The sequence below is a fragment of the Manis javanica genome, chromosome 13 (genome assembly GCF_040802235.1).
Source record: "Manis javanica isolate MJ-LG chromosome 13, MJ_LKY, whole genome shotgun sequence".
Lineage (NCBI taxonomy): Eukaryota > Metazoa > Chordata > Mammalia > Pholidota > Manidae > Manis > Manis javanica.
The window spans coordinates 95,480,513-95,544,485 of NC_133168.1; the positions used below are offsets into that span (position 1 = coordinate 95,480,513).

At 57.4% G+C, this 63,973-nt stretch overlaps 9 protein-coding genes and 3 long non-coding RNA genes across 33 annotated transcripts in view; 5 read left to right on the top strand and 7 right to left on the bottom strand.

The window, feature by feature from the left end:
- Positions 1-673: 673 nt before the first annotated feature.
- LOC140845328 (uncharacterized) lies at positions 674-1,857 on the bottom strand. Of its 2 annotated transcripts, none has more exons than XR_012124098.1 (3): positions 1,413-1,857; positions 990-1,111; positions 674-906 (listed from the first exon to the last, which is right to left on the bottom strand). It is a non-coding gene; the product is annotated as an uncharacterized lncRNA (long non-coding RNA). The 2 variants fall into 2 exon arrangements; XR_012124099.1 differs by having other exon boundaries at positions 1,394-1,857.
- Positions 1,858-7,122: 5,265 nt separating this feature from the next.
- Positions 7,123-11,253, top strand: LOC118972358 (ral-GDS-related protein-like). The gene is made up of 5 exons (XM_073219513.1): positions 7,123-7,161; positions 7,501-7,566; positions 7,971-8,042; positions 8,921-9,042; positions 9,149-11,253. Exons 1-5 carry the CDS (start codon positions 7,123-7,125, stop codon positions 9,231-9,233), a joined length of 384 nt encoding a protein of 127 aa, XP_073075614.1. The 3' UTR covers positions 9,234-11,253.
- Positions 11,254-17,733: 6,480 nt separating this feature from the next.
- RETN (resistin) lies at positions 17,734-19,601 on the top strand. Of its 2 annotated transcripts, none has more exons than XM_037018377.2 (4): positions 17,734-17,881; positions 18,443-18,570; positions 19,059-19,136; positions 19,404-19,601. In XM_037018377.2, exons 2-4 carry the CDS (start codon positions 18,453-18,455, stop codon positions 19,538-19,540), a joined length of 333 nt encoding a protein of 110 aa, XP_036874272.1. In that variant the 5' UTR covers positions 17,734-17,881; positions 18,443-18,452; the 3' UTR covers positions 19,541-19,601. The 2 variants fall into 2 exon arrangements, with proteins under 2 accessions (XP_036874272.1, XP_017502257.1); XM_017646768.3 differs by lacking the exon at positions 17,734-17,881 and adding an exon at positions 18,108-18,260.
- Positions 19,602-22,925: 3,324 nt separating this feature from the next.
- Positions 22,926-27,068, top strand: MCEMP1 (mast cell expressed membrane protein 1). 8 transcript variants are annotated; one of them, XM_073220445.1, is made up of 8 exons: positions 22,936-23,059; positions 23,425-23,589; positions 23,932-23,978; positions 24,358-24,548; positions 24,721-24,771; positions 24,863-25,009; positions 25,262-25,327; positions 25,431-27,068. In XM_073220445.1, the coding sequence occupies exons 1-8, from the start codon at positions 22,994-22,996 to the stop codon at positions 25,445-25,447; spliced, it is 750 nt and encodes a 249-aa protein (XP_073076546.1). In that variant the 5' UTR covers positions 22,936-22,993; the 3' UTR covers positions 25,448-27,068. The 8 variants fall into 8 exon arrangements, with proteins under 8 accessions (XP_073076542.1, XP_017502260.3, XP_073076543.1 ...); XM_073220444.1 differs by having other exon boundaries at positions 22,938-23,059; positions 25,414-27,068; XM_073220442.1 differs by having other exon boundaries at positions 22,927-23,059; positions 24,863-25,327.
- Positions 23,095-28,495, bottom strand: LOC140845694 (uncharacterized). The gene is made up of 4 exons (XR_012124528.1): positions 28,356-28,495; positions 27,570-27,727; positions 24,000-24,538; positions 23,095-23,548 (listed from the first exon to the last, which is right to left on the bottom strand). It is a non-coding gene; the product is annotated as an uncharacterized lncRNA (long non-coding RNA).
- On the top strand, positions 27,237-29,451 carry TRAPPC5 (trafficking protein particle complex subunit 5). The gene is made up of 2 exons (XM_017646778.3): positions 27,237-27,361; positions 28,842-29,451. The coding sequence occupies exon 2, from the start codon at positions 28,850-28,852 to the stop codon at positions 29,414-29,416; it is 567 nt and encodes a 188-aa protein (XP_017502267.1). The 5' UTR covers positions 27,237-27,361; positions 28,842-28,849; the 3' UTR covers positions 29,417-29,451.
- Positions 29,452-34,064: 4,613 nt separating this feature from the next.
- On the bottom strand, positions 34,065-42,027 carry LOC108388309 (low affinity immunoglobulin epsilon Fc receptor). Of its 10 annotated transcripts, XR_012124529.1 has the most exons (12): positions 41,682-42,017; positions 40,186-40,303; positions 39,107-39,226; positions 38,819-38,872; positions 38,436-38,498; positions 38,226-38,288; positions 38,068-38,130; positions 37,893-37,982; positions 35,871-36,256; positions 35,652-35,758; positions 35,112-35,330; positions 34,065-34,401 (listed from the first exon to the last, which is right to left on the bottom strand). XR_012124529.1 is itself a non-coding variant. In XM_073220450.1 (11 exons), the coding sequence occupies exons 2-11, from the start codon at positions 40,205-40,207 to the stop codon at positions 35,211-35,213; spliced, it is 1,062 nt and encodes a 353-aa protein (XP_073076551.1). In that variant the 5' UTR covers positions 40,208-40,303; positions 41,682-42,027; the 3' UTR covers positions 34,065-35,210. The 10 variants fall into 10 exon arrangements, 9 of the variants coding, with proteins under 9 accessions (XP_073076551.1, XP_073076549.1, XP_073076550.1 ...); XM_073220450.1 differs by having other exon boundaries at positions 34,065-35,330; positions 35,652-35,732; positions 41,682-42,027; XM_073220448.1 differs by having other exon boundaries at positions 34,065-35,330; positions 39,107-39,223.
- A 2,355-nt stretch (positions 42,028-44,382) lies between these two features.
- LOC118972409 (uncharacterized) lies at positions 44,383-45,289 on the bottom strand. The gene is made up of 2 exons (XR_005061366.2): positions 45,094-45,289; positions 44,383-44,972 (listed from the first exon to the last, which is right to left on the bottom strand). It is a non-coding gene; the product is annotated as an uncharacterized lncRNA (long non-coding RNA).
- Positions 45,290-47,117: 1,828 nt separating this feature from the next.
- On the bottom strand, positions 47,118-53,624 carry APBA3 (amyloid beta precursor protein binding family A member 3). 3 transcript variants are annotated; one of them, XM_017641954.3, is made up of 11 exons: positions 53,386-53,624; positions 52,304-52,906; positions 52,184-52,223; positions 49,803-49,948; positions 49,580-49,666; positions 49,331-49,492; positions 48,740-48,919; positions 48,448-48,660; positions 47,643-47,762; positions 47,418-47,558; positions 47,118-47,331 (listed from the first exon to the last, which is right to left on the bottom strand). In XM_017641954.3, the coding sequence occupies exons 2-11, from the start codon at positions 52,877-52,879 to the stop codon at positions 47,260-47,262; spliced, it is 1,737 nt and encodes a 578-aa protein (XP_017497443.2). In that variant the 5' UTR covers positions 52,880-52,906; positions 53,386-53,624; the 3' UTR covers positions 47,118-47,259. The 3 variants fall into 3 exon arrangements, with proteins under 3 accessions (XP_017497443.2, XP_073076556.1, XP_036874080.1); XM_073220455.1 differs by having other exon boundaries at positions 53,594-53,614; XM_037018185.2 differs by lacking the exon at positions 48,740-48,919.
- An 800-nt stretch (positions 53,625-54,424) lies between these two features.
- MRPL54 (mitochondrial ribosomal protein L54) lies at positions 54,425-56,499 on the top strand. Its single transcript, XM_017641958.3, has 3 exons — positions 54,425-54,579; positions 55,289-55,454; positions 56,114-56,499. The coding sequence occupies exons 1-3, from the start codon at positions 54,462-54,464 to the stop codon at positions 56,244-56,246; spliced, it is 417 nt and encodes a 138-aa protein (XP_017497447.2). The 5' UTR covers positions 54,425-54,461; the 3' UTR covers positions 56,247-56,499.
- Positions 56,500-57,649: 1,150 nt separating this feature from the next.
- On the bottom strand, positions 57,650-63,477 carry RAX2 (retina and anterior neural fold homeobox 2). Of its 2 annotated transcripts, none has more exons than XM_037018187.2 (3): positions 60,688-63,477; positions 60,041-60,264; positions 57,650-59,442 (listed from the first exon to the last, which is right to left on the bottom strand). In XM_037018187.2, exons 1-3 carry the CDS (start codon positions 60,743-60,745, stop codon positions 59,110-59,112), a joined length of 615 nt encoding a protein of 204 aa, XP_036874082.2. In that variant the 5' UTR covers positions 60,746-63,477; the 3' UTR covers positions 57,650-59,109. The 2 variants fall into 2 exon arrangements, with proteins under 2 accessions (XP_036874082.2, XP_017497446.3); XM_017641957.3 differs by having other exon boundaries at positions 60,041-60,337.
- Positions 63,478-63,595: 118 nt separating this feature from the next.
- The window catches only part of MATK (megakaryocyte-associated tyrosine kinase), a 12,011-nt gene continuing 11,633 nt past the window's right edge, over positions 63,596-63,973 (bottom strand). The window contains 2 exon segments of the mRNA XM_073220456.1: positions 63,596-63,807; positions 63,809-63,972. Of these exon segments, the coding sequence (XP_073076557.1) occupies positions 63,759-63,807; positions 63,809-63,972 (213 nt within the window). The 3' untranslated portion in view covers positions 63,596-63,758.

Here is a 63,973-nt window from a genome sequence, read left to right on the forward strand (position 1 = left end):
GGGGGGGGGGGTGCGGGGGGGGGGAGGTGGGCGGGGGGCGGAGCAGGGCAGTTTCTTCTTCTTCTCCAGATTTTTCTGCAGTCAGAGGATCAGAGATAAAGCTGAAAGCTGATTTTGTTCAACCCCAAGCATCCAGTCCCCAGGGACTGAGGAAGAGCAGAAAAGAAAACCACAAAGCAAGTGAATCGGTGCAGGAATGTGTGCTTGGACCCCTGCAAGCAGCTACTTCATGTGTCTGCACCCCAGCCTCTCTCCTACCATTTCCCCTGGAAAAGCCCTGACTGCTTGTGTGTCAGGAGGACGGCGGTTCTCTAAGGCAGGAGCCTGCCACTCCCTCATTTACTAGCAAGTCAATAAACTATTCTTTTCTTTCCTCAAAACCTTGTCACTGTGTTTTGTGATTTGACCTCAGGGACGAGGACCGGGTCTTGGCATCAGGAGCAGCACCCCCGACCCCCCGACCAAGTGCCCGCAGGGCCGCTCCCTCAGTGTCAGAGGCCACAGGGCCGAGCTGTCAGGGACGCAGAGCTCCCGGCTTCCTCCTTGCTAGCCACAGGGGACTGTGCCGGCCAGGAGTGCCTGCTGTGTGGCGGGTCAAGCACAAGCCTCTCGAACTCCCTGTAAAGTATACATTGAAAGCAGTACTGCCTTCCAGGAGAGCTTACAGACTGGAGTGACCACCAAGGCCTTGGAAGATGTCGGCGTGGTGATTTCCGCAGACCCTTATTGAAGTCACTCGTTTGGCCTACGCCGAAAACGGATGAATCTTGGAGATGACAGTGCATGATGGTCACCGTCATCGGAGTGTCTCATATTGTAGTTACTGCTGCACATGGGGCTTCGTCACTTGGTCCCCAAGCACCCAGTGTGTAAGTAGTGGTCAGGAAAATGCTCTTTGTTCTCTTCCTGTGAGTGAAGACCAGGAGGGCGGTTAGCTTTCAGCCGGCAAGGAGAGAGAACTATCTCAGAGGCATATCAGGCCTCCAGACCTAGGCTGTCACTTAGTCAGAAGGAACCTTCATCTCCTTTTCCTTCCAGAAGCCGTCACACTGGCCCATCCCATTGATGGCACTCTGCTGACTGGACCCGGGGATCAGGAAGTACAGCTCATCTAGGCATATTGACAGAACACACACGTGTCAGAAGGTGGGAAATAAATCCAACAAAAATTCAGAGGCCTTTCATCTTATAGAAGTATCTAGAGGTCTATCTTGTGGGCATGCAAAGCTCTCCCTTCTAAGGTGATGAATAAGATGCTGTATCTGCACGCCCTCCAACACACACACACACACACACACACACACACACACACGGCACAGCAGCCTGGTAGATCACCTCGGATTTCAGAGGCAGCACAGACCTCATGTCCAGTGTGCTACTCTGCCCCACTTACTGATTGGTCTGAAAAGCACCTAGTTTGAGAGCAGCCTGGAACTGTGGAAGGTGGACGCCAGGAGATGGCAACACCTGGATCTCCTCTCATTGCCGCCCCTTCAAGGTGCACACCTGAACATGGCCTAGAGGGGAAGTGACTTGCCCAAGATCACAAGGCCCAGACCCCGGACTGACTTGCGTGCTGTTCCACCTCTGAGTCTGTGCATCAGACACACGTGACACCAGCCCCCAGGAGTTTTAGGTGTCGTCCGTGTATCCCTGGGGATGTCCCTAGGGAGGAATGTCTGGCGTGACCCTGCCTGTGCAGGTTGGGACGTTGGGCAGCTCCTGGGAGGTACCGTGGCCTCAGCAGGACAGGGAACTGGGGAGAAAAAGAGGCCTGAGCTCAGCTCTTGTCTCCTCAGAGCTGGGACCCTGGTGTCATTGCCAAAGAGCGAGGGGAGGGCTCTGGTGGAGATCTGTGTCCTCATGCATGGCAAGGGGCAGGAGGGTGGGCTGTGGGCGTGTCTGAATGCAGGTAGGGGCCCTGGAAATGGACCCTTGAAGAAATGATGTCACTGAATACACACCCAGTAGAACCTGAATTGTGACCCGGTCGGGCGGAACCCAGCTCCTGGTCAAAGACCCCAGTCCTGTTTACTTGACCGGAGGCGCTCGACAGAGCAACATGCGGTCTTGTTGTGTGGAGCCTTCTGAAGGCGTAGGAGTCAGGGATGCTGAGAGAGAGAGCTTTCCTGCTCGCTGTGGGCGTTGGCTGAGAGACCACCTCCCACGCCTCTATCTGTGTCTCCCGAGGAGCCCCGAGGTAACAAAGGGCAGCCCAGAGTAGGCCACTCCAGGGCCAGACCACTGTGTGACCCATCCCGGGCTGACCTTCCTGCCGGCCTTTCCTGTGTGTTTGTTTGCGGTGGGCGTGGGGAATGGGGGTACTGAAGGCTGGGGATGAGGGGGGGAGGTCCTGGGTGGCAGCACGTTGTGAGGTGGTGGCCCCCTAGCGGGGCAGTCAGTGTCACAGCTCTGGTCTCAGCACTCAGTAGTGGAGGTAAGTGTTGGGACTGGGTACTTCCACCCACATGTTAAATCCTGAGCCCGGGGGGTGTCCTCTCCTTCCCCCAGGGACTGGATGTCTAGGCAGATGGCCCTCTGTGCCTGACCTCAGGGACTGGGTTGGGGAACCACATTGCCCCCTGCGGGGAGGTCCAGGCACCCCCGGGTCCCTCTTCCTCCGCTACCAGGCTCGCGCTTCCCACAGCTCTACCCTGGGGAGCGAGGCGGAGCTGGTGGATGGACTCACCTACTCCATCTCCCTGGACCTGGGGCAGGCTGCCTACACCCCAGCACCCCATTCCAAGCCTGGCAACCTGCCAGGGCCCTCCCAGGGCTTCCCCACGAGATTGGCCAACAGACCCACTCCAGAGGGCCTGGAACCTCGATCCCGGGGGCACCCCGTGCCGCTCCTTGCTCGCACTCCAGGGGCCTGGGGGCTCTCGGGTGAGCTGCAAACCTCCCTCACCCTGGTGGGTCCTGGGTTTCCCACTGACTATCTCCCTGCTGCCCCCCTCAGCATGAACCTGAGCCACCTGTTCATGGGACTGAGGTCCCCAAGCACAGGGCTCCCTGGACAAGCATGAGGAGGAAGGGGAGAAAGCGCACCGCACGCATGGAACCGGCTCCAAACACCAGCCAGAGCGCTCCTGAGCTCACACTTCCTCCCGAGGACGCTGACCAGCCGACCACAGGCCAGCGGCTCCCCAGGTGAGCACCCACCCCCTCCTCAGCACAGTCAGGTTTCTACCCTCAGCCCGCGGTGTCTTGAGTGTCCCCACATGTGTCTGAGCCTCTGCGTGCTGCTTTGACAGGCAGGGTGGCTGGCGGTCAGCCTGTTAGGGTACCTTGGGGAACATGGAAGGGGCTTAGAGGGGCTCCCCTGGCGCCCCACAGGGTAGAAAGGACTACAGGCCAGGCTGGGCCACTTCGGTGCTTACCTCTCTGTACTCGATGAAAAGCCTTTGGCCTCACCTGTCAGTGGCCTGGAGCCTGGCTCATTTGGAAAAGCACATGGGAAGCAGCCTTTTGGAACAGAGGCTCACGATTCCCTGTGGCTGGGCCCGGTCTTTGTCCTCACTGTGGCCACGTGGGGGACCTCTGGGGACAGCAGAGGGGTACCTGGGAAGGTTCGGGTAAGGCTTCCTTCAGCAACAATAGGGAATGAAGCACCCACTTGGTGCGGACCTTTGGGGACACTTTGCATAACTCACTGAAGGAAGCAGATGCAATACTGGGACCCCATCCCTGGTGGACTCAGTCAATCACTTCAGGTGTCATCCTCAGGTCATGCCCGGGGAGTGTCACAGGTGGTGCCCTCTCGGCCTCTTCCAGGAACAGGGGGCATGACAAGGGGCCAGAGGAGGAATTGAAAATATAAGCATTCACTGGGTCCAGAGGGGGCACTGCCCATCTCACAGAATGGGGGGAGGAGGTGCTTGGGGCTTTCGCCAGGGGGCGCACAGCAGAGCCCAGCGGTCACTCATCTTCGGATTCCCATGGGTGGGCTGACAAGACTGGGGACTTCCTATTTGGGAGGATGGGAGAGGATGGGGTCCCAGGACAGATCCGCAGGGTCAGGAAGGGTGAGGGGCAGGTGCCGGGACAGGCAGGGGAGTGCACAGCGGCCAGGCCCACACAAGGGTGGGCAGGGAGGGCAGTGTGGCTGGAAGGACCAGGCTTCTCACTCTGCCACCCTCTGGCCTTCCCCCAGCCCCAGGATGGGACGGGCTAGGCGCCTGGCCTGGGAGCCCGAGCATGTGCCCAGGGTCCACCATGACAGCCAGCCTTCATCTACCCTGGAGGATCAAGTCCACCACCACTTGGTCCAGGAGATGTACCTGGGGCCCACAGTGGCAGAGCTGCAAGGTGAGGGGCTGCAGCCAGGGGACCATCCAGGGTGGGCTTCCCGGACTGAGATTCCCTTCAAGGCCATGAGGTCTCTTCTGTCCTTGGTAAGGTGTGGGGGTAATCAGGTCTGGGGTGACCCTTTCTCTGTATCCTGCTCCAGCACTACGTCGGAGGAGACCGAGGTGGCACGCCTGGTATCTCTTGTGCCACCACTATCTACAGTCAGTTCAGGAGCTCCCTGAGACCCCTGTGCTGGAGCTACAGCCGGCGTCACGTGCTTCAGTCTCTTCAGAGCCGGGGGATGTCCCAGCAGTGGCCTCAGTACCCGTGCTAGCTGCGAGCACCTGGGACATCCCAGGAGTGGTCTCAGGCCCCGAGCTAGAGCCCGATGATCCATCGAGCCCAGGGCCCAGGGCACCTGCTGGAATGGCACTGGGCCAGGGAGAGCCAGACGTGGGCCTGGAACCCACCAGGCCCTGTGCCGCGAGCACCCAGGATATGTGGAGGAAGGAGGAGCCGCCCATCCTGGTGTTTGCCCCCCGCCTGGTGGCCAAGCAGCTGACCCTGATGTGTGCGGTGAGCAGAGCTGGCTCTCCGGGTCGGGGGTGGGCCTTCCCTGTGTCACGGGCTGCCCCAGACCTGCCCTCCCCTGACGTGGACTCCTGTGATCTGGGCCCACGTCCCAGCTTCCCTACGGACTCATCCTGTGCACTGAGAGACTCTCCTCACCCCCAAGCCCTCACTGACCACACGGGGACAGTAGGGCCGGCCCTTAGGGATTTTTGGAGACCAATGAGGAGGAGTGGAGGGAAGGTGGACAGGGCCTGGCCGGGCTGCGAGGGGCAGGGCAGGGGAGGGGTGCTCAGGGAGGTGCTGCCAGGGCCTAAGGTCCTCGGGCCATTGGCCGGGCAGGCCTCCGCGGCCTCTGCACCTCGGCAGCCCCTGCCATGGACCTGACTAAGTGGAAGACACAGACACCAACAAAGGCCCTGGGTGGAGGTGTTTCGGGGGAAACTGCACCTGAGTGGGGAGCGGGATCCACGGGGTGGCAGCATGGGAGGCAGATGCCCCAGGCTGGGCAGGTGTGAGCTGCCTTGTGCTGCAGGGAGGTGAGTGAGGGTGCCTGCGAGCAGAGCCCCTCCGTTCCCCACCATGCTCTGCATCCAGTTCACAGTGCCTCAGTGGATGCAGTCCAAAGCCCAGATGGCCACACCCCCAGCTGCCTGGGCTCCAGCTCTGACTGGTGACTGCCTGGCACAGGCGCATAGCTGGATGACCCCTGCTTCTCATGCCCAGGAGCTGTTCATGAAGGTGCGCTATTCTGAATGCCAAGCCTACCTTTGGCACCAACCACAAACAGGAACCATTGAGCACATCGCTCCCACCATCCATAAGGTCATGAAGCAGATTGAAGCTACGGTCAGGTTGGTCACCACCTCCTGCCTTGGGACCCCGAGCATGACGGCCCAGGACAGGGCACGAGTGGTGGAATTCTGGATCCGGGTGGCCGAGGTGAGTCATGGGACGGCCCCTGGGGTCCATCCTCGCGTCTTGGGACCTGCTCCCCTCCTTGGCCAACTCTTAGGGTGGGTGCCTGCGGTGTGCCCTGCACAGTCCCTGGGCCCTCCTGCCAGGGCCATGTGGACCTGGACTCGCAGGCCCTGGTGGGGGTGACAGCCATCCCTGGCCCCTTCCTTGGGTTGAGCCACAGTCCTCCACCCAGGAGGGTGCTCAGCAGGTACCAGGTGTGCTGGGCTCCCTGGGTGTGTGTCTCCTTAAGGACAGGAGTTCATGGGGGGACAGAAGCAGAGAAGCAGGCCACGCTCTCAGCTCTGTCTTCCCTCCCAGGAGTGCTGGTACCTCAGGAACCACGCTGCCCTCCATGCCATTGTCTCGGCCCTGCAGTGCCCTGCTATTCATCATCTGGACAGCACCTGGAGACATGTGTCCTGGTGGGTAGGCCTGTCCCTGGGACCGGGGCACCTGAGTGGACAGGGACACACCTACATCTGGCAGTGTCCCTCAGTGTGCTGGGACATCCTGGGAGGCGGCAGAGCCTAGGAACAGTGATGGAGGCTCTTGGGGCCCCTTGTGGGTTAGGCCACGGGTTCCCCCACAGGAATCAGTTTCCTCCAATATCAGGTGTGGGGTGAAGCCCATTGGAGATCTGGAGCTTGTGCTCTGCAGCAGGAGGTCTCTGCCCCAAGGACGGCGACCTGGCCCAAAGCAGATTCGCGCCCGGGAGAGCAGGGAATGGAGGCCCCGGGTGGAAACACGCAGCCCCTCCCCAGGCCACGGATTCCCAGGGCTCAGGGCCGTGGTGGGAAGCCTCCTGCGGGCTAGCGGGCCTTCTAGGATCCCCGGGAAAAGGGGTCGGCCCCGAGACTCTCCGCCTGCTGGCCGCATGTGTCCCTCCTCCTCTCCCCTCCCCTTAGGGAGAGCTCCTGGATCTACAGAAAACTTAAAAACAGGGACAAGGGGGTTAACAGGAAGCAGCTCCTCGAGGTAAATAGGGGCTGGAGGTCTGGAAGGGAGGGGTCCTTGGGCAAATCCTCTGCCATGCTGCGGCCCAGCCTTGGGGCAGACTTGAGTTGTGCGGGGTGGGAGGGGGAAGCTGATGGGGAAAGTAGGGTCCCCCAGGTCCCCGAGGGCTTCATCTGTCTCCCTCCCTGGCTCCACTTGACTGGACCCAGGGGACAGCCCCCCGTCAGGGCTGGGGCTGGCGTGGGGTTGGCAGCAGGGTTGGGGCCTGTGGCCGAGCAAGGTTGGCTTGTCCCCTGGGTCCCTTGAGCCTGTCACGGCCCCTCTGTGGCCTCAGCTCCTCATGTGCATATGGAGGGTTGCCGTCACCCTGGGGTGCGGGTCTCCCAGGTGAGCAGGGCCCACAGAACACAAGATAGGCTTCAGCTTTGTGTCCCCCACAGTCATGTGAGGGGAGCCGTGCTGATAGCCGGGTGACAGTGGGTGCTCAGGGCACCCTGGGAGGCAGAGGGACCTCCCCTGACCCTCTCAGGGCGGTGGCCATGGCCCAAGGACCCACATGAGTGTGAGTGTGTGCTGGAGCTGGGGTCGCTCTGGGCTGAGAGCCTGCTGGAGGTGGGGACAGCGTAGGTGCCAGGGGGCTCGGGCAAGGCATCCACCCACCACGGTCTGGCTGCGGGAGGCACGTGGGAGGGGAGCAGGAGCACCTGAGTGTCCGGGGCCTTGCAGGAGGCGAGGGCCATCGTGAAGCAACAGCTGTGGGCCGTCAGGGCATCCCAGGACGTGAAGAAGCAGGTGAGCACGGCGCGGGTCACGGGCGGTGGGGGCGACCCTGCACCTGCTCCTGGTGCCACCAGCCCTGAGCTGCCGGCACTGGGGGGACCAGGAGGAGGGCGAGAGCAGCTGGGTACAGGGGGAAGTTGGAGGGCAGGTGCAGGGCCCACAGGGACCAGGAGGAGGGCGAGAGCAGCTGGGTACAGGGGGAAGTTGGAGGGCAGGTGCAGGGCCCACAGGTTCTGGGAATGGCCGAAAGCCAGCCCTGGGAGGGACCAGGAGGGGAGAGCAGGGCGAAGGGAGTGGGGGAGGCCGCACAGGGTGGTCCAAGGGAGCTGGGGGCTGCGGTGTGGGGTTCAGGGGAGGCTCTGTGGGCACCCCTGAGGCAGGCGGGGCCTCATCTCCTCCACACCCTGGTGGCACAGGGCATGGTCCCGTTCCTTGGAGTGTTTCTGGATGACCTGCTCGCAGACCAACTCCCGGAACATGATGAGGAAGTGAGTGACCCAGAGGGGCCCGGGGGGGCAGGATGGTGAGCTTTAGGGAGGAGAGGGCCTCAGTGAGCCCGGACCTCTCAGCACCGGGCCACCCCCATTCCTGAGAGTCCCCCCTCCACCTCAGGACCTGGGCTTCTTGGAGAGGACTGCCAGAAGGGCCCACCTAAGCCCCAGTCCTGGCCCCAGGGCAGGTGGGGCTGAGGGCTCTAGCCGGCAGCACCTGGGCAGGACTGGTCTCCCCCTCAGGCCCTGCCCAGGGGGAGGGATGCTGCTCCTTCAGGGCAGGAAGTACATGGTGTGGGGGGGGCTGGCAGTGCCTTCCCGCTTGAAGCCTCAGCTCCCCGGTGCAGTCCCCGCTTCTCGGTAGCCCTGATCCCGGGCCAGGCCCGGGTGCTGTTTCTGGGCACGCCTGCCCCTTGGAGGGCCCCGGCGGTCCTCCACCTTGAGAAAGGCTGGGGACATTCCGGCCTCGTTCTGGGCTCAGGGGGCTGTTTCCAATGTACTTTGGCTGCCTGGCTGCCTTCCAGGATGATGGGATGAGAGAGAGAGCATCTAGTGCCCAGCCAGCAAAGGTGAGGGATGGAGTCCAGACGCCCTGGGCAGGACCCTGTCTGGTCCATCCCCTGGGTCTAACGTGTCTTGACAGAGTTGAGACATGCAGAGCTGAGGACACTAAAGGCTTTGTCAGGTGGGGGGTGGGGGTAGCATCAAGGCCGCCTTCCTGGAGGAGGAGCTGGAGACCCAACAGTGGGAACAGGCAGGCCTGGATGGCACTGGAAGGAAGGTGTGTTCCTGTGTGAGCAAAGATCCGGGGCCATCCCAGTGCCCCCACTCCTCACCCCCCTCCTTGTCTGCATCCTGTCCTTCCTCTGCCCCAGGTCACTAACATCCTATATCAGATCATGATGCACAAGCGCGTGGCCAGGCTGTATGACCTGGAGCCCGATGAGCGCTTCCAGTCCTTTCTCCAGACAGTGGAGCTCCTGGATGAGGAGCAGAGGTGAGGCTGCCAGGAGTAGGGTGTGGGCTGCAGCTGCCCGCAGGCTGTGGGAGAAGGGACCCTGACGTGTGGCTCCAGGGCTCACAAGTGTCCCTCTGTCCTGCAGCTACACCCTGTCCTGCCAGCTGGAGCCCCCAGGCCAGGGACCCGGCAGAAAGGGGCTGTTACAGTTCTTCAGGTCCCACGTTTAAACGTCCTGGCCAGGGCCAGGTGAGTTTCTGGGCTGGGGCGATCGGCAGCGGGTGGGCTGTTCCCCAGCCTCAGGGAAGCTTCGGGCCATGCTGGGTGTGGGGGCGTCCTAAAGATCAATGGGGCTGGGGCCCCAGCTCCACTGCCGACCAGTCCTGTCAGACTGAAGGGTGGTTCCCTTCCCCTCTGGGACCCCGTTTCCTCCTCTGTGAGTAGGTGACACCCAGGAGCCTTCCCGTGACAGGGACCCCCCCCCCCCGGGTGCTGGTGATTGACAGGACCCTCCGCACAGGGCCCGGAGCCCCGAGGGCAGTGGGGACGGGGTGGAAGCAGGATAATGGGGGGAACCCGGGATAACCAGTCTCTTCTGCTCACCCGCGTGGCCCTGTAGCTGCTGTCATCGGGCCCTCGGCCCTGCTGGTGTCCTGGCTGCATGTGGAGGAGACCTTCTTCCCCTTCGGGCAGGCGGCACCCGGCGCCCCAGGGCCCCAGTCTGCCTGCTGCTCCTCCTCCTCCGGCTGCTCATCCCGAGCCTCTGCCGGGGCAGCTGCTCTGGCACCTCCTCCTTCGGCCGACTCGGGCAGCTCCCCAGGCTGCCGCTGCATCCTCAAGGACCCGTGTGTCGCTGCGGCGCACCTGGCCACCTTCGTGCTGTGTCGTCGCCTCTGCTTGTGGCCCACTGGACAGAGGCGAGCAGCCCCACCACGCGGAGGGTGTCACCATTCGTGCATGTGGCCCCCCATATTGTCAATGCCACCTGCTGCCTGGGTGCCATCAGCCACTGAGTTGTAGCCACATGGTTCCAGGAAGAGGTGGGGGCTGTCCTCACCAAGACTGGCCTTTCCTGGGATGGACATAGACACGGCGCAGTGCTGCGTGGGACCACCGTCCCCTGGGTGCCCAGCGGAGGCATCTGAGGATTCAGGTGGCTGGCCTCCACAGGTTCCTAGAACATTGTCCCAGGGGAACCCCCTGTGCAACTTACACCCCTCATCCCTGAGAAATTGCCTCCCTAGGGATTAAAGATGGTGTGAGAGGTGAGACAGAGGCCTCCTCCCAAAACCACATATAATACGAAAATACAATTAATAGAACTCATCCTGAAAAAGTACCAGGAAAGATGACTGCACCAGACCACATTCACCTGGAGAAAAGAGCAGACCTCACGGAACAGGGTAACGTACCAAAGCTGTGACCTGGCGGGACTCGAGCCCTTCCCCCACCCCAGTGCTTCGGCGGGAGGAAGAGACACAGAGCAGGGACGGAGTGGAGGCCTGGCACTGCTGAACACCCAGTCCTGGAGATCTGTTCAGAGCACAAACCTACATTGCATGGTGCTCTGGTGATTAGGGGGGCTGGAATACCTGGAGAGATGGAGATTTCCGCTGCTTGTGGAGAACAGGGATTCATATCCGGCTGATCTGGGCGGGCAGTCTGAAAGACTTCCTAAAAGCAAGAGGGCTGCTAAAGGGGCAAGGATTGCACAGAGCTTACTGCTCAGGAGAAAGGACAGGTAGACAAAATCGTCCGCATGCACTCTGCCCAGCAGGTTGGGAACTTAAACGATCTTCAGGCGCTACATCCCCCTGGCTGGCTATGCAGCTCCAAGGACCCCCACGCTGATATGCAGCCTGCTGTGTCTTCCTCAGGACTAGCCAGTACCTGGCTCGCAAACCGGCTACCCCTGCCCTGGCATCAGGCCAGCCAGAGGGACATCCCGCCTACAGCAGCTACAAACACAAAGCAGAGAGGCTTACACCTGTGTGTTCCGCCACTGGTTCTGTCAGTGGAGACAGGGATAGCAGCCAGGAAACAGGAAACAGCCCTGTCCACCCCCCCAGGCAACAGCCCTACTGCCCTTTGATGCCCGACATCACTCCAGTGGCTGAGCAGCTCCACAGAGGAGAGCTTCTGGGCACTAGAAGGCGCCACATACAATTATGAAATGTCAAAGAAAGGAACCTGGTACAAAGCCAAATCTCAACACCAGAGAAAGAGCATGTATAATGGGGGGGCACAGGGAGGGCTGTACAACGCAGAGAAGAAAGTAGTGACTGTACAGCATCTTACTACCTGATGGACAGTGACTGTAATGCGGTTTGTGGGAGGGACTTGGTGAAGGGGGAGTCTAGTAAACATAATGTTCCTCATGTAATTGTAGGTTAATGATACCAAAAAAAAAAAAAAGAAGCCGCCAGGGGGCAGGCCGTTGGAGGGCGGGGCACTTGCGTAGGGGCGGGGCCGCGCCGCTCTGAAGGCCCCTCCTCCTCCAGCCTGCGAGCGCCCGCCCTGGCTCTGAACCCAGCCCCTGCCCAGCGCGCCTGGGGAGGCCAGGGGACCTCTGTGGGTCTCTGAAATATGACCATGAATACAGGATTTTGTAAAAAAGAAGAAAACAAGTTTTCAGGCTGAAAGAAACAGGTGATTAATTAGGTGATGTGAAAGGAGGGTGATGATGGATGGACACAGACACCGAGTTTTAGCTCCTGTATGGGAATTGGCAGGTGACAGGCAATGATTTGGGGATCCTCTCCGCATGAGTAATCCCTTCTTCCTCTGATGCCTCTAACCTTCCCAACAGCATTCCTTTAGATTTGTAGGGCTTTGGGGGGACTCACACTTACCAGGTGTCCCTTTTAAATTTTAGCATGTCTTTTAAATTTCTCGGTTGTAGAATTCTCCAATCAGTCTACAGTGCTGATACCTATTTTCTTGAATGATGTAATCTTACAGAACTAGGTACATCTCTCATTTTCTTCTTAAGGATCTTAGCTTTTGTCATATTTCTTCCTTCAGTATCACAGGAAATGAGTAAATAGAGTAACAATCTAGACAGAGGACACGTCTACTTGAAAAATGGAAAGCCGCCTGTTTCATAGCAATACAAAAATCAGTCCCAGTGGCTAGCAGGCATAAATGGCAAAACAATAGGTGGTAACTCCAGAGAATAGCTTCATGACCTGGGAGTAGGTAAAGAATTTTAAACAGGATACAAAAAACATACTAAGAAGGAAAAGATTCCTAAATTTGTTCATGTCAATATAAAGAATTTCTGTGCATTATAAAAATCCCTTTTGTAACGTTAAGAGATTGAAAAGACCGCAGCCCACAGTCTGGAAGGAGATATTTGGAACACAGATAATAAAAAAGGGCTTGTGTAATAAATTCCTGCCAATCAGTAAGAAAATACAGCCCCCTAGAAAAATGGGTGGGAGGCCTGGGACAGCTCTTCACAAAAGAGGATATTCAAGTAGCAATAAAGATATGGAAAGGTATTGAATCTCACTAATAATTAGCAAATGCAATTCAACATCACAATATTTTAAGTATTGTGAATATTTTATAATAACAGTTCAGGAAGACTAATTTTAGAAACTAAAGAGTTGGGGAGAATGTATAGCCACTGGAATTCTTACAAATGCTGGTAGACATTAGGCGACAACTCCAAAAACTGCACCTGTATGTATGTACCCACTGACTCAGCAATTCCACTCCTAGGAATAAATCTAACAAAAAATGCATATGCATGTTCATGAAGATACATATAAAATAAATGGTCATAGAAACTTGTTTTTTAAATAATAGAAAACAGAAAAGAACTCAAATGTCCATTAATGGTAGAAGAAATAGGTACATTGTGATGTATTTATTTAATGGGCTTCTTTACAGTAATGAAAATGAATGAGGTACTGCTCTATGTGACATGGATCAATCTAACCTCTGGCATTAGATGTCAGTATTTGTTGACTGTGATAGAGAAGATAACAGGATTCAAAAGGATGCAAGCAGGGTCTCTAGATGGCAGGTATTATTCTGTTTCTCGAGCTGGGTAGCAGTTCTTTGGATATGTACAGTTTCTGATAAAGTATACACTTATGATTTGGGCATTCTTCTCTATGTCTATTATTTAAAAGTTGACTTCAAAAGGAGAAAAAGAAGGTACATGAGAGTTGGCATAGGAATCCTTTTCCAGCCCTGTCCTTCTCTGTAAATAATCCTCAGTTTGTGTTGGGTGGCCAATGTAGATTTCAGTTCTTAGAAAAGTGCTGGGTGTCAATGGTAGTGGGTGTCCTCTGTGGCCTGATGAAGCCATGGCTCCTGTACGGAGATCTACTGGGAGATCTACTGGGGGATCTGCTGGGGGATAACTGCAGGAGTTATCTGTAGAAGGAGTAAAGCTTTCCTTGGAGCTGGCCTTTGAGAAGCTGCACAGCATTTCGGTAGTTGCCTAAAGACACACACTGGGTTATGGGAGGTAGTGATAAATACAACAATCATTGCTTTTTTTTTTAATAGTTTCTCCTGTTCTTGTTCAGATGCTTTCAGTCAGTAAAATGTAGGGTGTTATTCTCAAAGGAGAAAGCAGCTTGCTATGAAACTCGCTGAACAAATGGCAGAAAGATGTAATATTCTTGAAAATCTTAGCTTGATTAAAAAATGAGCACGAAGGACTAGAATCGTCTTTAAATGATGCAGGCTGGAGAAAGTGACATCCAAAATGCCAAGTCTGGAAGAAACTTACGAAAACATACATACAATGCAATCAGTTTGGTACTGAAGCACAGAATATACTTCCTTGAAAAAGAGCTGGAAAAAGAAATCCAAGTTCTCAGTAAAAAGATGTGTTGATGGACACCATTATGAGCATGAAGAGGACACAAAAGCCATCATTAAGTGAGTGGATTTCCGATAAAAGCATTTGGTAGGCAGCATTTTTCCTATGGTCAATCATCTGAAAGGGCTTCCCTCTCTTCCATTCGGGCCTTTGCTCTCAGTATACGTTCACTTGGCTCCTACCCCAATATGAGGTTTAGTGGTGCCGGTGTATCCTAAGAAACTGTTTTTGAATCTCCTCCTTCAGAAATACATACGGGTCTTGTGCTTCCCGCCATGCAAAATTACTATCCATCGTGTTTCCTGGCACACCTTAGGTGCCTTTAACAATTGGAGACGTTTTTCCAATATTCTCCGCCATTGGCTGGATTTCTCTCTACCACTATAATCTAAATTTAGAAATAAAGCATCAGCAGGGTTGACCTAACCTGCCAATAAACCAATGATTGAACACCATAACCCCAGCAAGGAACTTGGCTTTTACTTGTTTCAAAGGGGAATTTTGAATGATTCCCTTTCATTATTAGCTTAAGCACCATCTGTTACCTAAGAGATTTTTACTTTTGTCTAACTGAAACCCCTAGAGTTGTAACTTTCAGGGGAATATTTTACAAATATTCTTTATATATGAGTCGGATGATTAAGTTTTATGTACTCTATGTAAAATATACCAGGGCGTTATAAACATTAATTGAGCATAACACAAGGAATTCAACACATATTTTAAACTCTAAAGGCTATTTTTGTATGTCAAGAGCTATATTTAACAAAGTTCTAATATGAATGTGAAAAGAAATTGGTTTGTTTAACTGAATATACATAAATTGGAGGTCCACATGTAAAATATCTTTTTAATACTAGGTGAGAAAAGTAAAGAGGTTTAGAGAACATAGTCTACGTATCTTGTGAGGGCAACCGTAGAACAATACTTCCCATAGTGCATTTCAGAGAATACTGAGCCCAAATGCTGTTTAGAGATCAAAGGGTTTTCTGGTCATGTGTGCGGTGTCCTAGAGCCAGCTCATACTTGATGACGTTTGTTTGTTAAATGTTCATAAATTATTTTAATTTTCTTTATTACACCGATTTTTCAAGGAGTCAGGGGAACAGAGAGGCAGGAGTGGGTTTCTGCAAAGGAAAATCTCAGGTGGTTAACACCGGAGATGGCCATGACTTTCACCACCCAACGGTTCTCTCTGCTCCTTGCCCCAAGGCACAGCCTGGCCCCAGTGGGTCCTGCCAGAACCACCTGCCCATCTCTCCCAATCTGTCTGCTGGCAGCTGCTCAGACCCCCATTCTGCAGGGCGGTTCTCCCCCGGCGCTCCCAACCCACAAGGTCGGAAGGGTTCATAAATGAATTCCAGATCCAGATATTGCCAAAGAAATGTCAGTGCTCTGAGACTTTGACGTGGTATTTCCCATCATTCTTGTGGAACAGGAAGCAAGTACCCATGATTCTTTTCTGGTTTGGCTGAGCCACCTGCCAATCATGACATTGTCACCAGGGTTGGAAGGTACCATCTAGCTAGGCAACCAATCAGAAGGGCGGATTGCCTCTGGAGGTTCGTTTCATAGATGTGGTTTCTAGTCTTCCTGGTGACATAGAAGCCTTTTGTTCAAAATAATCCTTTAAGGACGTATGTATATTCACAGAAATGAAAACAAGCTGGTAACACTTACAAATATTCACCAGGTCTGGGCCACCCAGGAACCCAGTTGCATGGGGCAGAAAAGTCCTCTCACTTTGTGGCTTCAGGGCACAGATCTCTTTCAGATCTTCAAGAAACTCCCTTTTTTCCCCCATAATAATTTAAGTTATAAGTGTTTACATTTAAATAAGTAACTTAATTATATAATTATTTAAGGTATCTTAATATTTATTTAATAGTATTGATAATTATTTCAAATAATAACACTCTTTTTAAATTATCTTATTATACAACTTAAATTGTAAGTGCTGATAGTTGCACAACCATATGCATTAGTCGAAACTCGTAGAATTCAGTGAAAAGGGTGAATTTTACTTTATATGAATCGTACTTAATTTTTTAAAAAGAAGCAATACTTAGGGAAAAAACTCATGCAGTATGCAGATATGTACATTTGTCAAAATGTATCCAACAACACTGTAGATGCATTTTATGGTATGGAAATTATTCCTCAATAAAATTGATTTTTAAGGAATTAGAAGCATATGATTGTCTGTTGGACATTTCAAATTAAAGACCTGGCTCTGGAATTTTATTAGGGAGCATTAGATGCAAAATTGAGGCCACTAGCACTCAGTTTTTGTAGTGGAAATCAGGGGGAATGGAAAGATTTTCTTATTTTTTAAGATAATTAAAGGGCATATGGCTCTTCCCTGCTGCTGAACTAAGGGTTTTCAAACTGAGTCCCCAGGGAAGCCCAGGGGTTCCTCAACTGCCTACCTGCTGCTTTTCACGTGACTTGTAGTCAGAGCTACCCACTTCTTCCGCACCCCTTACAGGCTTCTATCTGAAAGTTCTGAGACTAGAGGGTCTGAAAAATCAGAGCTCTCAAAAAAGGGTTTTTGCTGCCTCCCGAGCTACCAAATGGCCATGCTGGGGATCTTCAAGGAAGGAAGCTGGTGTTCATCCCAACCAGGCTGTCTGCCATCCGGCCCAGTAGTTTTCTTTCAGTTCCTCAAATCTGGTGCACTCCGTCCTGCCTTGGGTCGTTCAGTTCCCTCCACCCAGACGCCCTCCCAGACTTGTCCTTCTGGTTAACTCCTGATTGTCATCCACTTTCTGCTCAGCATCAATATCCCCATAAAAACGTTCCTGGATTCCTCCAGTGGGGGCCAGATTCTTGTATCGGAAGTTCTCCAGGACCCGGGTTCTCTTGCAGGGCACAAACGACAGGTGGAGTTTAGGTTGATGGCCTTTTCTCTTGACCGTCTTCCCCCAACAGGCAGGGCAAATTGATCCCTACCAGGTGTGCAATGCTTAGCCTAGCATCTGGCACTTAGTAGGTGCTCCATAAATATTTCCCACACTTTGGCCCTGTGTACACTGTTGCATTTATATGGGGATTTCACACACATAAGCATGTCCACCGAAATATAAGCACACATGCATAAAGTGTGCAGATGTACGTGTATGACTCAGATTTGTCACTAGCTTCCCAGAAGGCCTGCCTCTCACCCTTCCTAATCAGCATCCCCTACTCTCCAGGAAACCTGCATCCTATTTTCAACATCATAGATGAGTCATGCTTGTGCTTTTGTCTTCTTTAATAAATTGATTTGTGCTTAAGAAATGGCATGTTCTCTTTTGTGTCTGGGTCTCTTTGCTCACCATTATTTTGCCGAGAATCATCCAGATGGTTGCACGAGGCTGCAATCAATACACTGATCTCATTCACACTCGCTGTTACTGAGCAGGGGTGGAGACAGTTTTCTTCTGTGAAGGGCTGGACAGTAAACGTGTTCTCGGCTTGCAGGCCATCCGGTCTCTGTCACACCTTCTCAACGGTGCCACTGCCAAGTGAAAGCAGCTGCCACAGAGGATATATTAAACAGTGGGCATGGCTGAGTGCCAAGAAAACCATTTACGGGCACTGGGATTTGAATTTCATACAGTTTTCATTTGTCACTAAATAATACGTTATTCTTCAATGGTTTAAAAATGTAAAAACTGTTTGGCGGTTCATCAGGAAGTTAAATATAGAATGACCTTATGATCAGCATTTCCAGTCCTGGGTCTATATCCAGGAGAATGGAAAGCAGGAACTCAAAAGAGATACGCACAGCCATGTCCATGGCAACACTATGCACAATAGTTAAAAGGGGGGAACAACCCAACTGTCCATCCACAGATTAATAGATAAACGCAACGTGGTCCGCCCACACAATGGAATATCAGCCTTAAAAAGGAAGGACATCCTGACACCTGCTGCACTGTGGACGAACCTTGAGGACACCGTGCTCAGTGAATAAGCCAGACGTGCAAGGACAGATCCCATCTGATCCCCCTCGGAGGACTCCTAGACGACTCACAACCACAGAGACAGAAAGTACAGGGTGGGGGTCGGGCTGGGGGAGGAGAGGGGGAGTGAGTGTTTCCCGCTCCTGCATGCAAACATCTGTCTCTCTACCTGTCCTTTGGACTATGCGTTCTGGAATCATCCCAAAGTCACCACCCCCTGGACCAGTTCCAGCCCAGATGTGGGGAGAGCTGTTGAAGGGGGGAAGCTTTGATGGGGGGTGGTGGCAGAACTTCCCACTCCTGGGCCCCAGAGTCTGTCCCAGAGGCTTCCTTTTAGCCCCGGATGTGGGAAGGAAGTGCCAGAGGGCCAAGGAACTTAAGCCAAGACAGGAAGCCCCACACCCAGAGGCCTTAAGAGGGCCAAGGAAGTTGTATCCTAGATTGGGCCTTCTGAGAGCATCTAGAGGGTAAGTGTCAGCCGCTCCCGCCTCTACCCAGAGCCCTAGCCAGAGGGCCCAGGACAAGGCTGGGCTTCCAGCTCTGTCGCCCACAGGGACCCAGGGTTCCAGCTCCCACAGCCTCTGCGGGCCTGACTCTCCTGAGGAGAAGGGGCTGACCTGGCTGGGCGCCTCTTGCTTCCATCCTGCAGCACCTGCAGGATGAAGGCTGCCTGCCTCCTCCTCCTCCCCGCCCTGTGGCTGCTGGTGTGCGGCAAGTCGCTCTGCTCCGTGGACGAAGCCATCAGTGAGAAGGTCCTGGACGGCGCCAGATCCCTCAGTGAGGACCCTCACATCTAACTTCCGGGGGCCCCAGGGCCCCCCCCGATTCCTGCCACGGAGCCAACCCCAAGCCGGCCCGGCCCCAACCACAATCCCATCCAGCTGCACCCTTCGCCGCAGCTCCAAACCCTCCTTCCTCCCAGAAGCCTGCCTCACGACAGAATCCTGGGAGGCGGTGAGCTGCCCACCTCCCGGGCTCTGCACCTGGGCCTAAACCACCTCTGCCCAGGCTCCCAGTTTTGTTCCCAGCACCCCGTAGTCCCGATCCCCCACGCCCAGCCTCTGTTTCTCGAGGATCCATGGAGCCCCAGCCTCAGCTTCCCTAGAGTCCCGGGGACCCAATTTCCTTAGGGCGGTGTTCTTGACCCCCTGCCTACATCTCCAAGCCTCCAGGGCCTGGGCTGCATGAGAATGCGGGGAGGGGCAGCTTGGTCTCACAGCGCAACCCCCCTCTCAACCCCCCTCTCAACCCCCCCCTACCCGCAGTACTTGGGGCAATAAGGAACACTGGCCTGGACTGCCTGACTGTCACCTCCAGGGGGGCCCTGGCCACCTGCCCGGAAGGTGAGTACAGAATCCTCTGTCCAGGCTCCCAGTTCTGTTCCCAGCACCCCGTAGTCCCGACCCCCCACGCCCAGCCTCTATTTCTCGAGGATCCATGGAGTCCCAGCCTCTGCTTCCCTAGAGTACCGGGGACCCAATTCCCTTAGGACACTTGCTGCCCTGGCCCCCAGCCAAGCACGCATCCGGCTCCCATCCTCGGGTGCCTGGCTTCCAGCCCCCCTCGATCCCTCCGGCTCGGCTCCAAGTCCCCTCCGCTCCCGCCCGCAGGCTTCGCCGTCACCAGCTGCTCTTGCGGCTCCGCCTGTGGTTCGTGGGACGTGCGCGTCGGGACCACCTGCCACTGTCAGTGCGCGGGCATGGACTGGACGGGAGCGCGTTGCTGCCGCCCGCACGCCGTCGCCTGAGGCCTCGGGGGCGGAGCCAGGGGCGGAGGGGCGGGTCCTGGAATAAACCCAAAGAACATGATGCCGAGGGTCCGGGTGCTTCGCCCTCTTTTGTAGGGTGCAGGGGATTGAGTTGGCGTCTCCAAGTTGTGTTGAGCGCAGAGACGCTCAAGGGAGGCATTGGGGGCGGCGATCGCGACATTCTGCCCACGCCCCCTCCTCCCATGTTGTCCCCCACCTCGACCTCGGTGAATGAGGGCTCAGCTTCCTGTAATTATGCCCACGCCCAAGCCTCGCGGCCTCCTTCAAGAAGGGAAGGGTTACCTTGAGGCCACCCTGATGGTCACGCTCGGCTCTCGGACCTCCCAGTAAGTTGCTGGGTCCTTCTTTCGGTCCCCGCATAGTGAGGCCTCCTCCGGGGTTCTGGACAGGACGGGGATCCCCGCCCCCACTTCACATACACTCCAGGACACCAAGCGCCCAGGAGTCCCGGGGCCAGAGTGGACCCCTGAGTCATCTCTCAGCCCAGAGCTCTGAGCCCCTATCCCTTACTCTCCACGGGTATGGAGGGATCCCCCCGACACACACGAGGTGCAGGCATGGAGGGGACAGAAAGGACTCTTCACAGGTGCCCGCTGAGAACTACTTGAGGCCCCACACCACAAATTCACATTTCCACACGTTCAGGCGCAGGTGTGAGGGGTTAGTTACAACCCACTGCACACCGGGGCTCCTACACCCTCCTGAACACCAGACGCTGAAATTAGGGGAAAAGACGTGGTTGCGCTTTGCTGTATCCCTGGCCCTTAGAAAAGAGCACAGAAGGCACCCAGGAAATGTCTGTCCTAGAATAACCACATACACACGTGGATAGGCACACACCACAGGTACACACAGTTACACGGCCACGGGCACACAGGGTACACATTCCAGTTACCATGATCACACAGAGACAGCACGCCCATGGACATGGGAGGGCTCCCTTGAAGAGCACAAACATGCCCATGGGGTGGGGGCACATAGGGACACACGGATACATACATACATACTCTAAACAGACTCCCGTGCCTCCCACATCAAGGCCCCATTCCAGCATGGATGGCTCTGGTCCCAGGCTGGACTCTGCCCTAGAAGGTGACCCACCAGCATCCTCTGATCCAGCTTCCTGGGGTGCACAAACTCAGATGATTCAGGGGTCAGTTTCCTTGGAATCCTAACCCCGGGGTTGTAAAATCCAGCTCCTGAGACACACAAACCCAAACTTCAGAACACCTGGAGCCCAGTCTCCAAAGCGAGCCCAGATTCAATGTCACAGCCCCCAGCAACGTGCTCCGGGGACTGGAGAAGGGGTGATGGGGTGGGTGCTGGCTTTCAGGAACACCCCCCCCTATGATGACACAGCCCTCTGTCTGACCCTGGTGGCCGTGGGCTAAGATCACAAACAACTCCTGGTGCCTTTGGAGCCCACCCAGACCCCAATCCAGGGATTCCCCTCCCAGATTCTCTGTCCTCACCCCCTGGGGCCATGGGGTTGGGAGGGACCACTGAGTCAGAAGTGTGCTGAGGACCGGAGAGTGTAAGTTTAGTACCTTGCCCACCATACCCCCTCCCTGATGTGAAGGGGGGAGCACTCCCTTGGCCCCAGACCCTGAGCTGAATGCCTCTTTGCCTCCAAGTCCCACCCAATCATGTCCCTGTCTCTGGACCCCGTGAAGGGCCTCTTCAGAGCCGTCAGTTTCAAAATAGTCCTAGAGTGCAGACTTGGAGAGCAAGCCCCCTTCTCAAGCCCCTGTTTCCTGATTGGCCAACTTCCCGGCCCCCTGTGGTAGCCACAGTTCTTCTAGCTGCAAGTGCCACAGACCCCATTCCAAGTTAGCTTGAGCAAAATTCAAAGGAGGTTTCTGGATTGTGTAACTGAGAGGCCCACAGTTAGAACAACAGATTCAGGTATGGCTGTATCCAGGGTCTCAAATGACATCTCTAGGACAAGACGTCCTATTGGGTCACTTTTCTCAGTGCTGGCTTCACTCTCAGGCAGGTGCTCCCCTGTCACTGCTCCAGGCTTACATTCTCCCAGTCTGACTGCCCCAGTGGAGTGGGAAAAAAAGGCAAATGCTTTTTCCCCCCCGGGATAACCCAACCAAACATCCAAGCTAGAGTTTCATTGGCTGAGTCTGGCTAATTTGCCCGCCCCTTATGACAAATCTTAAGTTCTGATTAGCTGGGTCTGGATCATGTGCCCACTCTGAACCAATCCCTTATTTATGGTTGTCTGGACTTGAGATACATTTTTTTCTCTCTTAAAAGAAAATCAAGGGGCTCTCTTGTCCCCTCCTGGCATGGGCCAGGAGCTCTGTCCTCTTGCTTTACCTCTAAATAAAAGTCTCTGTCTTGCTCTCGTAAAAAAAAAAAAAAAAAAAAAAAAAAAAAAAAATCAAGACTGTTACCCCATGAAAGGGGCTGCTCAGGAAACCTTATGGGGCCCTCTAGGGTCCCTGCAACATGGTTGCCTGGGGGCCTCCAAGTAAACAGAACATCATCTTCACTAGATCTTGGGGGAAGCATTTCAAAGTTATCTCAAATTTAATCACATATTTAAAGCCAAAACATACTCACTTCCTGCATGTGTAAGTCTTTTAAATTATCTTTTATTTTATTTTTTGCAAAGGGAGAAAATTGTGATAGTCTAACCAGCACTGTCCAATATGGGAGCCATCGAGTGTTGCAATGTGGCCAGTCTGAATTGAAATATGCCTTCGGTGAGAATACACGTGTGATCTCAAAGACTTGGTACCAAAAACATATAAAATACCTCAATAATTTTTAAGTATCATTTACGTGGTGAAGTGTTGATATCTTGGGTATGTTATGTTAAAAATATTACTAAAATTAATTTAGCTTGTCTCTTTTTATCTTTTCAGTGTGGCTAGAAAACTTCAAGTTGAACACATGTGGTTTGCAGTATGTTTCTATTGGAAGGCACTGCTTTCAATTTAAAAAGAAAATACTCTATATGCTTTGTCTCATTTTTATCCCCCGTTTTTAAGGTCAGACAGATGCAAAGAGCTTTAAGACCCCTAGACAGAGCGTTCGGGTGTAAATTCATGAATATGCATATTTCTCTGGTAGCGTGCAATGTGTGTGTGTGTGAATCTGGGCAGGTGAGCCTACGGTGTGGATGAGAATGAGGGTTTTTCTTGAGTGCTTCCCCATCTGGGGTTTCCAGGGAGGGAGGCAACCACTTCCAGGTCAAGGTCAAGACGTGGGTCTGGCCTCAGTCCCAGATGTGGGTGGGAACTTACAGTTAGCCTCGTTGCCTCACACATCCGTTTCTTTCCTCCATGGGGCCTTAAAGAAATAAAAGTTCTGGGGGTTGGAGCTGAGGGGGTGAGATGGGGGTGGGGGTGAGGAGAGGGGAGTGTGTGTGCCACCTTGGAATCCCACCTCCAAGCCCGGCTGCCCCAACTCTGAAAGATGGGACCCCCAGAAGCTGCCACAGCTTCTTTAGAGGGCGAGAGGAGACGGGAGGATGCAGTTCATGTGGGTAAATACAGACACACACACACAGCTTCCTGTAGAGTTCCTGACCATCCTTTTAAAAAATTATTTATTTTCATTGAATATAATTGACATAATATTGAGCAAGTTGAAGGTGTTCAGCTGTTGATTTAAGGCATTTTACTTATTGCTGAATGACGACTTTTATAGCCTTAGCTCCCTCCTCTATGCCAAGCCCCTGGCCATTCTAGTCTGTCTCCAGGTCTATGGGCTTCCCTGGGCCCTCTGATCTCCTAGGACCCCTTGGTCAAGAGGGGTCGGGGGTGAGGGCGCCCCAGGGTGGGACGGTCCTGGATCCCTGAAAAAAAGGAGGCTGACCTATCCTTCCCCCCACCACCCCAACTCAGAGATTTCTTCATCTGCCGAGACACCTTCCGGTGGGTGGAGATATGTGCGGACAAACTCGCAGACTTGAGAACCCTTGGAGGCTGAGGGGATTTGCACGAACCAGGTCAAGATGGAGGCGGCGACCTTCAAAGACAAGAAACAGGGGATCCCGGCCGAGAATGAAGGTCAGGCGCTTTGGGTGGGGAGGGGAGAGGTCTAGAGAGAGGAGTCAGGGGCTGAAAGTGGGGACCAGAGGGCTCCTTCCCCTACCCAAAATGTGTGTGTACCTGTGTATACCCACTAAACTCAGCCACACCCTCTCCACTTAACCAAGAAGCAGATCTTAGCTCCTACACCTGACCTTTTACCCCCAGAAATTTGTTGTGAGCAGGGGTTCAGTGAACCAAGAGCTCCTCTGGGACCCCTCCCACCCTACCTGGCCCCCAAGCTCAGAACAGGTTTCGGCAACCCTCCCACTGACCACACACAGATGACCCAGACTATGTGAATATCAACTTGACCTGCAGAAACTGGGGCCAGTCAAAGGGCAGCCGTTCACCACCCAAGAACCAGGGTAAGCAGCCACCCGCCCCACCTGCCACCACAGGCCTGGGAGGGAACCGTGGGAAGGCAGCACAGGGACGCGGGACATCATGCGGAGGTCCAGGCTGGTGGCGCAAGGTTTGTGTGTGATGGTGGTGGAGGTCTGGGTGGTGGAGGTGGTGAGTGGGTGGAAGCAGTGGACACCGATGTGGATGCCGGCCACAGCTATGGCATCTTGGCAAGTCTTGGTGACGGACGGAGGTGGAAAGGGAGTGTGAAGGTGACAGCGTTAGGGACAGTCGCTGGTGGTGGCGGTCAGAGTGCACGTGGCAGGCAGGGTGGCGATGGTCATGGCTGCTGATGGTATTAGGAGCAGCAGGCGTAGACGACAGAGCTCTTTATGGCGTCAGGGTACCGATGGCTGAGTGGCAGCGGCAGGCCCTGGACCTCACCTGTCCTTCCGCTGGCCCAGCCCCAGCCCGGTGCAGGCCGCCTGCGGACGCTGCCCAGGCGCCCCGCTGGTCGCACGGGGCCACCCTGAGCCTGTGCCTCCTCGTCGCTCTGTGCTGCATCACTGTCTCGGCCTTGGTCCTGGCGAAGCGTGAGTAGGGAACTTTTTGGGTTCGGGTTTTGGTGGTGAGGGCAGGGGCTGGGGCAGTGGGAGGCGTCTCACCCGGGAGGGGTCCCACCCGGTCCTCTTCCGCCCCACCCCCGCCCCCAGGACCGCACACGCAGAGTTTCCTTCCCACCCCCCACCCCCATCTCCTGAACAGATCCGGCGCTGTCCCAGGAGCTGCTGGACTTGAAAAGGGAGCTCGGGAACAGTAAGGGGAGGACCTGGGGGCGGGGGCCCGATGGGTCGGGATGGGGGTGCGGGAGCAGACGTGCCCCTGATGTGCCCGCCCCCTGCCCTAGTCTCCGCCTCCGTGGGGCAGTGCCAGGAGGAGCAGCAGCAGAGCAGGATCGCCATCCGGCTGAGCTCCCAAGAGGCCAAGAAGCTCATGGACATGGTCAAGAACAATATCCAGAACTGCATTGCGACACTGAAGACACTGTCATCAGGTCCCCTTGCAGACCTTCACTGGGGGGAATTGATCTCCATGCCCGGGATCGGCCTGGGTGCTGGGAAATCGGGAGAGGGGGCAGCAGGGTTTGAAGGGGTGATGAATGTCACCATCCCGGTCACTCAGAGGGTATTTATAAGCTGCAGGGAACCCCAGGGACCTAGGTTCTGCAGCACCCCAGCCAGGGGGTCAGGCAGGGGAGTTTGCAACAAAGGTGGAAAAAACCCAGTTTTCTCCTGTCTCCCCACAGATATCAAACAAATCAAGGCTAAATTACAGGACATCTCCAAGAAGCAGGGGGGGAAGCCAGAGCCAGGTGAGCTGGGGCGGGGGGTGCAGATGAGGAGGGAGCCCTTGGTTGGGCCCCTGCTTCTCTCAGCGAGTGTATCTGCCTGACCTCAGGTGTCCACCCCACCCAGAGCCCAAAGCTGAATAAATGAGAAGACGTGGAGACCTTGCCTGCAGCTCATTTGACAGGCTTGCACCTCCCAGTGAAGATAGAAAACAGCAGACCCAGCCTGGACATTCATCCCCACTTAGAGAAAAATCACGTCATGGAGACTTGAGGGTCGTGGAGTCGCATGCGTATGCGTGTGTGTGTGTGTGTGTGTGTGTGTGTGTGTGTGTGGTGTACACAGGGTAAGCATTTCATGGAGCATGGGTGTTTCATGGAGCGTGTGTCCCCCTAATGCTGCTCTGTAGCTCCTTGCAGGCACCAGTAACAAGATAAGGTTCACTGAGCAGATGTACCAACATTCCTTGGGGAGGCCTGTTTCGATATCTGGAATTTAAAGAGAGACATAGTTCAACACTCCCGTTTGGATTCACATGGATCACTGCACCTGGTGATTGCAAAGCAATGGAGGAATGTGCACCAGCCCTTGGGCTGCAAAAATTAATAACTGGGCGGATGCCATCAAATCTGCAAGCTATGTGACAGCTGAGAAAATATCCCTTCCCCTCTTATCTTATATAAACTGTCCACTGTAGCAGGCTAACAAGATGGGTCTCTGGGACAATAGCCCTCCCATCTTCCAACCTGCCAGCTTGTTGAATAAAGCTCTTTCTCTCCGGACAGTCTGTTTCTCCATTTCGTGGCTGAATCAGGTGGCAGTGGAACCAAACCTTTGTGGTTACACCACCAGGATGTGCTGTGGGTTTATGTTGACTAGGACTCATAGCAGGAGTGGTGTGCACGCTTGTGTCACTGCATGTGCCATGTGTGCATTGTGGCATGTTGCAAGTGTAATGAATGTCACAGTGGGTTGCTGCGTCAGCAGGGACCACAAAGATGTATCTCTGTAAGGGTGGGCATTGGTGACATGTATTGCAGGTGTCTGTTCCACTGTCAGTATAAACACATGTGAGTGTCCTGTCATGTGTTGTGTGTATAGACACGTCGCGATGGAGTGTGTGTGGAGCGCACCATGGGAACGTATCACTGCTGCAGGTGTTGAGCAGATGTGCATAGTGAAGAGGTGTGTGTTGATGTAAGTGTGCCTGGTGATGTCACTGAGTGTGTTTGGAATATTCGGATCTGTTACTGGGGCTTTGAGAGTAGGTGGCAGAAGGTCTGCATGTGTTCAGACTTGGGAAATGGACAAAAATCACACAGTGAACATGTGGATGTCATGCCAGGATCCCTGGAGACACGAGGGTGTGTGAGAACAAATGCTGTTAGTGGGTCCTTGTGTGTCCACAAACGTGTATGCAGGGGGTAAGAGTCCCTGTGCCAAGTGCATGCCCATGAGGATTCTTGGCCTGAGATGCGTAATGTCTCCCCAGGTGCGCACGGGGGGCGGATCTGTATGAGCTCCTAAGCATGGACCCATAGGTGTAACTGCTGGTGGATGTGTCTGTCCACTGCGCGCATACTCCTGAGAGCACAAGCCCCTAAATGTGCTATTCCCACAGCTCACGGATGTATGTCCCCTAAGCGAATGTGTGCCCACGGGCATACGTTTGTCTCTAAGACAAGTGAACATGCGCGCGTGGACACACACTTGCCCCTAAGCCAAGAAAACGTGCCCAAGGACATAGATGTGGCCCTAAAACAAGAGAATGTGTGACCAAGGACAAAGGTGTGCCGCTGGGACAAGCAGATGCCCAAGTGCACACGTATGTGCCTGAGAGAGACGTGTGCCCGTCATCAAACGTGAGCCCCTAAGCAGCTGTCCCGGGGCACTGTCATCCTCCGGCGCTCGGACACGCGCACCCCCGTGCAGCCGCTCTCGTGAGTCACCGCGCGCACTCGCCCCGTCCACACCTCGGTTCGCGCCAGCGCCTGCGCACGCAGGGCCTCTTACGGCGCCGTAAAGCAGCGCGGCCGAGGCAACGGCTTCAGTTCCCGGTGAGACCCGCCGGCTCGCGACCCCTGCCGGAGCTCGTTCGCTCCCCGACCCCCCCACTCAAGCCCCACTGCACGATCCCGATGCCCGGTCCGCCCGCTTCGGCCCTCCCAGGGGGCCGCGAAGAGGGTGGGCTCCGCCCGGGCTCGGGGCTCGGGTTTGCGGCCTTCCCGATCGCTGCCCGGTGGAGGGTCTCAGCGCTCCACTCACGTCTCGCGGCTCGGCCCCTTCGGTCGGCGGCTGCGCAGTGGGGCGGGGGCGCCCTGGAGCCTCCGGAATTCCTTCCCCAGCTGCTCCGCTGGGCTTCTCATTCCCCCCGCGGGCCTCTTGGGGGGCGTCCCCAGGTCTCTCCGGCGCTGACCCCGTCCCTGCATGATGGGCACGGGGTTCTCAGCTCCCCCACCGACCGCACCTCCGCGGCGGCTTCACACCTGAGTGGCCAAGGGCAGGGGGAAGGGAGGGGGTCTCGGCGTCCTCGGGAACCCCCCCCCCATCTGCCGCAGGCCCCACGCAGAGCCACAGTGTGGATGCATCAGCACCCCCTCCGGGGTTTTCCCCAGCAGCGTCCTTCCGGGTCTCGTCCTCCGCCGACTGCCGGGACTTCGGGCCCTGGGGTGGGAGGATCACTGCGCCCCTCCTGCCCTCCTGGCTTCCCCAAACCCTGGCTCTGACAGCCCGCCTCCCCCCTCTTGTTTACCCCTGCCCGGCTACCTTTCTGGAGAGTACGGGGTGGGGGCTCCCAACACCTTCTCTGCTCCCCCCGCACCCTTCTTACAAACGCAGGCCCATCCGCGTCTCGGAGGCGTGACATCGGCGCTCCCCGAGGGCGTGGGGCTCCAAGGGTTTCCAGTGGCCCCTCCTGGTTTGCCCCATGTTGTCGGTCTGTTGCCCCCAAGCCCCCAGCCCTCCTGGCCATTGGCCTTGACACACCCCTACTCCCCCAAACTCCCATTCCTCTGGCTTTCCTTAGGGGAGAGGCAGGGAGGTCGTTTTTACCCGCTGTCGCTGCTGGGTCGCTTCGCTAGACAGCCGTGTCCTCTCACGGCCCCCCATCCTTGTCCCCTCCCAGCCTTAGGTGTGATGTCCTCCTCCCCTATGCGCCAGTTTTCTAGGTACTCCCACGGGTGGCAGAGCGGGTACCGAGGTGCTTCTCACCTACGAGGAGAGGAAGCAGCTGGAACTCAGGGTCGAGATGGCTTCCCGCGCCCCCTTCTGGTTCCCCTTTGCCCTTCCCCCACTTTACCCCCCTTAAACCCTCTCTCCGACGACGGTGTAAACCTTCCCTGTCTCCCGTTTGCCTTGCGCTGGCTAAGCGTGATGGAGGCGTGCTTTATGCACACGTGGGTGCCCCCTTTCCATTCCCTCCTGCCTTCCCACGTGGGAGGTCAGCGATGGAGCAGCACAGAGGGGGGCGGGCAGTGGCCCTCGGGGTTCTGCCTCCCGCCCCTGACTGACACCCGCGTCTCTTTGTCGCTCCCCAAGGCAGCGGCATGGAGGCGCGCTTCACGCGCGGGAAGTCGGCGCTGCTGGAGCGCGCGCTGGCACGGCCGCGCACGGAGGTGAACCTGAGCGCTTTTGCGTTGCTCTTCTCCGAGCTGGTGCAGCACTGCCAGAGCCGCGTCTTCTCCGTGGCCGAGCTGCAGGCGCGCCTGGCCGCGCTGGGCCGCCAGGTGGGCGCACGGGTGTTGGATGCGCTGGTGGCTCGCGAAAAGGGTGCCCGGCGGGAAACCAAGGTGCTGGGCGCACTGCTCTTTGTCAAGGGCGCCGTGTGGAAGGCGCTCTTCGGCAAGGAGGCCGACAAGCTGGAGCAGGCCAACGACGACGCGCGCACCTTCTACATCATCGAGCGCGAGCCGCTCATCAACACCTACATCTCGGTGCCCAAGGAGAACAGCACGCTCAACTGCGCCAGCTTCACGGCGGGCATCGTGGAGGCAGTGCTCACGCACAGCGGCTTTCCCGCCAAGGTCACGGCACACTGGCACAAGGGCACCACGCTCATGATCAAGTTTGAGGAGGCGGTTATCGCCCGAGACCGCGCCCTGGAGGGCCGCTGACCCCGCGGCAGATAAAGGATGCGGAGAATACCAGTCCCAAAGTGTCTTGTGTCTTGTGTGGGGGGCCTCAGAGATGTACCATGACCCAGGTCCCTGCCTCAGCTGGTGAGGAAGGCGGAGCTTGTTTATAATGCGCTGGGGGGTGGGGTGGGGAAAAGGGCAGGTCTGACCCAGTTTGAGCTTTCGGATAGTGTTGGGGTTCAAGAGGCCAGGGGCAGCCCTGAAATAAACCTAGCAGTGGGAGATGCTGGTGTGGCTGGGAGGTGGAAAATGCTGGCACTTTCTGGAATCAGGCTGAAAGAGACAACTTCAGACCAGGGGCTGGCACACTTTTTCTGTGAAGGACCCGATAGTGAATAGTTCATGTCCAGCTGTATGTCCGATTACAGCTCTTTGGGGTGTGGACAGCAGTTAGGTACACAAGGGTGGATGTGGCTGTGTGCCCAGAAGTAGGCAGTGGATGGAGGTTTGCGGAGCCCAGCTTTAGACCCTTGCATTCAAGGTGTGGTCCAGAGCAGCACGCCAGTGTCTCCTGGACCTTGTGGGAAATGCAGGCCCTCGGCCCACCCCAGATGCACCCACTTGGAGTCTGAGCTGTAGCAAGATCCCCTGGGGGTTCCTGTGTACTTTTTTTTTTTTTTGAGAGGGCATCTCTCATATTTATTGATCATATGGTTGTTAACAACAATAAAATTCTGTATAGGGGACTCAATGCACAATCATTAATCCACCCCAAGCCTAATTCTCAACAGTCTCCAATCTTCTGAAGCATAACGAACAAGTTCTTACATGGTGAACAGGGAAAGGGCAGGCATCCTGTGTACTTTCTTTTGAGGAACGTGGCTGTAGGGCACAGAACGTTCCCAGACGGGCCGGCAGGGCCCCAACCCCAGAGTTTCAGACTGTGCAGCTCCAGGGTGGACCTGAGGATTTGCATTTCTGACAAGTTCCGGGGAACTGCTGGTGCTCAAGGCGGGCTGCACCTGGTTCTCAAGGGGAAACAGGTGGGTTCCTTTCAGAATTGCCTGGATGCTTTAAATATTTTAAAGTTAATTTCTAAATATACAGTTGCTACACAAATACCTATTCCTCGTTGAAAAAGTAAAATGGGTTACTCCTTTCCTGTGGCTTGGCTAGGGGGCAGTTTCCTCCCGGCCAGAGGTGATGAGCCAGGTGGGCTTCAGCATGTCGCAAAGAAGGTAGTAAGTGTCAACGGCATAAATAGAGCCATGGGGCACCTGGCATGTAGCACAGGGGTGGCCCGGAAATAGCTGTTGGCTGGGGTTGGGGAGGGCACCAAGGGTACAGCTCGATCGCAGGTGAGGGGGCAGTGTCAGGAGGCCAGCGGGGGACAGCTGGGGGCATTTGGGGATCTAGAGTCCAGAAGGGAGGTCTGGGGAAGCCAGGACCCTGGTGATGGCGTCTCAGAGCCCGCTGCATCCCCATCTGGAGGCTCAGCAGTGGAGGATGCCTGGAGAAATGGGGAGAAAGAACACAGCTGTGGGATACAGGCTCCCGTCACCTCCGCTCTAACTTGGATGCCTTGGGCTGCAAGTAAGTCTCCTCTGAACCTCTCCCCACTCCACAGGTGGGGGGTACGGAGGAAGCCAGCCCCCGCCCTCGGTGAGCCAGGCAGCCAGCATCCCATTTCACAGGTTCCAAGAGAAAAGGTCGTTTGCCCATGGCCACGTAGTTCTGTCAGCAGGCCGGAGCCTGATTCCAGAGTCAAGTTCAGCTGCTCACGGCCCAAAAGACCAAGCCCCAAAGGACAAGCATGGGTGGAAAATCCTGAGGATGGTGGACCAAGACCATCTGAGTGCTCGGAGTGAGGGACTCTTAAGGGGGAAATTTAAACAGGACGAGGCTGTGTGCAGAGCCAGCAGTCAGTCATTGTCTCATCTCTGGTTTCAAGGAGCGATGGCCTGTTGTCACTCTGAAAGGAGCTCTGCCATCCAAACCTGGGTTTGAGGAGTGCAGAAAGCCCTAAAACAGTGTCTGAAGGGCTCTGCAGAGGTCTGCGCATAGTTCTACCCGGTGGTTCCTCACACGGGTCTGCTTAGTCTTAAGGAGTCGGGCAGCAGCATTACTCCATGGTCATTTAATTTCCATTTAGAAATGGGATCGGTGTTAGTAAATCCTCATTCTTTGACTCTCGCCTCATCTCATCCCCTAAAGTCAGACAGGTCCAGATGAAGAATTAGGGCTGCTAGAGACCAAAAACCCTTGGCTCCGTGTGGCTGCCACCTCTGCCAGTCTATCTTTCACTAATTGAGAGTCTGCCCTTCCCATGTCCTGGGTGGTGTGTAATCGCCACTTCCATAGGCAAGAAAATGGTGCCAACGAACAAGATATCTCGGCTGGGTATTTAACGTCCTTGTTACCAGAGGTCAGAAACCCTCTCCTACTCATCAGCATGAACCACGAGGAAAGCATCTCTGGCCCCTTGTGCATTTGATGATCCCAGGCCTCTAGTGAGGGCTAACAATTCTGCTTCCTGGGCAGATGTACATGCTGGCAGAACACTGATCTCAATACCCTCTTGTCAAGTTACCACTGTATATCCTTCCCGTTGTGCCTGTGGTCTCTGTAGCTGCTTCCAGCAGTGTAGACATCCCAATCACAATTCTGCAGGGTTGATCTGTCAGGTCTGGACCGCTAGAATAAACATCATCTCCTCCAAACTGGTTGGAAGCAGGGTTGCAGGATTTAAGGCTGTGGATGTATGTAAGCTGACATTAGGGTTGTCCAGCAGGATGGCCTGGAATTTGCCCAATCTCCCAGCCATCACCCAAGAGCCCTATTTTTGTTACAATAGTCAACACCTGGTGGGGGCTTTAAGGCTCTCAAAGATCCACTGACATTCTTTAGTCCAAACAAGGGACTCAAGAATCCAACCCATATAAAGTCTCGTATAAGCAGTGCAAAACTGGGAATCCAAATTCTACAGTAGCCAGCGATTCCCAGGAGCCCCAGGAGCTGTCTGCTTTCAGGGACTATGGGGGACCGCAAGGTTTGCCATCAGCCGTCAGGATCCATTGGCCTTGCTGGAGTTGAAACCCCAAGTATGCAACTCTTGTCTTTGTAAATTGGGGCTTTTTGTGGGGACACGTTGTAGCCACAATCAGCTCAATGAATCGAAGTCCACATGATATTTTATTTTCCAACTAGTTTTCAGAAGTGGGGCTAGCAATCAGCAAGTCACCCACATGTATTGTAAAACTATCCCTTGGTCCAATTGTAAAGTTTTGAGATCTTTTGCCAACAACTCCCCAAAAACCGAGGATGAATTTTTGAACCCTTGTGGAAGGACAGCCCATTGATATTGGGGGGTGGCCTTTGAGGGTGGATCTTTCCACTTGAAGGTGAAGAATACAATTTTTCCTCAGCTGGGATGCAAGAGAGAGCATCTTTTTAAGTCCCAACACCAAAACCCATCTGCATTCCCCAGGGCTAGTTGTCAGTAAGGTGCTCACAAGTCCTAGACAAATCAGTCCTGAAAGGCGTGGCTGAATCAATCCATATTTTAGGGACTTTTGTAGAACGGGCTGAATCCCCTCAAGGGCTTCCTGTTCCAGAGGGTCCTGTCTCTTCTGGCAAATGAGAGCTTTTTCTTTTAATAGAATCTTTTACTGGTTCGCCTCTTTTTTTTGCGTATGCCCAGACTTCTTCGAAGAATCTCGGGTTTCACCTTCCGGTGACTGGCCTGAATCTGCCCCGTCTGCGCTTGGATCCAGTAGAAAGTCAATCAAGTGGCCCCCCCACTGTCAGGTGTACCCAGGGCTCCCGTGGGGAGATAGCTCTTGGTTTTTCTAACAGCACTGGAGCCCCTGATCCCCCTGAGTCCAGGTCGAGGCTGTGTCCTGTCTGTTCCGCCCTCTGCTCCTGAGCGTTTTCATGATCTCTTTCCTCTTTCTCTGAAGTTTCGGACTTTCATTTCTTCACTGTCGTCCTTTCCCGGGATAAGCAAGTTGATTTTTCCCTGTGGGCTGTCTTCTTTTCTCGGGGGCTGTTCTGGGTTTTTTTCCATAGAACCTGGCCGGTCGGTCAGGAGCCTCCCGGAAGGGCTCGGAGAGGGGAGAGGAAGATCCCATTTTGATGTAAACAAATGCGAATTCAAACTCAGCAAATGAAGAACCTCCCAAACCAATCTCTTAGGGGAGAGACAGGTATATGACGTCACCTAAGAGTCCTTTCCCACCCTAGAGGCACCACTCAAAAGGTGACCCAGCAGGTCCTTGTGACCTCAGAGCCCAGATGGCAGGGAAAGAGGAATCTGGGCATGGGGACAGTGGACTTCATCCATCGTAGGGCCCATCAGCTCTTCTCAAGGCACGTTTCCATTTTCAACAACTCAGAAGCCAAAGTTGGCACGCGGTGCTCTGGAGGGGACAGATAGGGAGAATTCCCCTAAATGAAAATCTTTCTCTGCGGTTGCTTGGGACAGTCCCCAAACTGTCTCCACCCCGGGGCCAACCCTGAGCCTAATGCAACCCCCAATCCAAGCAACGTGTGGAATCTCGGACCAGTGAGGACCCAGCCCCTTGGGGGCCCTGCTCCTGGCTGGCTTGCCCGGTAACAGGTAGATCTCGGTTCTGAACCCAGGTTGTGCTGCCCCTCGCCCACAATACCAAGACTCGAGAGACAAATGTTGGTGAAAAAGAGAGTTTGCTTTATTTAGCAAGCCAGCAACCTGGGAGGATGGTGGACTAGCATCCCAAGACCAGCTCCAAAATGTTTAGAGTGAGGGGGCCCTTAAGGTGGAAATTTAAACAGGAGGGGGCTGCGTGCAGAACCAGCCGTCAGTCACTGCCTCTTGTCTTGGTTTCCAGGGGACTCCAGGCAGTTTTCTGGAACTCAGGGAGGTCTGGGGACAACTCGACAGACATTCATTTAGTGGGTGCCTACTGCAAGCCAGATGCAGGGCGCACAGCGGAAAACAAAACCTCCTTCCCTCCTGAAGCTCCCGTTCTCGCATCAGTAGATCACTGGAAGGAGGAGAGCGCCCTGGTGACAGCGCGCTTGAGAAGGGGCTGTCATTTTAAACAGGAGGGCGGGGGAGCTCAGGGGAGGCCTCCCCAGGAGTTGGCAGGGGAGGGCCGGGACCTCCAGACTTGCACCCTCCTGGGCAGCCAGGGCTGCCTTGCCCTGCAATATCCCCGGGGGTCCGGGGGAGATCTCTGCTCCCCTGGGCCCCCGAGGCTTCATCTCCAATCCTGCACAGTAAATGCTTCTTGCAATGACACAGGGGACAAGGGCTGATGCTGAGTTCCCCATACTAGGAGGTGCCTCCAGCCCGGCCTGGGGGAGACACCGGGGCTGCATCTGGCGGCTGGGGGGCTTCCACGCCTGACTCCAGCAGACGGTGAGCTGGGGGTGGCAGAGGAAGCCCACCAGGGTCCGAGGTGACCCCTGCTGACCCCTGGAAGGTTCTCGGAGTGGGAACTCTGAGCTCTTCAGGGCAGGGAGGTGGTAGTGCTGGCTGGCTGAGAAGCAAGGGACAGGCCCCTGGGGCAGTGGCGGGGGTGGGGGTGGGGGGTCTGGGGATGGGTCAGCTGCCTCCGTTTGGGTGGGGAAAACGTCATGGGGACCTTTAACCACCAGAGAGGCATGTGGCCTCAGTTGGGGGTCTTCAGGGTCCCACTGTGGGCCCGGCTGTCCCCGTGTTCAAGGTGGGGAGTGACGCGGAGGGGAGCACCTGGCAGGTGGGCGGGGATCTGCCAGGGCCCGCTGCGGGAGCTCATCCCAGCGGGCCCGGTGCGCTGAGGCGGCAGGCAGTCAGCACGTGGCCAGCCGGTCACACACCCAGGCGTCCAGCCGGCTGCCGCAGAAAGCGTCGTTCCACTGCCCGGAGCTCTGCATCATCACGCAGTCCTCGCCCAGGGCCTGGTTGTTGGGCTCCCCTGGCCGCCAGTTGCTGGAGCAGAAGGCAGGTCAGGGGTCGGGAGGGAGCCTCACGCCACCTGTGACTCTGGGCCCTGCCTACCCGTCCCTGCAGCCCAGACAGACCCTCCCTGGGCCCTCCCCCTAACCTGCGCCTGCCCCCCAAGCCCTGTCCCCCCTTCTCCAATGCAGTCCAGAAGCTCCCCCAAGTCCGGGCCTGGGGCCACACCTCCAAATACCCTCCCCTCTCTTCACAGAGCCCCCCAAGTCTGGGCCTGGGGCCATGCCTCCAAATATCCTCCCCTCTCTTCACACAGCCCCCCCCGAGTCTGGGCCTGGGGCCACGCCTCCTCACGTATAGTCCAGGGGCTTCTGGTCCATCCAGATAAACTCCCCCTCTATGTCCAGGTCCCGAAGGCCGATCCAGGAGCCCTTCCTGCTGGCGTGTTTGGTGAGGAAGGCCTGGGGAGCAGGACGGGGCTGGAGGGCTGGGGGATGGGCCTGGGTGCCCCGCCGAGCGGGAGGTCGGGGTGGGGACCAGCACCCCGCCGTCCCTCCGCAGAGCCAGGCCCACCTGCTCCTCCTGGCTGTGGATGCTGACCAGCCGCCCCTGCAGGTTTTCACAGGCAAACCGGGCCTGAATCCACTTCTTGGGGCCCTCGCCGAAGTAGTAGCACTTTCGCTGGAAACTGACCCACTTCTGGGGGCATGTGTTACACATGGAGCCTGGGGTGGAGGAGAAGCTCAGGGGGGCAGCCGCGGTGGGTGCTGTGGTGTGCACTGTGGGTGGCACCGTGGTGGGTTCTGTGGTGGGTGCTGTGGTGTGCACTGTGGGTGGCACCGTGGCGGGCTCTGTGGTGGGTGCTGTAGTGAGCTCTGTGGCTGGCACTGAGGTGAGCACCGTGGCTGGTACCGTGGGGACAGTGGGCAGAGTGGGTGGCAGCGTTTTTCTCTTTCGGGCTGAAAGCAGACCCACCCCAGAGCCTAACGGACAGCCTGCAGGCAGCCTCGTCCCCCTGAGCTCTGAGGCTGCCATGCAGCAACCGCCCGCCTGCAGGAGCCCCTCAGCCAGCATTCCATCACCATAAATAACCCATGGCCGCAGCCCTCCAACCACCAGCGCCAAGACCACATCACCAGCCCCACCCGCGGCACTTTAACCAACAGTGGCATCGCCACGAACACCCTCACAGATGTCAACCCCCAAAACCACGGCCATGAGTGGTGCTGCTGTCAGCAGACCTTTGCCACAGACCCAAGACCACCACGGTCTCCACCGCCAGGACAGCCAGCCCCGCCCTTACCCAACCATCCTGCCTGTAACCCCTGGGCCGCCTTGCTGAGGCCCAGACCACCCGCACCCTCCCCCTCCCTGGCCGCCGACACCCCCAGGCCAGCATTCTGGGCCACTTTTGGGAAACAGATGATGTTCTTGTCATTGGAGGGATCGAGCAGGAGAGCCCATGGGCTGGGGAGGGGCTGGAAGGCTGGGTCCCTACGGCCTCACCTGGGGCCTCTGCGGTGTCTCTCTCCCCTTGCGCCCACCCCAGGGATGCTCTCGGGCGCTGTCACTCCCGCCAGCACCCCCAGGTGGGAGGTTAAACCCACTCCTGATTTAAAATAGATTCTCTTAAAGGGACCTGCACACAGGGAGGGCTCCACAGCTTGGGTGGGCTCTCTTAAAGGGGCCTGGGGTCCACAGTGGTTTGGGGTCCCCGGGGCAGAGCCGGAGGTGCTTCTCACACGCGATGAGTAACTGGTGCACTGTGCTAAAGCAGGAAGGGACCGTCTGTGGGCACAGAAAACCTCAGGGAAGGTGCCATGGCCGCATGTCACACGGTCACCAAGAGACAGCCCTGGGACAGGGCTCAGTCCCCAGGCCACCCGGGACTGGGTAGGAATCGGGAGGCCATCTGCAGGCTTGGGCAGGCCCAGAGCCCTCCTCCCTCCTTCCCCTGGGGACCCCAGAGGGGTTTCTTGCTGGGATTCCCGCAGCCACACCCCATCCCAGGGCACAGCTCCTTCACACCCAGTGCGGAGCCTTCTCTTCTCATGGCTAAACTGGGGCAGCTGGGGCTTCCCAGAGGTGGAAGGCCCCAAAGCAGGGGTGAGTGGGGTGGGGGACTTCGGGGCAGTACACCAGATTCCTACTCAGGCTAAAGGTTAACCACTGTCTGCTCTTCCTGCCGGGGCACCCCTGTGGCCCTCAACACGGGCAGCAGCACCTAAGTCTTGCCCTTTGCCGTGGAGGTGACCCCCTCAGGCCCCCTGGCTGGGTTGACAATCTTCCGGGAGGGCTGTGGACATCCTACTGCTGACCCTTTGCTGAGCTGCGATGGCCAGAGCAGCAAAGAGGCCCCGGCGATGGCAAACACAGGTCTGCTTTCACCTGGGGGGAAGGTGTGGGAGCCCGCACCCCAGCCTTATGGGGGGACGCAGCTGGACTCGGAAGGGCATTCTCACGTGTCCCCCATGCGCCCCCCCCCCACATGCCATCCACGCTGTCACGCACACGCCTCGACCGCACACCTGAGCCACTGCACACACCTGTGCTGGCACGCGCACCTGCCAATGCGCGGGGCACAGAGGCACTCACCGTTGGACACGCGCAGCTCTATCCACAGCCTTGCCACCTCCTCCTGGAGTCTCTCCAGTGAACCCAAGTCTGTGCGCCTCTCGTTCAAACCTGGGGTGATTGGGTGGGGGCAGGGGTCGGAGAGGCACTTGAGGGCCCCTGCCTCCCCGCCTCCTGGCCCCCTCCCGAGGCTCACTCTGGGACTTGAGGCTGCTCAGGTCCTCCAGAAGTCCGTCCAGGTTCTGCGAGAGCTCAGAGCCTGATGGGTGGGGTGGGAGCAGGACGGGGGTCGGGAATGGCGTCCCGGCCTCTCCATACCCCGGCCTCCGGAGCCTGCCCCTCCCCATCTCTCACCCTGAGCCTTCAGCCTCTCCTGTTCCGCCTGGATTCTCTCCATGTCCTGTGTCATCTGGGCAGCTGGTTGCAGGGTAGGGGGTTCAGGCGGGAGCACGTCCTCAGGGCCACCCTCGTGTCCCCCCCAGTGGCAACTAACCAATGAACTGGAACACTGTGCCCAGGTGCTAATCCAGGCCCCCCACCAAGCCCCCAGCTGAGGCCACTCACCCAGGGATTTCTGGGTCTTCTGGTCACCCTTCTGTCTGCTCATGTCCTTGGAAACCTGAGACACTGGGGCAGCAGGACAGGGACACGTCCTTGGGAGGCGGGAAGGCCGGTCCTTGAGCCCACCCCGCACCCCGGCCCCACAGACAGGACCTCCACCCACACTGCGGCTTTTGCTTTTTAATTTTGGGGGCGGTTCCCTCAGGCCCCTCTCAGAGCCCACCCCAATCTCGGAGCAGCTGGGTTTGCAGCCCCAGGGAGGGGGCACCCAGGCTGACCCTCGGTTCCTGGGGAGGGGACCCTGGGGCTCAGTGCATCCCACAGGGCTCAGGGACAGAAGCAGGACAAGGTGTCCTAGCCCCCCCACACCCCCGTCTGCCCCTTACTGTTCCACGCAGCCGTCTCTTCCAGATGCTTCAGATTCCGCACACCATCCCAGTCTGGGCAGGAGGCAGAAGGAAGGGCTTCTCAGGGCCCCCGCCACCCACACGCCCCTGGCCAGCTGGGATGGAGGCCTGGAGTTTACCGTGTGGGGAAGGGTGGGAGGTTGGGGGTGCTGAGGGGAGGGGGCTCTCGGGGGGGTGGTGGAACAGGTGTGGGCAAAGGGGAAGACATGGGGAACCTAGGTTCGCAGGGTCTGAAGGGGGGCCCCATGGGGCTGGGGGTGTCCTCACGCCAGAGGAGAAGCAGGGTCGTCAGCCCGGCCCACAGCGCCGCGGTCACCAGCGCCAGCACCCCCAGCTGCATGCCCTGCCCACAGCACTGCCGCCTTCTGCGGAGCCTAGAAAACTCTACTGGGAGTTGGGGGAGCACCAAGGGGTGCGGGGTGAGGCTGGGCCCCGGCTCCGCCCCACTCCATATCCCTCAGAGCTGCAAAGTCCCAGGAGCCTGTCCAGAGCCCACACTGAAGCAGAGGATCCCAGTGGACCCCCAGCCTCCTCTGCACACTCCCCCCCCCACTGCCATCTTTCATGCCTACTAGCACCCCACCCCAGGCCTTCACCCATTTCTGCATCTGTGCATCTCCAAGTCTGTCCAGCCCAGTGTCTGCTGTCCCCTCCACCCGCACCTCAGCATCAGCACACCTGAGTCCAGAGAGACGACCTGGGGCCAGGAGCCGGGACCCTTCCTCTGTGGGTCCCCTCTTTAGATGGCCAACCCCCACCCAGCACTAGACTGTACCCTTTCCCATTTTACGGGGTTCAGTTACTGCCCACCAATGCTGGATCCCTGGCCTCACCCCAGAAGGCCAGGTCCTGCTTCCCCTCTGACCCCAGCCTCCACTCTGATGCCTGCCCCTGACCCTGGGTCCCTTCTCTAAACACATAGGTCTCAGTTTTCCCCATGTCTGAGCTCCTCCCCAGCCATGTCCCCAGATGTCAGATCCCCCAGCACCTGGGCCCTCCCAAAACCCTACCTTGGAGCCCCACCGCGGGCACGGGCCCCCTCCCCTCGCTTTGGCCAGGAGGATTCATCGCCTGAAATCCACTTGCTCAGAGGCCCTGCTCTGCTCGGCCCCCAATCTACCAGGTGCTCTTGCAGGAGCCGATGGTTGTCATAACGTGTTGAGTCAGGGTGGGGAGGGGCCGTGACTCCCCCCACCTGGCTCTGTGCCTGGAAGGCCAGTCAGGGCTCAGCCCCTGCCACCCCGACTCCTCTTCCCAGAGGGACCCCGGTCCCACCCTCCTCCTGGGTGGGAGGCAGGAGGTCAGGGCTCTTGCGTTCGCCAGGCTCAGCTACAGGGTCCTCTCACCTGAGTAGGAGCCTTCCTCCATGGCACCCCTGCTTGGATCCTCCCAGCGACGGGGTGCTCACCACCCAAGAGAGGTTCCCTGGACTGCACGGTCGCAGCTCTGGCTGGGATCGGGGTTCTAACGAGGGTGAAGGGGAGATGTCAGGCTCCAGCTGCTGGCACTGGGACTCGAGGAGCTCAGTGACCACAGGCTGATTTGGTGCAGCCTGCGACCTGGGGGCCAGCGTTGCAGCTAACTGGGAGGTGCACACTGTAGGGAGCTGGCCTCTGCACAGGTGTGGACAGTGCTCTGAACAAGGCCTAAGGACCAAAAACACCATCAGCTCATGACGATTGCTTCCTGGCCGACCTTGGCCTAGGACTCAACTTTGCTGAGCCTGTTTGCCTCTCTGTCAGGGGCGGTGATAGTACCCAGCTGATGAGGTTGTGATAGGGCCAAATGAGATAATGTCCATGAGGCTCCAGCGGCGGTTCTGCGCACAGTGGGTCTTCAGATCCTAAGCGTTTATCGGCTGCCTACTCTGAGCCAGGTCCAGCTGGGAAGTGCAGAGACTCCATCACCAGGCCTCCATGGCCTCCTCTGCCTCCATGCCCAAGGCATGTTTAAAGATGCTTGACTTTAAGGCACCTACTGTGTGCTGAGGAGGTCAGACCTTGGAGTCAGACAGGCCTGGGGTCGCCAGCTGCTTCCTTCCTGTGTGACTACAGGTAAGATGCTTCCCCTCTCTGAGCCTTGGGGAGGCAGAGATGCAGAGTGGCTGGGGTCTGATTTACCACAACTCAAACCAGGCCTTTTGCCATCCTGGAGGAGGCCCGAGGTGTCGTCATCCTGCGCCCGGACGCGCCCTAGCCCAGGCTGGCCAGACGGGCGGCTGAGCCTGGGGCTCCCGGGACCGGCGATTCAGGTTGTTCCTTGGCACACTGGGACTGAGTGACACTGGCTCAGCTGGAGGAAGAACGGTGGCCGGCAAGGTGCCTGCGCGCAGTGGGTGCTCCTTAACCCTGGGGCCACGGAGGTTCCCAGGGGGTCAGGAGGTAGTCCACGTCACACAGTGGACACACAGTAGGACTGGGACTTGAACCCAGAATGTGCGACCTTGAGCCTCTTTGCTCAGCCACTTGGACACCCAGCCTCTGGGTGGGTGTCTGCTGGGAAGAGCCAGGGACCAGGGCCCCGATGCCCGGCCCCCCGCATCAGCCCCCAGTGCCCCCACCAAGCTCATCTCTTTGCTCAGCCACGCCAGCCACTGGCTTCCACTTCCCCAGTCCAGGTTCCCCGCACACCTGGCGGTTCTCCATGCCTGCCCCCTGCCCCCTGCCCCCTGCCCTCTGCCCTTCCCTCATGCAAACCTCCTCCTGGTCCTTCCTCAGACTCATTCCGGTGGTCATTTCTCCCAGGAACCTTTGATGTCCACTTCCCATGGCCAGCCCAACACACACACGCACAGGTCACATACTTGCACACAGCCGCACACTTGCATCCCACACTCACTCACATGAGTTTTGAGCGTGTCGCTGTCCCCCTGGTTTATTGGGGCTGCTGGAGAGGCTGGCAAGGGCCCCGGGCTGGGGTGAGGATCTGGCCCGGAGAGACGCCTTCTGCAGGCAGACCCACCCACAGTTCTATTTTCACAGACCTAATTATGGGCTCACCACCCACCACCTTCTGCCGCTCCACGCATGGCCTCCTCCGACACTCCCCACAACCCGGTAAAGCCCCTGCTATTATTATCCCCCTTCTCAGGTGAGCAGAATGAGGTTCAGAGGCCCAGCCCGCGGTCCCAAGGTGCTGGAGGAGGCAAGCGGCAGAGTCGGGATTTGAACCAAGATGCATAAAGCATTATGCCATCCACCACCCACTGCGGCAGGGAGAGGGAAGGGAAGAGAGAGGGAGGGAGGAGGGAGAGACAGGAAGGGAAGGGACAGGGAGGGAGAGAGAGAAGGAACAGAAAGATCCATGAGATAACACAGTAACATTCTGGTCCAACATTGACAATTTTGTTACATGGGTCAATTCAGTAGCAACATGAACTGGGCCCAGTTCTTAGTGTCTGAGATGCAGTAACACATTTAATGAGCACCACCTTCCCAAGAATAAATGCCTTTCTTATCCATGGTGCCTTGTGGATGAAGGATGTGAGGCACAGAGAGGTCAAGTAACTTGTCGAAGGTCACACAGCAGAGCCAGGATTTGCACCAAGACAGCGTGGGTCCCGACTCTGCAGCCCTAACCACCGTGCCCTTACCCTTGTACCTTCAGGGACTTCTCGGCACTTCACACACCCTACTGCTTTTTTCTAAAATGTGTTCTTTGATCCTTAAGTCCCTCCCCATTCTCATTTGGGGGATGCTCCCTGCCAAACCCCCATCCTGGGAAGGGCCACCTCCCCACCTGAGGTTTGATGAGCTGCCTCTCACTCGGAGGACGCCCATCTGAGCCCCCCACGTCCCACCTCCCAGCCAGGACCCAGGCAGCAAGCCACCAGATGGGAGGGGGCATGGCTGGACCATGCACTCCGGACCGGCAGGTGGGCACTGCCTCGTCTGTCGCACTGTGTCCCCACCTGGGGACAGGTGACCGTCAGCACATGTCTGAGTGTAGGACTCTGCTGTTCCTTCAGGGCCCCCAGTGCCCCTGTCCACCTTGATCTGGGCTAAGTGAGTGGGGGCTTGAAGCCTCTGGACGTTTGCCAAGGGACAGAGATTGTTTTAAGTAGGGAAGGGAGTTGTGGGGTGGGCATCCGAGAGGTCACCAGGGCCGCTGGGTGGATAAGAATAAGATGGCAGGGGGTCTGGGGACCTGGGGGCTGCCTGGGGGCCAGGGGGAGTGGGGACATGGGGTGCTGTCACCTGACCCAGGGGCTGGAGGAGGTGGCCTGCAGCAGCAGCTATGGGGATGGAGAGAAGCAGGCAAGCCTTGGAAATGGGTGACAGGGTGGGTGGGTGCTCAGAAGATGCCGTGGAAAGTGAACAGGGTCCCAGCAGTGGGTCTGGGTGGCAGTAGGCTGACCTCAAGACGAGGACACAGGAAGACGAGGAAGTGGAAGTCTGGGAACAAGTCCTGTTGGAGGACCCAGGCCAGGGGTGCAGGGGGAGGATGGGGTGGGGGTGGGGCCAGCACTGCTGGGCCTCAGGGGGCCCACATTCTTGCCCTCGTCGCTGTCATGTCCTTCCGGGGCTCCTGTGGGGCTGGGTTCCTGCCAAGACTCAATTTAGACAAGAGGATGCTTTTGAGGTGAACCCTTGACCCCTAAGCCCGGAGCCTGTGGGGACCCCACCACGCGGTGTCCCCCTCCCCCGTACGGTGTCACTTTAGGGGAGAAACAGGAAACAGTGCGGATGTGGGCCCTCATCTAAGGGCGTGGGCTCTTTCAGGTTTGGGATTCTTGAGGCTGGGGCTGCGCCTGGCTCATTGCCAGTCTTGAGAAGGGACAAGTCCTGGGGTCCCTCAAAGACTGTATGCAGTTCCCAGGCTGGATGGCGCCCCAGCCCCGGCTCTGACCGTACGCGCCCCAAACTTGGCCCCAACCCTAACCTGCGCTCTGTGCGCTGAGCCGCAGAACCTCAGCACCCGGGACAGGGCCCCCTTCCCCCACTCAGAGCAAACCGGACACCCAGCCCCAACCCCACTGGGGCGCAGCTTGGGCTCACCCCACCTGATGAACCTCTCCTGGTGTTGTGACAGGGAGAAGGGAAGCAGGAGCCTATGGTGGGCTAGAGCAGTGGGTGTGTCGAATCCAGGAGGGCTTCCAGGAGGAGATGTCTCTGGAGCCAGGTTTGTCATTCTCAGCATGGCTGACACTGGGGCTAGATGATTCCTTGTTGTGGGGCCGTCCTGGGCATTCAGCCACATTCCTACCTTCACCTACTAGATACCAGTAGCACCCCCACCACCAGCTTCCACCTGGTCCTGATGACTAGAAATATCTCCAGACGGGGCCAAGTCCCCTGGATGGCTGAATCAGCCCAGGTGAGAGCTGCTGCTCCGCCTAGCCCGGGAGAGGGTGCTGGCTTCAGGCGTCCCCACGCTGGCTGTCTCTCCTCTCCATCTGCTGTGGACAGATCAGCTCTTTCCTCAGCACTCATTGTTTGAGCAACTCCTGAGTGCCAGGCTCTGAGAACAAGATAAAGTCCCAGCTCCCGTGAGGAGGAAAAACAAAGGGTTTAGTTGCCACCTGGGATAAGACACACATAACATAGTATCTACGATTTAATCATTTTCAGTGGCATTAAGTACACCCACTGTTGTGCAGCCGTCCCCACTCTCTCCATCTCCAGAACGCGCGGTTCCATCTGTTCAGGCTGCCGGGGCCTCCTGGGGCCGGGCCCGCTGGCCATCTGGGCTGAGGTCCGGGAGGGCGTCCCCCGCCCCGCTCAAGGGCGACCCCGGACTCAGGGCCGCGCCTCTGACCAGCCGAGGATGGAACCGCGCCTAAAGCTCCGAGAGAAGAGCCCGGTCCTCCGGCTGACACCACACTCACGACCTCAGACCTCGGGGCCCGCGCCCGGACCCAGACGCCGCTCTGCGCCCCAGGACACTCACTTCCCAAACCCAGGGGGGCCTCAGCCGCTACCTTTGCCCGACTCCGGGCCGGGCATCAGACCCACTGGGCATGCGCGCGCCTGCGGAGCCTGCTGGGAAATGGAGTTCTCTCCGTCAGACTGCTGGTGCAACGGCGGGTTCGAATCCCGGGCCTCTGTTCCGCAGAGTGGGAGACCAGGCTGGCCTCTGGGCCTGCCTCCGCAACCACGAAAAGGCGCTCCTGGTCACGGCCAGCCTCCCACGCCTGAGGTCATTATTCGAGGGATGGCAGATGGGGAGGAACAGGAGAGGAAAGTATGAAAGTGAGACCTGGTATACCCCCGGCCCCAGGTGGTTGAACTACCAGATCCGGCTGCCCGCTTGACCTGATTAGAGTCCTGACGTTGTCCATGAGATGGGTGAGATGGGACAGGGGAACTCGTTTTGACGACTGGGGTCTTTTCTTGATGTTGTGGTCAGGTTTCCAGGGTCACCTTGGATCAAGCAAGGGTAAAAGGTCTGAACTCAAGGGTGTTCAGGTCAAGGGTGAAGCTTTAATTTGAGGCTTCAGGGTCAGGTGTCAACTTGAGGATGAAGTCAAGGGTCCTTACTTGGTTTGGGTCTAGAATTTGAAAGGCAATGTCCCAGGTCTGCGTCTGGTCTGACACACGGAGGGGCTTGAGCTGGTGGGTCTAGGCAGGTGGACGGCCGCTCAGAGGACACCCTGGACCTCCCTCATGGCAGCCTGGCCTACAGCTCCGAGCAGATCTGAGCTGTGACAGCCGGGTCAACAGGGACTGAGACAGATGGCAGGCCTCACACTGATATGGATGAAGGGTATCTGGTGCCAGCCCTGGACCGGTCCTCAGAGCCTGGCAGGATCATGGGAGATCCTCAGGTACCCGAGGCCCAGGTGAGCAGGGCATGGAGTGGCCTGGAGAGGGTCTTAGGATGGGGCAGAAACACACAGGGAAGCCCGTCTCCTGACAGGATGTCAGCGAACAGAAGCTTCTCTGATAAGATCAGTACCTGGAACCTGGACCTGGGCTATTTGACCCATTGAGTCACTGAACAACTTAAAGCAAACATTTTAACCTCTGCAGGTCCCTTATTTGGGATACAGGAATAGATAACAGTCTTGATGTCACAGGGTTGTTGCTGAACCTCAACATACTTCAAGTCCCAGTTAAAAATAACACATATTTATTTAGCACTTATTCTATATGGGGCTGCCTCAGCTCCTTGGTGTCTTTCTATGAATCCAACAGAGGTACCCCGTCTTCCAGACCCTCTCCGGGTAAATGTCAAAATGCACAAATCTATGTCTCTGGTTAGAATGGGGCTCCCAGGAGGTGTTCAGTGCCCAATCTGCTCAACTGTCCACAGCAGCCTGTGTATGAGGCAGGCACTATTCTAAGCACTTTTCATACACAAACTCATTTATGAACTACTGCTGACAGATCTCTGAGGGATGGTACAGATGGGAAACCCAAGTCCCCCTTTGGTGATGATCTAGAGAACCTGAGCCTGCTTTCTCACTTCAAACTGGGGCTCAGTTGCAGACATGTTGGGGGCAAGAAACCTGTGGGAAGCACTGTGTGGGCAAAGGCTGATCATATTATTGGGTGAAATGTTGACCTGCTTTCTCCCTCTCTGAAGTGGATGGCGGCCATCTTCACGGTCAGTGGTAGCAGGAGAGCATACGGTAAGACACTCTGTACTAGATTGGGGGCCTCTCAAACCCTTCCCCTGGGACTCAGGCTTCGTGGGTAAAGACACCTTGAACCAAGCTATGCCTACATTGTGCTCCTAGCTTAGTGGGCAAGATAAAAGCCAGACAGAGCTGGGTCCAAGCTCCATGTAGTCAGGGAAGTAGGAATCCTCTTCCTCGGAGGACTGGGAAGGTTTCCTGAATGATCAGACACTGGAGCTGAGGCTTTGAAGGATGTGTAGGAGTTTTTAAAAAACAGGGCCTCTTTAATACCATCTTACTCATCTCTGTTCACACCCACTGTGCCTAGCATGGAATTAGCTTCAGTTAATGTTAGGTAAGTTCAGGCCCTCCCCACCCACAGCCTCTGTTCTATTTCCTGATCCCCAAGGCACACAAGTGGAGAGCTCCAAGGAAAACCTTTACACAAGCACAAGATGTGGAGTCCTCTGACGAAGACGGCTACCACGGGGGCCCCGCCGCCAACCCGTGAGCCCTCCCAGGTGGCCAGGTGGCCCAGCCTCCCTTTTTCCCCTGGAGCTGGAACTTGGTTTTCCATATACTGTAACCCTGCCTCTCTCCACTGGTCTGTGAGAACTATTTTCACAGCACTGGCTTCTGGTGGCTTCCAGTAAGGACGAGACAAGAATCGGGTCCTGCCTTTTCTCTCTCAACCCCAGACCCCGATCTGAGACTCTGCACATTCAGTAAGCATTTAATTTTTACACCAGAAAATAATATAGAGCCAAGAGTCCTTCGGCGCCGTGAGCAGCCGAGGAGGCACCACGGATGGAGTCCAGGGCCACTGGGGGCTAAGGCACAGTGGTGGCGGGGGTGCCGATCACAGGTATACAGGCTGCTCCTGGCCTGTGAGCAGGCGGTAGGTGGCGGCCGGCATCGTCTTGATGTGGACCTGGGGGAACAGTAGAGGGGGGGTGGCTCAGAGCAGGAGTGGGCTGGCGGGAGTGCCCCTGGGCACTGCACCCCCAGCCCGCGCACCTCGGTGTGGGCCTCGGTGAGCAGCTCGATGATGCGGGCATGTGGCATGGCCACCACACTTTGCCCGTTAATCTCGATGATGCGGTGCCCCACGCGGATGCCCCCGCGCTCGGCAATGCCGCCCCGGAGGAGACTGCAGATCTGGAGGGGACAAGGGCTGTGCTGCTCAAGGGGCCACGCTCAGGGCTGGCCGCCCCGCGTCTGGGCCCTGGGTGGGGGCCTCACAATTCCATCCTCCACGCAGAAGCCCAGCTGCTCTCGGGCGTGTGGCCGGTGGATGATGGCTGTGGTGACAGGCGGGCAGTGGACAATGCTGAGGGTCACCGACGTCTGCGACTTCACCTCCTGTGCAGGATGGGGGCTGTTGGCCTGGCGGGGCCTCCAGGGGGCTACTGGGACTCTTGGTGAGCGGCAGCCTCCTCTGGGCCTCAGTTTACCCCCCGGGGTAAAATGGAGACTTGGAGACAAAGCCCTCAATTTTGGAAGCCCCCGTGAGAAGTGGTTAGGAACACAGATCAGCTGGGCAGCCTCAAGGTGGGAGCCGTGTGACCCCTGACCTTCCTGACCTCCCTGGGCCTCAGTTTCCTCAGGGTCAAAGGCAAGTTTCCCGCAGCACCCACCAGGCAGGGTTACAAACACTTGGCTACACGCTGCTTGGCCCGTGTCAAGCCTGCCCTACTGACTGACGAGTCCCTCCCTATCTCTGAGCCTCAGTTTCCCATCTGGGCACCAAGTTTCAAGATTCACCACACTTGCTGCCATGTGGCAGGCAGGAAAAGCCACACGGCTCTGCAGCGTGGCCACTGCAGTCCAACCCTGCCCCCACCAGCGTCACCCTAGACATGTGACTACCTCTCAGAGCCTCAGTTTCCCTGCATACATGGGATTGGCTCAAACTTCAAGCTCTACCTGGTCCCTTCTGGACTGGCCAGGCAAGGGACTTCTGTGGCCTCGGACTCCCCTTTCTGGCAATGTGGGGGATGCGGGCCTGCCACCTTGGGGGCCCCTTGGCCTGCACAGAAAGACTCACGCGGATGGCGGCCTGGCAGGCAGCTAGGGACAGCCCCACCAGGCTGGTCCCGTTGATGGCGGTAAGGCGGTCCCCAATGCTGAGGGCCCCCGAGCGCTCGGCTGGGCCCCTGTGCAGCAGGTTGGCGATGACGGCCGTGGGCAGCAAGGAGCCCCAGCCAGACTCCACCAGGGCCACGCCGAGGCCCTCACCCCGGCGCTTCTCGATGCACACCTGGGAGAGGGCACAGGCGGGAGGTGAGGGCTGCCAGGTGGGGCAGGCGGGGGGGCTGCCGGCCGGCCTGCTGGCTCACCTCCCTGCAGTTCTCGCTGTTGGAGAAGTGGTCGAGGTCACCGTTGTGGAGATGGCCGGGGCCTGTGGCGCCCTGGCTCTGCCGGGTGGCCAGCTGGGTGGGGTCAATGCCACTTTCCCGCAGGAACTGGCTGTAGGCCACAGCAAAGGCCTGGCCGATGGCCTGAGCGATGAGCTGGGCCTGTGTGGGGATGGGCAGCATCTCTGGGGGAGGCCCCACCCACTTCCTTCAGGTCCCCCAAACCCTCTGACACCCTCAGAGCTGAGCCCTCCTATCTCCACCCCGAACAAGAGTCCCAGGACACAGCCTGCTGCCCTGCGGCTTTGGGGACATCAGGAAAGCAGTGCTGTCCTGGGGAACCTGTGGGGGACAGGGCAGGGCAGGCGAGGGGAGTCAGCTGCCAGTCTCCAAAGCTTATGGGGATGACCAGAATACATGTCTCAGGGTCTTAGGGATGGCAGAGACAGCTGTCAGCGCTGAGGACAAATGGAAGGATACTAGGTAGCACGGGGGCACAGTGGGCTTCGGAGGAGGGGGGTGCTGGCCCTGAGTCCCCTTCTCTCCCAGGCCACCCAGAAATCCAATGCTCACGTCCTCAGAGTGGAAGATGTGGCAGATCATCTTGTAAAGCCTCTGGCTGTGAGCCTGGGATGCCGGCCGCCGGGCCAGCCGCCGCCGGGCCATGAGCACCAGCACGCTGCCAATATCAGCAGTGTAGGAGATGGTGTGCAGGGCATGGTCCATCATGGCCTCCTAGAGCACGGGAGATCAGGCCTGGGTGGGCGGTGGCGGCCCTCGGCTGAGCCCCTCACCTCCCACAGTGCAGGCTGGGCCCTGTACCTGGGAGTCCGCTGTCAGGACCTTGACCCTCTTGGTAGAGACGAAGAGGTCCACCTCCGTCATGGGCTGGGTCTCCCCATCAGGGGCCTGTTGGCAATGGGTTGGGAGGTGGAGGCCCCCAAAGACCCGGCCTCTACCCCATGAGGCCCCATGGCCTCAGATGACCAGGCCTGCAGCCCGCCCTCCAGCCCCCAGAAACCCATCTGCCTAGCCCTGGCTTCACCTTGACACGGTCCATCGCCTCCCGGGCCTGAGCCATGCGGCTGCTGGGGGCCGGGTTCCGCTCGGACACCAGCTGCGTGGAGCCCAAGTACTTGGCCCCAAATATGACACCATCCAGGAGGTCTTCGTGGTCACAGGGACCAGGTGCTGAGGGCAACAGTGGAGGAGGGTCAGCCTGAGAGTCCCTGGCCTGGTTCATCCCTGCCGTGGGCTCTGCCCAGGGTCAGGCTCCCTCAACGGTCTGGAGCACAGAGTTCTACCCCTTGGCTTGGCACGCAAGTCACACAGGCATGCCCACTGTCCCAGAACCATCCTGTAAGCAGGAGCCACGGGCAAGCTCAGAGACCTAGAGCTGGCTCACAGGACCACGTTCCACAAGCCTTCTGGGCATCCAGAACCATGGCCAGATCCAGAAAACAGCTCCAGTGCTCAGACACCCCCACCCTACCTCTACAATCCTGTGATCAGGCTAGAACCTGAAGGCCCCATTTCTAAATCTGGCAACATTTTAGAAATACAGTCAACTCCACTCAATGGTTCTGGACTCCCCACCCCCGCAATCAATCTAGAGCCAGTCAGCTCTGCCTGATGTTCTAGAATTCTCTGCCATCAGCCTAGGACCATTGACAACTCTACTCCAGGGTCACAGAATGGCCCACAGAACCCGAGAAGAAAGAGACAGCTGTCCACGGGCCTAGAACTCTCACACTATCCAGACCTGACAGCTCCCACCGTGATTCCAGAACTCCCTGACAGGTCTCGAACTACAGATGTCTGTCAGGGGTTCTAGAAACCTCTGTCACTCCGGAACCACAGACTTTTCCAGTCTGTGATTCCTGAACTTCATCACAATAGCTCTTTCTGTGGTTCTAGCACATCCTCAGTTGGAGCACTGCCTGCCCTCCACGGTTCTAAAAAATGATCTGCATAGTCCACAAACACCTCTGCTCATGGCTCTAGAATTCCCCCAGCTCAGCCCGGAACCACGCAGAGCTCTGCCCTCCTGGCTCTAGAATTCACTGAGCAACCGAGAACCAGACAGCTCTGCTAGTAGTTCTAGAAGCACAGGTACAGACTCCAGTTGATGACACTGCTAAGTGAATTCAAGCCACAGCCAGCACTGCCCACTGTCCTTCAGGATCGAAGCGCTCTGCGACAGGAGACAGCTCCGGTCAAGGGCTCTAGAACTATGCCAGCGTGACAGCACTGGGCACAAGCAGGTACTATGCACCTGACAGGTGGCTGGCTGGGATTGAGATGTGCGGTCAAGTGCAAAATGCATGTTGAATGTCGAAGACTGAGTACGAAAATATGTAAAACAGTTGTAACATATTGATGGTTGAAAGGGTTATCTTAAACAGAGTGGATTAATTGAAATGCTATTATTTTTACCTGTTTATTTAAATGGGTAACTAGAAAATTGAAAAGCACACACGGCTTTGTCTAGGGCTGCTCTAGAACGTTCAGACTCTACAATCGGACAGCCCTGATGACCACAGTTCCAGAATACCCGTTGTTGGCTTGGAACTATAGATGAGCTTTATTTGTTCCACAGTTCTAGACCTCCCCAGTCTGTGCAGAACAGCTATGTTCATTATTCCAGGGCACTCTCAGCAGCCCAGGTTCCTTTAATCTAAAACCACAGGCAAAAATGCCAAATTCTGGTACTCTCTAGGTAAGTCACAGCCCCACACAATTTCAGAACCTTCTTGAAACTACAAGTTTCAAACCAGCCCCCCTTCCTGCAACCACAGAGCTTTCTCCTTGACTTCCAACCTCAGATTAATTTGAAGGGAAATTCTAGAACACTCCAGATGTCCAGAACTAGTTCTTAGATTGGCAAACTTTTTATGTAAGGGGCCAAACAGGAAATATCTTTGTCTCTGAGGACCAGATGGTCTCTTTTGCAACTACTTGACCCTGCCATCCACTATTGACAAAATGTAAATGGATGGGCATGACTGTGTCCAAATAAAACTTTATTTATGGACACTGCAATCCGAGTTGCATGTCATTCCACACGTGTCAAGAAATATTCTTTCAATTTTTTTTTCAACCATCTAGAAACACAAAAGCATTCTTAGCTCACAAGATATGCCAGAACAGGCAGAGGGTCACATTTGGTCTGCAGGTGGTAATCTGCCAACCCCTCCTCTAGAACTCAGTGCTGCAAATGCCAAGCCTGCCCAAACACTCCCTACTTATTCTGGAATATTCTCACGGCTGTCTCTCTCTCCCAGGCCATCTGGAACCTACTCAAAACCAACTTCAGAGCCTCTCTAGAAACAATTGACTGGCAAACTAGTGCCACATTTTGGGAGCTTCCTTTGGGTGGTTCTGAAACCCCTAAGTCCCTGGGGCCAGGGTGGGCAGGACACTCACCCTCCTGGAGGGCAGGGTATGAGGCCAGGGTCTTGGGGCTCTGGAAGAAGATAGGAGAGGAGCTGGACTGAGTCCCCAGCCTCAGTACAGTGCAAGAGGCCTGGGGCAGGCAGACCCTACCTGGGCACTGGCAGGCGGTTCTTCAGAAGCAATGAGAGGCACCGTCTCCAACCAGGGCTCTGGGGAGCTGCTTGAGCTCTCACTGCCATCCCGCTCGGCAGAGGCTTCCTCTGCCCATTCCTGGGGGCCAGTATCCCCATCTGGGTCCTGAGGGGGCTGCAACAGGCAAGGACCAGGGTCCAGAGGCTCCTTGGGAAAAGGCTGGGAAGGAGGGCACCCCTGGTCATGCAAAAGACTCAGCAAGTCATCTCGGCCAGCCTCAGCAGACAAGAGGCCATGGGCATCAGGGATGTCCTGGGGGACCAAGCCATGGCCAGTGGCAATGTGCAGGGGGCACGGGGGTACATCTGGGGACAGGCCTACTAGATCGCCAGGTAGAGCCTCAAACTGGTGCACCAGGTCCTGAATACTTGGTCCATCCAGTTCCATCTGATTCAGGCTGCCAGAGCCTCCTGGTGCTTGGTCCCACTGGCAGTCCAGGGTGAGATCCTGGGAGGGTTTAAGGGTGTCCCGGGGCTCCTCCAAGTCCATGGCTGGAAGCCCTAGGGGCGGTTGGGAGGTTGTCAGGAATTCCATGTTTGGACCCCAGGCTCAGGCCAGCATCTGAAAGACAGATTCAAAGATGAGATTTCCTGGGTGTCAACTTGATTCCAGGCTCTAGCTGGCTACTGTTCATACAGAACATATAATTTAACCCCCACCATACCATGCCAGGAACGATCTGCTGTGATCCTCATTATACAGATGAAGAAACCGAGGCACAGCATGGAAAGTTGTAAGGCAATGCTTCTCGGGCTCCAAAGCCCAGGGGGGATTCCCCTGTACTCGTCACCCAAGACCTCTCCCCTCCCGTGGACCCTGCTCACTCCAGCCCTGATTCTTCCAAGTCTTGCTCTCCCACCCAGGTTGGAGACACACCTTGACTATACAGACCCGTCACCCGAGACCACAGACTAAAAGACCCCGGTTCGAGACTTCAGATCCAGGACCCCAGGCTTAATACCAGAGATCCAAGACGCCAGAAAGCACACCCTAAGACCCTAATGCCACGCCCCAGAGCGACCCCAGACTCAGACCCGCACCTCAGAGCCCAGCCTGAAGACATAACCCAAGCCTAAAGCTCCGAGTTAAGACCCCAGTCCTCCGGAAGACCCCAGACTCAAGACTTCAGATCCCTGAGTTTAGGCGCTTGTCCCAGACGCCGCTCTGCTCCGCCAGAATACTCGCTTCCCAAAGCTAGGTGGCCTCAGTCCGGGAGCGCCCAGGACCCCACGCCCCGGTCGGTCGCACCTCCCAGCCGTCGCCGCTCGCTGACGCAATTCTGTCCGCGCAGCGCTCCTGGCCCACTGGGCACACGTAAGCTTGCAGGTCCTGCCGGGAAATGGAGTTCTCCCATCCAGCCTGCCGGGCGGGGGCACTGGGTGACCAAAAGGCAGGTTCGAATCCCGGTCCTCTTCACATGCAGCGGGAGAAGTGCTGGCCTCGGGACCTGTTTCCTCAACCACAGAAAGGGTGAATCATTACTGCTTGCCTCCTGCGGCTGTGGTCATTATTCCAAGGGATGGCAGGTGGGAGGGAAGAAATGGAACTAGAAAATACTCAAGGAGAGTGTGAAGAGGTCCCTTTCGACGTTAGGGACAGCGAAAGCAGCGCTGGGATCCTATCGTAAACCGCCGTCCGGGTTGGCTAGCAGCTGGGAAGCCGAAAGGAGCATCCCGGCTGAACTTAACCTCGGCCTCCTCAGTTACCAACTGCGGGTGTTAATAGTACCTACCTCCTGCTTGTGAGGATTAAACGAGATGGAGCTGGTTACGGATTTAGCAATAGGGCTGGAATATAATCAGTTTAGTAAAGATCAGCTCATCACTGTTCAGGCTTTCGGTAGTTGCTCATTGAATGGTGGCATCAAGAATGTATAAGGTGTGGTCTTTAAAGTAAATGATAAGTAACCAAAAAAAGCAATGAGTCAATGAAATATCCTTTAGAAGTCACCTCATGCAGAAACTGGGCATAAAAAGTTTAAAGAAGTCACAGGAAGTGTATGCCAAGCGCTGGAGTACTACCTTTCCCAGAAATCTCTAAGAACCTACAACTCCCAAGCACCCCTTGGCCGCTGACGTCTCCCGGAAGCGTGCACGTGCAGGCGTCGGCATGCGTCATGGCGGTCAGATTCCTGTTCGGGATTTCCCGGGCCTGGGCCGGCCAGCGGACCAGGGAGCTCCCGGACCCCGCCGGTTTCAGAAGACGCCTCGTACGGGATTATGCCAAGAAGCCGGGTGAGCTTGATTAAGAGAGACCAAAGTGCTCGAGGTGGACTTTGAGAGTTGGTAGTGCGCAGGCGCTGGTTGGGTAATTGGTTTCTAGAAAAACGGAGAGGCGGACGCTGAGCTCTCTGCGCAGGCGCAGTTTGAAGGACCTAGGGCGAGACTGGACTGAGTACCCAGGCACCGGCGGCGTGCGGCGGTGTGTTTGGGCTACGTGGAGCAAATGCGCTTCACTGCGCATGCCCAGGGTTCGGGATTATGTTCGGGAGAGGGGGTCGTGACCTTTGGTCTCAATTCTGTTTCTGCCTCCAAATCATTGTGTGACCTTGCGCATGTCACCACCGGGAATACAGGGACGCATTGGGGTCCATCTAAGTATTAAGCATTTAACCAAACCAAAACAAGATTATTTAAATTTCAGCTGCATACAGCCTAGCCTGCTCTCCTTTGTTGAAAGGAGGAAATTGACGAATGTTAGGCCTTTAGGACACACAGCAGCCTTTATCTGTAAGCTAAGTAGAAGGGATCAAAATAGAAAATCAGTGACTAGGTCACCTTGAGCTTACTTACTACATATCCATGTGCCACTTAGAGTCATTTTGGGTGCAGTAGCGTGCAGCCAGGGCCTGGGGCCACCGAGGGAGGAGGGGAGTTGCAGGAGGGGGGAAGGCTGGCCTCCAGAGTGGCAGCTGGGCTGAAACAACTCTCCCCGACTCCCCAGTCATTAAGGGGACCAAAGGCGGCAAAGGTGGTGTGGTCAGTGAGGCCCTGAAAGACCCAGACGTATGCACAGACCCCATACAACTCACCACCCACGCCATGGGCGTCAATATCTACAAGGAGGGCCAGGACGTGGTCCTGAAGCCAGACGCAGAGTACCCTGAATGGTGAGTGGGCCGGGCTGAAGAGGTGGGAGGGTGAGTGGGGACGAGGCGAGCCCTGGGTGATCAAGTCCACGGTTTCAGGAAGGCTTCCCAGGGGACGTGATCCATGAGTCAAGACCTGAGTGTGCGGAAGGAGCTTCAGAGGCAGAGGGAACAGCCGGTGGAAAGGCCCTGGGGCAGGACTGCAGTGTGTCAGTGGAACGGCAGGGAGAGGTGGTGGAGAGTCGGGGCAAATGGGGCCAGGAGGCCCCAGAGCTCAGCACTCACAGGCCCTGGGGGGCCACAGGGAGGATTTCCCTCTTGGCCCTGAGAGCAGTGGTGGGACACGGAAGCCACTGACATGTGCTGATCCTTAAAGCTTGGGAGGGTTCTGAAAGGCTGACTGAGTGGGTGGGGAGGCGGTACAGGCAGCCAGCTCAGCACAGACAGTGCCAGGGGCACGAGAAGGCTTGTGTGCCCCCCTCGGATGCCAGTCCACGGGGATAGGGACCATGCCCTTTTTCCACCGGGACCAGCTTGTGTGGAGGGAGCAGCAAGGGGCCGTCAGAGATCACGCAGTCACCATGTGGGACCTAGTTGTGCTGCCACCACTGCCTAAGGTGCCTGGGGGTGGGTGGGTGCGGGTGCTGTGTGCAGCCTGATTCCTCCTCATGCCCTATTAGGCTGTTCCAGATGAACGTGGGCGCCCCTAAGACATTAGAGGAGCTGGACCCTGAGACCCGAGAATACTGGCGGCTTCTACGGAAACAGAACATCTGGCGCCACAACCGGCTGAGCAAGAACCAGAAATTCTAGTCGGGGGTGACCTGAGCACCGCGCCCCGCCAAGGGCCCCTCCAGAACCCCCAAGGAGGACCCGGGGGGGCACAGCACCTTCGCCATCCCGCCTCCACAGAGACCTTTTATTTTCCTGGAGGAAGTAGACTTTTCTGAGAACAGAGGAAGTCCTCTCACCTGGGTTCTTATGTGGCCCCCACGATGAGGCTGGACCAGGATGCTGGGGGCCAATAAAGACTCTTGGGGCTGTCCTTGGCAGGCCCCGGATGCCATCGGTCGCTGTCTGATGTCGGGGCCAAGAGGGAAGACGGCGGGAGGCAGGCATCTCAGACCCCGTGGTTGCGTTTGCAGGCCCATCCGCATGCCTGTCTTCATCTCCAGGCCTTACTGGGCTTCTTGCCCTGATACCCAGGATTCCTGGCACCGCCCAAGAGGCCCCAACTTCCGTCCTTGAGGGGGAAGCTTTTCTAGCCAAGCCTCTCTGTTGCAAGAGACTCAGACCCGACCCCAGCCATCCGAAGCAGAGGGGTCTTTGTGGGTTTCAGGAGCTGCGCAGGGTCAGGCTCTAACTTGAGGTGTGCCTGGATCCAGTGCTTCCATCAGCTGCGTGGCTCGCGCAGTCTCCGAGTCCCTGAATCCTCAGTCGGTAGTTCTCTGGGGCAGGAATGGCTCCAGGACTCCTGGCTGACTCCCCCCATCCCAGCTCGGCGAGCCCAGCCAGAGGAAAGGGACTTCGCCTTACCAAGGTCACAGGTGTTGTCTTCATTGGCCAATCACCTGAGCCCAGGGACCAGGGATGACTGCCTGTCCTCCTGTCCACCCCACCGGTGCACGGGTCTCGCCCTCCCCCACCCTTGCCCCCACTCCAGCAGGAAATGTGTCCTGGAGTCTGCCTGGAGCACCATGAACTTGACCCACAGCTGGGGTGAGAAGCCCAGCCTTCGGGCAGTCCTAACTCCCACCCAAGCCTGGCTGTCAGGGAGGGGTTGCCGGGCAGGGGCTTGGGGGCCAGGCCAGAGCCCACAGCCTTGGAGAAGGCTTGGCGGCAGGGCCCCACCGCAGCAGCCCTGCCCTCTCCCTGGTAGGCATCTGTGGGGGGGCTGGCACCACCTGGTGGGCTGGTCAGGGGTGGCACTGCCCTTCCAAGGCCCTGTCTTCAGAGCTGGATGGGCATGGCGGGGGACCCCGTGGCTAATTCTGCTAGTGCCGGGAAAAATGAGAGCCCTCATCCGCTTAGGACTCTGCCAAGTGGATTACTGCCTACCTGCCCTCCCCGGCGGCAGGCCCTGAGTGGGCGGAGGGTCCTGACCTTCCCACAGATGCCCTTGGCCCTTGGTAAAAACCAAAGATGTAACAGCCACAGACCCTGCCCGATCTGCCCGCTGTCTTCCCCGTGCGGTCACCTTGCTCACTCTGCTCCTGCCACATGCCGGACACAAGTCCTGCCCCGGGACTTTGCACATGCTGTTCCCTCTGCCTGTGTCTCGTGGCTCCTGGTTGCACCTCCTGCAGGGTTCTGCTCTGATGTCACCTTCTCCATGGTGATATTAACAACCCTGAGACGCACTCCAGATGGCCCTTTCTGGTTTTATTTTCTCCCAAGCACTTAACCACTAACTGGCGTTTAGTTTAGTCTATTTAGTGAACCTGTTTCCTTGCTCCCCCACCGAGCAGCGGCTCCATTACAGCAGGGATGTTTGCCTCTCTGACCCCATGGCATGCTGGACGGAAGATGGATGCACAGGCGGATGGGCGGGTGGGCAAACCCACCCATGGGCTGTCCTGGCTGCTGCACTGTGAACAGAACACCAGCCATAGGGCTTGTGCGCGGTGCCAGGTGCAGGCTGTGCACCCTGTTAAGGTGCAGATCTGGTGTGAGGGCCCGGAAGTGAGTCTGTGGTCACTTCGCGGATGGAACCCTGAGGGGCAGGGTGCCAACCACTTGCGGCTTCAGCCCTTGACACCCCCCTTCACACGCCTGTCTGACCCAGGCTGCCAGGTCCCACAGGGAGGCGCCTCACGCTGACACCAGGCCGGCCCTGGATACCATCATACCCCATTCCTTGCCCCCCTGACGTCTTCTGTGTCCCAGAATCCAGCTGGGCTCCGGGAACGGCAGCCATCATGCCTTGAGGAGCCCTGTGGAGATGTGCTTGGGTTGGACAGAACAAACGGTGGCCTTGCCGCCCTGGGCTGGGAGACCTGCCAGGGTCTGTGGGCAGTGGGGACATGGCTGCACTCCGATGCACAGAGGGAGCACGGACTGACGTTTGCTCAGTGTCGGTCCGTCTCTGCCATCCTGGGGCCCCCTGGAGTGCCTGGGGTGACGGAGTCAGGCAGTGAGTTGAGAAAGCCCCACCCGCTGGGACACCGGCTTGCCCTCTCCGGGCTTGCTTCTTCCCCTATAGGGGGCTGATGGCTGTGCCCACTCATGGGGCTGTCGATGGGCAAAGCTGTGGGCATAGGATGGACCCCAGTGAAAGGAAGCCAGCTGGCCATGATCTGCCACTGTCACCTGTCACTTCCAGGACAGGGGGAGCCTTGAGAGCCAGTGGCTCTGCTGGTGAAAATTAGGAGCCGGCAAGCGACTTAGACTCACGGACTCAGGATGATCTCAGCGGCTCCTGACAGCCGCAGCCTTACAGTCCTGGAGCTGGGGATCCACCCACCCAAGCCCGCTTGACATGGGGAGACTGAGGCCCCGAGAGGAGCACAGACTCCACTGGGGCCGGGCCCCACCTCCTGGCCTGGGAATCCCTCGGCCCTTCTTGCTGAGACCGGACGCCAGTCTCCCCGTAAGGCAGGATGAGGAGGCGGGGGGACCCGACCCGGGTGGCCAGGGACAGGCCAAGGAGGGGGGGTAGGGCGTGCAGACACCAGGCTCATGCCGGCGGCCAGGCCCTGTCCAGAGCCTGTGCATGCTCCTTGGCCAGCAGCCGCAGGGATGTCTCCTCCAGGGTGAAGCCATCCACGAAGGCAGGACCAAAGGTATGGGGACTGAAGGACGCCTGCAGCCCCGGGCCCAGGAGGCACGGGAGGCCTGGCACGGGCGGGGGCCCGGGGCCCAGCCACGGTTCCAGGGGCAGTGGCATGGCTGGAGGGCGGGCAAACGGCAGGGCTGGGGCCTCGGGGAGCCTCGGGGCTGCCACAGCCCCAGGGCCTGACTCCAGCTGCTCCTGGCGGCGCCACTTGGCCCGGCGGTTCTGGAACCACACCTGGAGGCAGCGAGAGGGGTGCTCCCAGCTCAGGGCCTGTGGGAGGGCCAGCCGCCTACCCCCTTTCCACCACGCCCTCGCTAGGCCTCCTGACCTTGCAGGGTTCTGCCCGCTGTGGAACCTGACCGCCTGCTGCAGTGCCCACGTGTTTTGTTATCTGCCTCATGGAGATGGCTATCTTGAGGGAAAGACAGATGCCTGCCTCATGGTCCCCACCAAGCAGCCCCCAGGCCTTTTCTGAATCTAATCCCTCCTCTCCATTCTCTCTGCCCAGGGCCCCCCGGGCTCCTTGGCTCTTCCTTGATCATGAAGTCCTGGGCACAAGTCCAAGCCTCTCAGCTCGGCATTCAAAGCCCTTCACAAGCTCTATGTCACTTCCATCCACTTCACACCCAGCTCAGTGGAAACGCCTCTTATTGAACACCTCCACACCTTTGCACATGCTGCTCTGGCTGCCTAGAAAAACACCCTTTCTCCTTTCTAGCTGGCAAACTCCTATTCAAATATCAAGGCCCCAGTGTCACATGCCTTCCTCCGGGAAGCCTTCCCAGTTCCTCTGGCTCCAGCTCTCTCCCAGGTTATTGGGGGATGGCCTCACCTGCACGCGGACCTCGGGCAGGTGCACCTTGGCTGCCAGTTCCTCACGGCTGTAAACATCTGGGTAGTGGGAGGCCTCAAACGCCCTCTCCAGCTGGTGCAGCTGGTACGTGGTGAAGGTCGTGCGGTTCCTCCGGTGCTTCTTCTTGGGGGCCTCCTCGCCTAGGCCTGGCCCCCTGCCCTCGGCCACCGGTCCCTCGCCTGGGCTCAGGAACATGGCTCCTCCTTCCAGGACAGATGGTGGTGAGACAGCAGGAGGGACAGCCCGCTGGGGGGGCAGGGGAGCCCGTGGCGCCGGCTGTGTGTGGATGAGATGTGGAGGGTCTTAACCTTCACTCTGCGCCCCTCCAGGCTCTCTGTTTTAGTCTCGGTGATCTCACCCACCATCTGCCTCCACTTCTGTATTTTCTGTGTCTCGCACCCCCCCAGCTCTGCTTTCTCTCTCTCTCAAGCTCTCCGAGTGCCTCTGTGCCCCTACATCTCTGTCTGTGTTTTCCTGTCTGTCCACCTCTCTGTTTGGCAAGGAGCCCCAGGAAGACAGGAGGCTGGGATACTGCCCCCACAGAATGCCTTATCCCCAGGTCCTCCACCCTGGGGGCCTCCCTGCAGCCCCCAGCTCCCAGCCATGCCCATCTGCCCTGCACTCACCACCTCCAGTGAGCCCCTGTATCCACGGGCTCCCGCCCCAGTGGGCCCAGCACCACATCTGCTGCTGGCCTGGCCCTGCCAGACCCGAAGAGGTTGGGGGTCAGGGCGGGGGAGGATTAGCACAAGGTGATTAGTTGAGGCGGCCCCTCAGCCTGGCGCTGGCTGCTCTGAGCTGCTGAGGGCGGGCAGGGCAGCTGGGAGCTGAGGCACCAGAGGGGAATGTGGGGGGAGTGACCACTGGCCTCGGTGGGCCTCCCCTGCTCTGGGCCTCAGTTTCCCTAGCTATAAAAGGGAAACATGAGGACCTACCCCATGAGACTCTCAGAGGAACTCGGTGAGGTACTGGAAGAGCATAGCAGCGATCGGCATACAGCAGGTGCTCAGTGTATGTCCACTTACTGTTTCTATCAGTTGGGACCAGAAAAAAGTCCCGCTTATACTTGCAAATGTCAGTGGAGGTTGGGGAAGCTGAGGCCCAAGAGAGTAAAGCAATTCCTGTTGGCTCTCCTGAACACCGAGCAAGGCAGGGAGTAGGGGGCTTCTTAGCTGGGTTTCAAGGCATGAATAGAAGTTCATGTTTCCTCCATTCATTTAATAAATACTTATTAAGCACCTACTGTGTACCAGGTACTATCAACAGCAGTGAAGAAAACAGACACAAATATTGAAGTTGACATCCTAGTGGGGAGACAAATAATCAGCAAATAAAAGGTAGAGTCTGTCAGGTGGTCTTAAGGCTAGTGATAAGCAGGGGAGGGAAGGGGGTACATGGGGTGGGTCGCTCTTTTAAGGAAAATAATCAGAACGAGGGATGGAGTGCAAGGCTGCAAATTCTGGACACAGTGATGTGAAGGAAGGTACTGGGGAGCCATGGGAGGTTGTGGAGCAGGGGAGGGACAGAGTCAGGTGACACAGATGAGAGGCAGGAGGAAGCTAGAGGCCTGGTCAGGACAAGGGCCAGGGGACAAGAGAACAAGTCCAGAGGAGAAAGTCTGGGGACAGAGGAGGAGCAGGGAATACCCAGACCCCTGTGTCAGGGCTGAGTGGATGATGGGTTGTTGCAGAGCTGCAGTGCGTTCTAGGTGAAGCCCCTGAGATTGGTATGCCAAACCCCCTTCCCAGCAATTTCCAAGGAGCCTGGGGGTCTCGGGCAGGGGTGCCCTGAAACCTAAGAGGAGAGGGGGCTGGGGGAGGGAGGGGACAAGGTCCGCAGGATTTAATGACATTGAGGACAGGAGGGAGACCCAAGCCCGTGGGTGGGCGGGATGCAAGTGCGAGAGGAGGTAGAAACTTCTGGAATGCTGCTTTTGAAGTAGAGACAGTCCTGCAGGGTCTGGTCCGACTTGAGGGCCAATGGCCTTGGTGGAGGGGCCGGCTGTGGCTGCCAGCCCAGGAGGGGAGGCCCCTGACACGGAGCCCAGGCCGGAGGGGCGGCCGGTGCTTCTGTCACAAGGTGGGCTGGGCCTCCAAGGTCCGGGGTGAGAGGCCTGTGGCTTGTGGGGAGATAGTTCTGGTGAGAGGCCTGTGGCTTGTAGGGAGATAATTCTCCTAATTGCTTCATCACTCTAAAATACTAAGGAGCTGCTCTGTCCTCAGGCCTCAATTAGCTAATTGGCCCTGGGGGTGGTAAGAGGCTGTGGGAGGGATTGGGCTTCGGCGACTTAGCGGGTGCGGCGAAGGCACAGACGCTGTGTCAGCTTAGGGGAGCGGATCAGGGCCGGAGCCCGGGGCGCCTGCCCCGCAGCCCTCACCCCCACCGCTGCCCCTCCGGTGTCCCACCCTTCATTAGTCTCCCAGGAAAAGTCCCCAAACCCCTTCAGGTGCCGGTGGGGAAACTGAGGCCAGAGGGTAGGAAGGGCTTCAGGGGGCACTGTTGGAGGTCAGCGTGACCTTGGGGCATTTCTGCGGCTCAATCTCTGCTCAGGCCGCGGTGGGTCTCCTGAGGCAGGTGGGCGTGCTGTAGTCTGGTGTCCCCTCCCCAGCTCGGGGGCCCTGGGGTGGGGGCCGGAGATGCCCCTCCAGGCATCCTAGAGGCTGGCTGGGGACATGGGGTGGCTGACAGCCACCGGAACAACAGAGCTCCAGCTGGCGCGCACAGCCCTTCCCTGGTGTGAAGCCCCGGTTCCTCACACACCCCACAGCCCGGAGAACATTCCTGATCACACGGTGAGCTGCTGGGGCTGGGGGAGGGGACCCAGGGGACCCACCCCCGTTTGCCTGGGATGCCCTTGGCTTAGCATTAATGCCCCCATCCTGGAAACTCCCTCAGTCTGGGGCAGTTGTCCCTGTAGGCCAGGGCCACATGGCTGGCGAGTCAGGATTCAAACCTGGGGAGGCGAGCCCAGAACTCCCCCCTTGCCCACAACCCCCACAGGAGAGCAGACAAGAGGGGCGGGGTCAGAGGTTTTCAGCCAGTCTCCTTGGGAGTCCCTGGTTCCTGCTGTTGGATGGTGACAGCCCGGGGACCCTGGTGGCTGCCCCCCGGCACCCCAGGTGGGACACTGCCACAGTGGCAGAGCCTCCCTGGGCCCCCATGTATCCACCCCGAGGGGCAAGGGTGGGAAGGGGAGAGGAGGCCGGAAAGGGAGCTTCGACTGCCCTGGCTGCTGGTACCCAACCAAGGTCCTTGCAGTTTGGGGCCCCAAGCGCTGGGGCAGGGTGCTCACCCCTGGTCACTGCTCTGCAGGCGCCCCACAGTGGGGAGCCGCAAGGGAGAGCAAATGGGTCCACAGGCAGCCGGGATCCCTGGCCCACACCCCCACGGTGGCTGCAAGATCCGGCTGGGTGGACCCCTCGGGGGGCAGATGACCGGCGGGTGGATCGCCCCTGGGCTGAGCGGTTCTCCCCACCGTGTTAGCGCCCTGGGGTGAAGGATGCCAGGGGTCACAGAGAGACTCCAACACACACAGCCCTTTGAACCAGTCTTTATCCAGCCGCTCATCCTTCACCTGCTGGCGCTGTGGTGTCCACGGGTTGCCCAGAGCCCCCCATGAGGGCCTGCCCTGCTGCAAGCTGGGCCCGCTCTGGACCCCTCCACTCTCTCCTGGGGCCTGGGGCCCCGCTGGGCAGGCTCAGGGCTCCTGGCTGCGGGGTGTGGTGGAACTGTCCGCTTCCTGGCCCACGCAGCTCCCGGGCCAGCTTCTCAGCCAGTTTTCGGAAGGGTGGCCGGCGGGCAGGCTCGGCCTCCCAGCAGCTGCCCATGAGGGCATAGACGGGGCCTGGGCAGCCCTCAGGGGGCTCCATGCGGTACCCTTTCTCCACAGCCTCTGACACCTCCTTCAGCGAC

Excerpts from the sequence above, each read along its gene's own strand:
- LOC118972358 (XM_073219513.1), top strand. The coding sequence starts at position 7,123 with ATGGAGGGTTGCCGTCACCCTGGGGTGCGGGTCTCCCAG. Across the intron at positions 7,567-7,970 it reads CCCAGGACGTGAAGAAGCAG|GGCATGGTCCCGTTCCTTGG; the intron begins GTGAGCACGGCG and ends CTGGTGGCACAG. Across the intron at positions 9,043-9,148 it reads CTCCTGGATGAGGAGCAGAG|CTACACCCTGTCCTGCCAGC; the intron begins GTGAGGCTGCCA and ends TCTGTCCTGCAG.
- RETN (XM_037018377.2), top strand. The coding sequence starts at position 18,453 with ATGAAGGCTGCCTGCCTCCTCCTCCTCCCCGCCCTGTGGCTGCTGGTG. Across the intron at positions 18,571-19,058 it reads GGACGGCGCCAGATCCCTCA|TACTTGGGGCAATAAGGAAC; the intron begins GTGAGGACCCTC and ends CCCTACCCGCAG. Across the intron at positions 19,137-19,403 it reads CCTGGCCACCTGCCCGGAAG|GCTTCGCCGTCACCAGCTGC; the intron begins GTGAGTACAGAA and ends TCCCGCCCGCAG.
- MCEMP1 (XM_017646771.3), top strand. The coding sequence starts at position 22,994 with ATGGGACCCCCAGAAGCTGCCACAGCTTCTTTAGAGGGCGAGAGGAGA. Across the intron at positions 23,979-24,357 it reads TTCACCACCCAAGAACCAGG|GGTACCGATGGCTGAGTGGC; the intron begins GTAAGCAGCCAC and ends TTATGGCGTCAG. Across the intron at positions 24,549-24,720 it reads GGCCTTGGTCCTGGCGAAGC|ATCCGGCGCTGTCCCAGGAG; the intron begins GTGAGTAGGGAA and ends TCTCCTGAACAG.
- TRAPPC5 (XM_017646778.3), top strand. The coding sequence starts at position 28,850 with ATGGAGGCGCGCTTCACGCGCGGGAAGTCGGCGCTGCTGGAGCGCGCG.
- LOC108388309 (XM_073220446.1), bottom strand. The coding sequence starts at position 40,207 with ATGGAGGAAGGCTCCTACTCAG. Across the intron at positions 37,983-38,067 it reads GAGCAGCCTCAAGTCCCAGA|GTTTGAACGAGAGGCGCACA; the intron begins GTGAGCCTCGGG and ends CAATCACCCCAG. Across the intron at positions 35,331-35,651 it reads CAGAAGCCCCTGGACTATAC|CAACTGGCGGCCAGGGGAGC; the intron begins GTGAGGAGGCGT and ends CTTCTGCTCCAG.
- APBA3 (XM_017641954.3), bottom strand. The coding sequence starts at position 52,879 with ATGGAATTCCTGACAACCTCCCAACCGCCCCTAGGGCTTCCAGCCATG. Across the intron at positions 52,224-52,303 it reads AACCGCCTGCCAGTGCCCAG|AGCCCCAAGACCCTGGCCTC; the intron begins GTAGGGTCTGCC and ends ATCTTCTTCCAG. Across the intron at positions 49,493-49,579 it reads TCCTGACAGCGGACTCCCAG|GAGGCCATGATGGACCATGC; the intron begins GTACAGGGCCCA and ends CCCGTGCTCTAG.
- MRPL54 (XM_017641958.3), top strand. The coding sequence starts at position 54,462 with ATGGCGGTCAGATTCCTGTTCGGGATTTCCCGGGCCTGGGCCGGCCAG. Across the intron at positions 54,580-55,288 it reads GGATTATGCCAAGAAGCCGG|TCATTAAGGGGACCAAAGGC; the intron begins GTGAGCTTGATT and ends CCGACTCCCCAG. Across the intron at positions 55,455-56,113 it reads GACGCAGAGTACCCTGAATG|GCTGTTCCAGATGAACGTGG; the intron begins GTGAGTGGGCCG and ends ATGCCCTATTAG.
- RAX2 (XM_037018187.2), bottom strand. The coding sequence starts at position 60,745 with ATGTGGTGCTGGGCCCACTGGGGCGGGAGCCCGTGGATACAGGGGCTC. Across the intron at positions 60,265-60,687 it reads ACAGGGGCTCACTGGAGGTG|GAGGAGCCATGTTCCTGAGC; the intron begins GTGAGTGCAGGG and ends CTGTCCTGGAAG. Across the intron at positions 59,443-60,040 it reads TGCCCGAGGTCCGCGTGCAG|GTGTGGTTCCAGAACCGCCG; the intron begins GTGAGGCCATCC and ends CGCTGCCTCCAG.